Genomic DNA, 72089 nt, shown 5'->3' on the forward strand with positions numbered 1-72089 from the left:
TGCTTTGTTTTTCCTCTTACCTTACCTCTCCTTAAAATAAACCTCACAATTTGCCCTTCTCTGAGTCCATGTTACTCAATTTTTTGCGAATGTAAACAAGAACAAAAGACTTGGGAGTTGCTTGTATGGGAGTTCTAACCCCATAGAGCTCTCTCCCTAGTCACTACTGACATTGGCATCCACAGCGTGGTGCATTTCCTTATGCAGGCGCAATCTCCGTCAATGTTCCACAGAGTACATGACATACACCTGCCTTTTGGCCCTGCAAACAGGCATAAAAGGAAAACAGAAGATTTAGCCAGATTCCTTACAGAAATCTGTCTAATTGAATTGTGCCTAATTCCCAAGAGGAAGGGAGTTGCAAAGAAAAAAGAGAATTTGGAAACAGAACTCCTGGTGATAGCTGAGGAAGGCAGAAAGGTGGAGGATAGATAAGGTAAAGTTAAAGCAGGAAAAATAGTACTTTGGTCCACATACTTACACCCTCTGGGGTGTATTTCAGAGGGATAGAGTCATTCTGGGCTCTTTGGTGGGCTCATATGTCAGGAGCTAGGGTGCCAGATGCTCACAGTCACACAAAATTTCCAGAGTCAGTGAATGAATAAAATTTTAATGAATAAAATCCACAGATATGGTGAAGTTTAAAAGATTATATCGTAGAGCTTTAAGAGCAGGGAAGAAAGCGGAGCTCCTATGTAGGAGGAGGAGTACTCAGAGGAGGGATGCTGTCAAAGAAAGTAAGGCAGGATGATCCATGCTCGTGATTTGAGCCGGGTCCTGAGCAGGTAATCCACATGGGGACTTAGGTTAGGGTTTCTTATAGGAATGAAGCTTAATGGATGGAGAATGAGCTGGTCATTACAGTTCTTATGGCAGGTATCTAGGAACCAGATACAGTTTATGGGAGGAAGGGTGTATTTGAAGCTTACAGATCCAAGATACGTTCCATAATGGTGGAAGAATCTGGTCCCCTTTCACAGGTCCATGTAGAAATATCATTACCAGCACCCTAAGCAAGACTGCTCAGGGAACCCCAGGCAGAGCTCAAGCAGTCTGTATCCTGCTTAAAATTTCCCCCAAACATACCGTAGGGCCGGACGCTAGGATCGGCCCACAGTGACGCCTCCTCCAGCCAGGTAGTTGGAAATCCAAGAAGCTTTAATAAAACTGAACCTAGTGGGGGACATCCATTCACACTGCCATGTGCCTGGACTGACAGGAGGGAATCCAACCTTCTCCTAGCCTCTACCTCAGTCACATCATTGCAGGCCCTTCACTGGCAGGACAGTTCCCTTCCTTTTCTCCACAGATAACCCTTAAAACCCTTCTCCCTGCCTGTAATCAATATTCCAAAATATCTCTCCCTTCCTTTTTCATAATTAAATATAGAAAGCATAACTTGAAAAATACAACAGAAAATGGTAACATTCAGGAAAGTATTTTGCCCCTAAAGAGAAAAAACTGGAACACATTACTTATATCAACAGGAATGACGATGAAGAGGAGATGGAGCTAGTGAGGTAAGCTAGAAAAGATGTATAGATATGGTGATGACAGAGGTTGGTTTTGCTCTGTATGTAGGACTGTTGTCGCAAGCCTTCAGTGGTGAGATAGATCCAGATGGGGAGTATCTTGGTATGAGGGCAAATCTTACCTTCCTCATGGTGAGATGGGGATAAGAATATTGCCTTCCACAGAACAGCCTGCCCTGTCCTAAGGGACAAAAAGGAGTGATCTACCTTATATGAGTTTGTAACTGAATGCCTGTGGCGCCTCTCATTTCCTTCTTATTTCAAAGAGTTGAGAATAATAGCATAACACCAACTTATCTGTGACTTGTAAGTCACAGAAGTAGTATCTAAGTTTTTTTTTTATAATATTTTTATTTATTTGTTTGAGAAACAGAGAGAAAGAGGCAGACAGAAAAAGAGTAAGTTTGGGCACATCAGGGCTTCCTGCCACTGCAAATAAACTCCAGACTTTGTGTATCTGGCTTTACACAGGTACTGGAGAATCAAAGCCAGGCTACTAGGTTTTGCAAGTAAGCTCTTTTAACTGCTGAGCCATCTCTCCAGCATGTAACTATTTTTTTTTTTTTTGACAGCTGAATATGTGTTGGCCTAAATTACCAGTACTGATTTGGTCTCATATAAATTTATTTCCTTTTTTAATGCCCTTAGCTTTTTTTCCCATTCATATTTTTACCTGCTTCTATAACATAAGATTTGAAACTTTACAAAACAGGAGCAGGATATTTTTCTATTAGAAAATTATAGGATTAGACAAAAGAACGAAAATGGTGAGTATAACAAAGTGCAGAGAGGAAATGACAGCAGAGTGGTCAGCAGTAACTAAGATACCTCTATTACATACTCCAAGGCTCAGGGACCACTGGGGAAGACATTGTAGAGAGAATGTAGAAGCCAAAAAGAAGTGGAGGAGTACTTACAATACTGTTTTCCAGACACAAAGGGGCTGAAGTATCCATGACTGACGCTACCTACACAAAACCTGCATGGTAGGATAAAAATGAAGACATGAAGATAGAAGAGAGACTAGTTTGAAAGAAGGAGGAATTCAGTGGAGGGAAGATTCTGGAGGGGAACAAAGGAGGGTGATAGGACAGGATTATGATCATGCTATAGTGTCTATATAGTTGCAAATAAAAAGTAAAAAAAAAAGAGTAAGTTTTGGTGAGTGCTGCAGAGATGGTTCATTGGTTATAGGCACTTACTAGCAAAGTCTGATGGTCTGGGTTCAATTTCCCAGTATCCACATAAAGCTAGATGCACAAAGTGGAGCATGTGTCTGGAGTTCCTTGCACTGATAGGAGGCCATGATGCATCCAATCTCTGTGTGTATCTCTCTTCTCTCAAATACACAAATAAAAATAAAGTTTGAAAATTTAAAAATGGGGGCTGGAGAGATGGCTTAGCAATTAAGCGCTTGCCTGTGAAGCCTAAGGACCCCCAGTTCGAGGCTCAATTCCCCAGGACCCATGTTAGCCAGATGCACAAGGGGGCACACACACCTGGAGTTTGTTTGCAGTGGCTAGAAGCCCTGGCGTGACCACTCTCCTCTCTCTCTCTGCCTCTTTCTTTCTCTGTCACTCTCAAATCAATAAATAAAAATAAAACACAAAAAAAATTTAAAAAAAAATTGAAGAATGGTGGGTGTAGGGTTTTAGCAATGTATTTTTGTCTGTAAATGCGGGACAAAATAAATCTTTGGCTCCAATTTCCAAAGCTACAATCTGAAAAGTGACTAGTGGGTGACTCACTGAAGTTACCATTTCAGTTTTGGACTGCAAATCTTCATCTTGGCATGAAATCTTGGCCACTAAGACAAGTCTTTAAACTGTGGAGGAATTCAAGCCTTCATGGGAGACTGCATCCTTGAAATCCTAACTTTATAAATGAGGGGAACTGGATATAATACTACTCTCCTATTTTTGATGTCTTTTTTTTTTTTTTTTTTTTTTGCCTTCTTCCATCATACATAACAACATGTTGATGGACCTGGTGTTATGCAGGCAGTCACAACCACTGTGAGGTCATGAACGCAGTGGCCACTTCATGTCCAGAAGATAGAGTTCCAATCACTTCTCCCTATACTCTGGCTCTTACTGCCATTCCTTCTTACACTATGTTGCATGATCCCTGGAGGGTGTGATAGAGATGTCACATTTAGTGCTGAACACTCAACAGCCACTGATTCTCAGTATTTTGAAAAGTTTTGAGTCTCATAGTAGTCACTGCAATTTGCAAAAAGAAGCTTCTTTGACCAAAGTGAGAGCAGCACTAATCTATGCAACACTAATATATTTGAGGACTTTTTTTGTTTGTTTTGTTTTTTTGAGGTAAGATTTCACTCTAGCTGAGGTTTACCTGGAATTCACTATGTCGCCTCAGGGTGGCCTCGAACTCATGGCGATTCTCCTACCTCTGCCTCGCGAGTGCTGGGATTAAAGACGTGCACCACCACACCCTGCTAAGGACAATTTTGATTGGGCACAACATAGCCACCTTGTCAAATGACAGTAGTATCTTCCTTGCTAGGATATATGATATTTCCATCTAAAGGCTTATACTAGGCCTGAATTTCCTCTTTGCGTAGACCTCCAATCCAAAAAGAGTTGAGCACTCCCATAACAGTCATGCCACTATGGTCCCAGTGGGCATGCCTTGCTTGGATGCCCAGCTATGTGTTCATAGCTTCCGCTGATTAACACTGTTGATGACTGTGTTGGTTGATTCACATGTTCCCCATAAACTTAGCAGTTCTGAATGCTAGACAGTGCGTTGTTGGGGGTGGGCTTATAGGTGTTACTGCCTGTGTTTGGCACACTCTCCTATTGTTGTTGTCCCCCTAATGTTGGCGAGGGGTGATGTCCACCCTCTGCTCATGCCATCATTTTCTCCTGCCGTCATGGAGCTACCCCTTAAATCTGTTGAGTTAATGAACATGGCTTACTAGGTACCTCACAGAGAGGTTTATGGGTTTATGAAATATGAACCAGTTGACTAGAGATAGGGCTCTTAAGTGATTAATGAAGTTTTGAGCTCCTGTTTTCTCTTTCACTACATAGACACTATGAATAAATATATTCCCAACAGTTGAAGACTAACCCACAGGTCTGGTGCAGAATTGGGGTACATAACTAGCCAAACAATTAGACTTAGCTTTTCAAGACAATATTCTTAAGTATACGTAAAATATATATAAAATAGACACACACATAATGAAGATATATATACATATCTGATGAGTCTTCTGTTACATTTGGTCTCTATATAAGTGGATCCAACCAATCTTGAGTAAAAATATTCAAAAACTAATTGCATCTGTACTGAACATGTGCAGACTTTTATCCTTTTCATTATTCCCTGAACAATATAGCCTAACCACATTTACATCACATTATAAGTAATCTGGAAATGGAGTTAAACTATATGAGACAATGTATGTAGATTATTTGCAAATACTACACCATTTTATGCAAGGGACTTGAGTATCTTCAGGTTTTGGCATCTGGGACCAATACCCTGGATTTACTAAGGAAAAATCCTATTTAGATTTTGTGATGAAGGTGAATATAAGTCAGACTTTGTTTTTAAGACCTTGATCCTAAGATGGCTTTGGTGCCTGTGCCTATTATCTGAATACTCCGGAGGAGGCTAAGGTAGAAGGATTGTCATGAGTTTGAGCCCAGCTTGGGCCACAGAGTGAGTTCCAAGTTAGCTTGGGCTACAATGAGACCTTGCCTCAAACAACAAACTTACATATTAGCAGAACTGAGCCTAATACTGCCAGAAAATATGGGGGAAAGTAAAGAAATTCAGGGTTCTCCTCACATTCAGGAGGAGCCACAAGTTTATTGTACTTAATGTTGTATTGAAGATGTGTTCTGTGGCTGTCATTAAGAACTACACACGCAGAAGCAGTGATAGCATTCATTAAGGAGAGTTATAATCAGTCTTTCCAGGGACTTGATTATGATGCCCCTCACAAGCTGTGTGCATAGCAAGAAAAGAGATAATCAACCACCTGTTTTTATGGCAAGCTGCTGTCTATTAAGAAGCGTTCGATTTTAGCATGTCCATAAGTAACAGCTTGAATTGACCACAGCTCAAACCCTCAGGCAATTATAAAAGTAATTATAATCCTGGCATCCTGGCGGGTCACGGTGTTAATTCTCATTGCTTTGCATTGGGAACTCAGAAACCACTGCATCAGGACAGTAAATACAGAGGACTGTACAGCTAGTTTTACCAGGGACAGAAAGCATCTAGGAGGAGGCCTGAAAGTCTTCCTTCTTGCATCGTGAGAAGGGTGGCGTCACCAAGTAGGTTTGGGTTTCCTGCCTGCAGCCCCAAGCAGAGAGGGTGCTGGAGTGGGCAGAGGTGATTCACAGCAATGAGCAGTGGTGCAGGCAGGGGGTGGGAAGAGACGTTTATTAACTAGTAGGTGTCACTTTAAGTGGTCGTTATCACCATTCTCCGTTTTGTTTTCTATGGGTCTGTCCTCGCCTCTGCCTCCTCCATCAGGGACCTCTGCACACCCCCCAAGTCTCCCCAGGTCCCCACCTCCAGCCAGCAGCTCCTGCCTGGGTGACTCATTTCAAGCCTCCCCAGGGCGACGACTTGCCCGAAGGCAGGATAGAAAGCCCCTCTGGAATCCCTTGGAGGCGGGCCTGGGTCCCCCCCCCTCCCCGGGCGCCCCCTGGCGACGGAGGCCGGCGGCGGTTCGGCACTGGGGCTCCACCCTCCTCCGGGCTCGGGGCGCCGCGCGCCGGTGCGCTGCCCGCCACACAGTCAGTCTGCGGCCGCCCGCCCGGCGAGGACCATGGCCAGGCTGAGCTGGGGGTACGCGGAGCACAACGGTGAGCGGCCGGCCGCGGGCTCCGCGCCTCGCCCGGGAAGGGGAGCCTGGCGCTGGGTCCCGCGGGGCCGGGGCGGGCGCGCGGGCGAGGGGTGGGGTGGGGTGGGGGGCGGACTTCTCACCTTCCCTTGAAAGTTCCAGAAATGCGAGCCAGCCCCTTCCCTTGGCAGCCAGAAGCCTGGAGGTCAGAAGTCAGGTGACAGCTCAGCCCCAGGGCGCTTTTCATCCCTCCAAGGAGGAGCAAGTCACCGGACGTCTCCCAGACTTAGGACTTCTTGGTAACTTGCATACTGACACTGAAGATTAAGTTGGCTTCTTGGCAACCAAATACTGGAAATTTCTTCATGGCTGTAATTACAAAGTTACTCGTATTCCCGTAGCAATTGGCATGCAGTTCACTGCCGCTACTTTTCTACTCAGGCTCCAAGAACTTTCCAGAAATGAACTTAGGGTTTGAGCTTTTTTCTCCACCCCTCTCTTCCTTCCCCTTCCACACTCATCCTTGCAGACTGAAGATTAGCAAAGGATTATAGAAATTACAATTCGGTGTTGAAATGGATTTGTTGATAGTAGTGACAGTAAAATATGTGCTTTCCTTCATATCGTAAATTATCAGAAATAAAGTAGTGGTTTGTGTACTAATCGAACTGATTGCTTCAAATAGTATTCTCAGTAATCATGGAGTGTCACCAAGAAAACACTGATAGGTGCCTGGCAAGGTGGCGGCTGTAAATAATAGTATCAAAGCTTCAATTAACATGCACAGTATTGATAGTTTTTACAAAGTTCCTACGAAGTTTACGTTCCCACAGTAACTGAAAACTAACCCTTCTTTTCTTCCTTCCACGCTCGCTCCTTTTCTCCCCGTTACACCTCCTATCTCCCTTCCTCCCCCTCCCCGTCTCTCTCCTCCTTCGCCTTTTCTTCTTTGTTTTGAGACAGTCTCACTCTATACTCCAGGCTGGCTTGGAGCTCAGGGTATGCTCCTGCATTAACTTCCTGAATGTTAGAAAAGTGTCATTTATTTTTATAAGTATTTTATTTGAGAGCAGGGAGTGGGTTTGGAGAATAGGCACATCAGGGTTTCCTGCCTCTGCAAGTGAATTCGACACATGCATCACTTTGTGCATCTGGTTTTGCATGGGTACTGGGGAATCAAACCTGGGATGTCAGGCTTTACAAATAAATGCCTTCAGCCACTTTAACCCCTGAACAATCTCTCCAGCCTGAAAGTGTCATTTCTAATAGCAGCTTGCTTGGTATTTTTATTTTTATTTTTATTTTCAGGTGTGTGTGTGTGTGTGTGTGTGTGTGTGTGTGTACATTGGGTATGGGCAAGCCAGGTCTTTTTCTACTGCAAATGTATGCTCACCTGGCTTGATATGGGTGGTTGATAAATTGAGCTTGGGCTGGCAGCTTTGCAAGGAAGAATGTTTTACCACTGGGCCATCTCTCTAGTTCCTGTTAATATGATTTAAAAAAAAAATTTATTAGCACTTTCCATGATTATAAAAAACATCCCATGGTAATCCCCTTCCTTCCCGCCCACACTTTGCCCTTTGAGATTTTTTTTAATTTTAATTTAATTTTATTTTTTATTTGAGAGCGACAGACACAGAGAGAAAGACAGACAGAGGGAGAGAGAGAGAATGGGCGCGCCAGGGCTTCCAGCCTCTGCAAAGGAACTCCAGACGCGTGCGCCCCCTTGTGCATCTGGCTAACGTGGGACCTGGGGAATCGAGCCTGGAACCAGGGTCCTTAGGCTTCACAGGCAAGCGCTTAACAGCTAAGCCATCTCTCCAGCCCCCCTTTGAGATTTTTAACATATTACTTTAAACATGGCAGTAGATGAACTTTAGATTATCTTTCAAATTATTTATTTATTTGAAGAAGAGAGATGAGAGATCTGGGCACAACACTGCAAACGAACTCTAAACATGTGTGTCACTTTGTGCATGTGTACTGGGGACTTGAACCCAGGCCAGTAGGCTTTGTAAGCAAGTGCCTTTAGCCACCAGGCCATCTACCTAGCCCAAAATTCAGTATTTTAATAGTAAAAGGTATTATTTAGGTGAATTTTTTTCAAGGAAGGTTCTCACTCTAGACCAGGCTGACCTTGGAATTCACTATGTAGTTTCAGTATGGCCTTGAATTCACGGTGACCTCCTACCTCTGCCTCCCAACTGCTGGGATTAAAGGTGTGAGCCACCACACCTGGCTTAGGTGATTTATTTATTTATTTAATTTTATTAGATATGGACTTTTTTTTTGGCTTTTCAAAGTAGGGTCTCACTCTGGTCCAGGCTGACCTGGAATTAACTATGTAGTCTCAGGGTGGCCTCGAACTCAGGGCTATCCTCCTACCTCTACCTCCTGAGTGCTGGGATTAAAGGTGTGTACTGCCACGCCCAGCTTTAGATATGGACATATTTTGTATGTAAACATCATGTTATATGATTTAGTGCTTTGCTAGTTTCCAATTTATATTTTTGTAAAATAAACTTCACAAAACCTACTCTGTTCAGATGCTGATGGAGATATTCTTATTGTTGTTTAAAAGTATTAGGTACAGGAGTTCTCTTACTGTGGCTAGGAAGGAGTGTATGTCAATCAATAGGTACTGATTATTCGCTCCAGTAGAGCTCTTCAGAAGTTTTAAAAAATGAAGGAAAGGCATTAACAAGGATTCATTTTGCATTTTAACTAGAGGTTGTAGAGACATTCCATTCTTTTAGACGCAATAGTTTTCTGAGGACCACACCTTGAAGTAGATTCATGTTGGCAAAATTCTGTTGGGAATGTGCTGTATCCTGACTAGGCAAGTTTTGTTGTGTTTTCTTGTTAAGTCACTGGCAAAACCAGTGAGTGAGCTGATTAAGGGGAACTTTCTGGCAACAGCAGTGACGGAATGAAACAGGAGGACAAGAAGGTGGGAAGGAGTAGCACTCTCACAAGCAGTTTGCACCTTCTTCCACTAACCTTTGGTCACTTGTGGGGGGTTGCTTTAGGCAATATGATATTACTAGAAATTGTATATTACTATGGCTGCTCAAAAGATCCCAAAACCAGTGAGGAACAATCATGTTTAAGTGTGTGAGTGTTCTGGAAAATTTACAAAAATGAATCTTGAAGAGGCAGGGTTGCCTCCAAAAAAGAGTTCATCAACATTTCCACGTGGATGATGGAAGAGGGTGAAAAAAAGTCATCAGAGAGACCAGGGTCTTGTTGGAGGGAAGGGATGGGTGAGGTGGGGGGCAAAAGAAGGTATTGGAAGAAAATTATGATAAACTCTCATTTCTTCAAACGTGAAAACTGTCAATAATGGGCTGAAGTCATGGCTTAGCTGTTAAGGCACTTGCCTGCAAAGCCAAAGGACCCAGGTTTGATTCCTCAGGACCCACGTAAGCCAGATGCATAAGGTGGTGCATGCATCTAGAGTTCTTTGTAGGGGTTGGAGGACTTGGCACACCCATTCTCCCCCCCCCTCAAATAAATAAATAAAATTAGAAAAAAGAAAATCATCAGTAAAAAAGAAGAAAGAGGCAAGATGGTGATAGTTTATAGATAATACCATTTGATCCAAGCAGCTTTATTTTATTTTACTGTGGCTTGATTCTGCTAAAGACGTTTTAATTATAAAGAGCTGGGAATAAGAGAGGTGAGGAATTTGGAAGAGAAAACAGCGCTTGGTTGATTGTACAAAAGTCAGCAGCGTGTTGTGACACATGCACTGCATATCTGAAATCTGATTCTCAGCTTAGGTGAACATGGTGGCAGTGCAATAAAGATTAAGCTCATTAAACAAGACAAGACTGTGTATGGAAGGACTAGTCAGAAAGGCAAATAAAAGTACGAAGAATATGTATTGCCTTTTCTGTAATATTTCCTAAGGACTTTTTTGTTTTGTTTTTGTTTTGTTTTTTCGAGGTAAGGTTTCACTCTAGCCCAGGCTGACCTGGAATTCACTATGTGGTCTCAGGGTGGCCTCGAACTCACAGCGATCCTCCTACCTCTGCCTCCCAAGTGCTGGGATTAAAGGTGTGCGCCACCACGCCAGGCTTCCTAAGGACTTTTAATGATACATTGCTTTGAAGTCTTAAGTATCTGATTCACAAAAGGACTCCTTTTAAGTTGAGGGTGGTGTTCCGTACTCCTGGTATGACATTTTGCACAGAAAGTGTATGTGATACACAGTATTATATTTCCTGATGTGGTACAGCCACTTTATCAGGATTATTCTCTGAATGATTTGTGTGCGTCCAGTCGCATCTTGCAGATGACTGAGCTGAGGCACGAATGACACCAGAGGTCACCAGTAAGTGGAATGGAACAGAAGGAACTCGCAGGCAGTGTCTTGGGAGTATGTTGCTTAGGGCCTCTTGGCTCCCCACTCTGTAGCCGCGCTGACCACTGGGAACATTCTTGGATCTGAGAAGGAATCTCTTTGTTTTCTACCATGAATTGTGCTGTTGTTTTAACTCGGTATATGAATACCTTTGAGAAGTACTTTTATCTACAAGAAGTAGTTTAATTCTGAACATGACTGAGGGGGTGAGTATGGCTTTCTATGCCATTAAAAAAACATAATTAGACTCACTAAAAATAGATGCTGGGATCCTGGGAATGAGGATGCTATTTTTTATTTATTTATTTTTTTTACAAAATAAAAAAGGAAACCAAGTTTAATTTTAAAGAAAAAACAATCAGAAGCTACCTGCAAGAACAATAGCGCAAATCAACTCCTGAAAAAGAGCACCTTGGTGACAACATTTATTGGAAGATTGAAGAAAAACAAAAATGCCATTTAGCTCAAGAAGTTGTAAGCTGCCATGAACTAATTTCCGGTGGGGGAGCCCTCCGGTCTTTGCTTAAGATCAACTTGTTCGCAGGCTTCTCTCTCTGAATGTCTTGTCCATGTGATGGGGCAATTGTAGCCTACTCTCTACACAGGATAGATCTTTGTTTCAGCCGCCTCCCAAGGGAGGCGCAACTAGTATGACCCCGTCTCCCCGGACAAAGAGCATAGGAATATTCCATTTTGTTGATTTATATATCTCTTCCTATGTCTCTTCATCAATTTCTATAGTAGTCACAGTTTCTTCTACATCTCCCAGTATCATATTCAAGTGTTGGTCATAAGCATGTAATCTACCTCAAAGCTCTCGGTCGTTTCTCATCTTTACATAAATTCGTTCATCCAGGCTGAGCCTGATGAGATCCGGGGGCTCTTCTGCGGTATTATTGGTGGTCTGTTGCTGATTGATGTCGTCCGCCGTGTTCCCAGCCCTGCGGCCCTTTCTGGCGGCTTGCGAGAATGCAAGAAAGGATGCTATTTTATTAATCTTTATTTTCTTCTTCAGTCTCAGACAGGTGATTGCACTTAAATATTTGGTGAGTAAAAGAATTTACTTAATGCTTTTTCTTTTGGCCTGTTTATCTCAGGTCCTGTACACTGGAATGAATTGTTTCCCATTGCTGATGGGGACCAACAGTCTCCAATTGAGATCAGAACCAAAGAAGTCAAGTATGACTCTTCACTCCGACCTCTGAGTATCAAATATGACCCTACCTCAGCAAAAATCATCAGCAACAGTGGCCATTCCTTCAACGTGGACTTCGATGACACAGACGACAAATCAGGTTGGCTCTGATCTTTTTGGTTGGCATACAGATTTGGTTGGTTGGATTTATTCTTCTACCTTTCTTCCTGGAATTTGCCATATTGAAGTATACTTTTTGTCTTCATGTGAATTGAGATGTCCTATTAATATTGGGAGTTTGAGATTATGTTACCTTAAAATGAGAAAAAAATATTTAGAAAAAGGTGTGATAAATGACATTTTAAAGTTGACCATAGCTTATAATTACTTCGCTGTGACATTATCAAAGTTTAGTATAATTTCACAAATTATTTTAAGCTGTTTCTGGAAAAATTTCAATTATAGTTATTGTACTATTCATTTGTTAGCCTATAATGCTATTTGTTACACATTTTCAAAAACAGTTGGTTTGTTTTCTAAATACCATAAATTCTTATCTTATTTGTGAAATTGGTATGTTTTGTAATAAAGTAAGCATACAAAAATGTATGATAAAAATTAAGTCTCTGGGTCTAGGAGATAGCTCAGTTGGTAATGTGCTTGCCTTGCAAGTATGAGGACCTGAGTTTAATACCCTGATACTACATAGAAAAGCCAGGCATGATGGTGCATACTTCTAATCCCAGCACTGGGGAGGCTGAGACAAGTGGGTTCGAGCCTAGCCAGTCTAGACTACTTGGTGATTTTCAGGCCAGTGAGAGACTTTGCTTCAAAAAAGGTGGATGATTTCCTGAGGATCGTCACTTGCAATTGTTCTCTGACCTTATCTCTATCTCTCTCTATCTCTCTCTCTCTCTTTCTCTGCCTCACACACACACATACATATACACATTTTCTCCCCACAGTCTTTTTCCATGTAACCAGTGTCACTAATCAGTGCTATATTTTACTTAATATTTAAGTTTGTAGGTATGCATATACACATTTGCATCACATGGTTAAATATTTTCTTTTGCAAAATATATTTGGGAGGGCTGGGAAGTTAAAGATACTTGTTTGCAAAGCCTGCTGGCCTGAGTTGGATTCCCCAGTGCCTACAAAAAGCCATGTGCACAAAGTGGCACATCTGTCTAGAGTTTGTTTGCAGTGGTACAAGGCCACGGTGTGTGTGTGTGTGTGTGTGTGTGTGTGTGTGTGTATTACTGGCAGTTAAAGGTGTTTGCATGGGTTCAATTCCCCTACACTCACGTAAAGCCAGACACAAAAAGTGGAACAAGCATCTTGTGTGTGTTTGTAGTGACAGTAAGTGACCCTTATGCTCCCATACATGTGTACTCACACAGTTAATAAATAAAAAAGTAAATAATGAAAATATATTTGGACTAATGTATTAGTCTGAAAATTTTCCCTATTTGGAAATATTTCATGACCATCTTTCCCATTTGAAATGTGTTAATGACCTTTGTTCAAACAAGTGTGCTGCGCCAGCTCTTCTTATTTCATAGCGTATGCACTACTCGGAACAACAGACATTTAAGAAGGAAGAGAAGTAGATGTTTCTTTTTTTTTTTAAAGAAATATTTGAAACACTTATCCTACTTGTACTTTTCTGGAAATTTTAGTAAAAGCTTAGGGGCTGGAGAGCTGGCTTGACAGGTAAGGTACTTGCCTGCAAAGCCAAAGGACCCAGATTCAGTTCCCCAGGTCCCATCTAAGCCAGATGCGCATGGTGACACATATACTGGGGTTTCTGTGCAGCAGTCAGAAGTCCTGGTGTGCCTATTCTCTCTCTCTCTCTCTGTCTCTTTCTCTCTCAAATAAATAAAAAAGTAATAATAAAAGCTTGGTTTGTTCATGAGGTCATGCTTTTCACAAAGTGAGTAAATAATGAATCTTTCACATAAAACTTTAGCTCACTTGTTAGGTTATTAACTAAATGGAGGAGAAAAGAACATTTCCTTAAGATGAATATTTAGTACATCTTATGTACCTACTACCAAACACTGATGATAATCTGTTCAAGAAATATATAGTTAAACTCAAATATGTGAAAACTTTTTTCTCATAAAGGATTTATAAAACTTTTCCATTTCATGTATGAGTTTATTATGGAGATCATAATAACCTATATTTGTTAGTAAAAATTGTTAGTCTAGATATATTTATTCCTCATTTGTCCAATTCATCAGAACAATATATTTCTTTAGAGAATTATAAAAATTCATGCATAAAAATTAGCACATGATATTTCTGACTTTTTAAATAGTGGGATAGGAGAAACTGTATTTTTTATATGTTTTCAACTATATTTCCCTTAGCCCTAAGGTTTGTGAATCTCTTGATAGATGTAGTTGATGCACTGGGTACTCTGAAATAGTTCAGCCTTTCTAAATACCAACTTGACACTGCCTACGCTTGTAGTTTGATACTTTAAAAATATAATTAATTTTTTTGCCTGTATATGTGTGTGTGTGTGTGTGTGTGTGTGTGTGTGTGCGCGCACACCTGTATGGGTATGCATATACACATGTATGGGTATGCATGTATGGGTCTTTTGCCATGTGTACAAACTGCAGATGCATGTGCCTCAGCCACTGCAATCAAACTCCACATGTTTGTGCTGCCTTGTGCACATGTTTCATGATGCTTTAGTATATTAAGTTAATTAAAAAATTAAAAACCACCATAGTTAAAATAAGTTACCGATTTTTCTACTTTCATAAAGACTCTTATGGTAGCAACCCACTTCAATTTGCATAGAGTAGTTCCTAATTTGTAAAGAAGCTGTTACTGGCCTACATTAACTGTGAACCCCGCCAGTCAAAGTTCTACAGGCACAAAATCATCCTCATAGGACTTGAAGGGTTGCTTGGCTCAGCACATGTACACTCACACCTTGGCTCACCTACAGGTATCCACCCTTTAGAAATTGCACGGCCCTTTAGAAGGTAGGCAAGAAATTCTGGAGGAAGAATACTGACGGGCGTAGGAGAGCGCGATGAGGAAAGAGTAATCTGGGTAGCACTGAGGATGGCCAGGCTGCTCTTGCCTCAGGCTCTTGTCTTTCTGCACTCCAGTCTCACCTCACTGAGAGTCTCATCTGACTGGCCCTGCCACCCCTGCAGGGACTCCTCCAGCGCTGCGCTCTGGGGTTGTCTTACTCAGAACTCTCCACACTGCCTTGTAAATTCCAGGTGGGTTTTTCTAGATCTCTTATATGAGTCTATGATTTGGAAGTGATTAATTTTTAAAATTCTATTATTTGACTTTATTTATTTATTTTTTTCAAGGTAGGGTCTCACTCTAGCCCAAGCCGACCTGTAATTCACTGTGTAGTCTCAGGTGGCCTCGAACTCATGATGATACTCCCACCTCTGCCTTCCAAGTGCTGGGATTAAAGGCACGCGCCACCACGCCCAGCTTGTTTTTCAAATTCTAAATGAAAAACACTATATATGAAAGAAATCATCACTTGTTTTGAAGCATAAAATGGAGGTGATAGTTTATTATGTACTTACTTATCTAAGATGAAAAGTGAAACAAGTAATTTGACATATGAAAACACAAAATCATTCTTAAAAGCAATTATTATTGTCCAGTGTAATGAGGCATATGTGTAATTCTTGCCCATGGGAGGCTGACACAGGAAAGATCATGAGCCAGGCTGGCCAATGTGCCAACACTCCATCTCAAAAGGTGAAAAGAGGACTGGAAGTATGGTTTATCAGTTCAGGTGCTTGCCTGGGAAGCCTTAGGTACCAGGTTCTATTCTCCAGAACCCACATAAACCATATGCACATATTGACAAATATGTCTGGAGTTCATTTGCAGTGACTAGAGGCCCTGGCATGCTCATTTTCTTTCTCTCTCATAAGTAAATAAAAAGATATTTTGAAAAGATGAAAGGAAAATAAAAATAATTATATATACCTATATATACAAAATACATGCATAAGTTGTTGCCATTTTAATTTTGCATGATAGTTTAGTTATTTATATTATAGATCTTCTCAAAATCAGGGTTAAATAAACCTGTCTGTATTGGACTTTCTTTTCCTGACCACTTTCTTTGGTGGGCACTGCTTCAGAGAATGGTCTTCTCTACAGTTAGGCATTTACTTACCATAATCTCCGTTGGAAATTTCACTTGAAATGCTTGCGGGCAGGCTGAGGATACCACCTTTAAGATGATTTGTTACCTAAACAGGTAGAGCTGTGCTGATCTGGCTAACTGTGGACAGGAGCAGGCTTTCCAGACAAACCACTATTCTTGGATGTCTACCTCAAAACATTTGTTTTTTGTATCTCTTTCTTTCTTCAGTCAGCTTGCTTGCATCTTCTCCCAGAATCAATTCCACATTGATTACTTAAGCTCTCTAATCTCCTTTTATCTGCTAAGGAATGACTTATTTGGCTCAGATTTTATTATGCAATGGGAAGAAAGGAAAGCACAAAAGAGCCCTTGACTTCTTTTCCTTCAGATGCCATTCCATACAGACAGGGGAATGAATACAGACTACTCTCCTCAGGGAGGGAAATGTACTTAAATCATAGTGGAACTGCTTAAAGGCAAATCAAATATATTGTCCTTTATTCAACAAATATGTGCAGTTCCTGTGGTACTTACTGTGCTAGGTGATGGGCACAATAGGAACTCACTCTGCTTTCATGAACACTGCCCAATGGGAGAATACATAGTACAATTATTCTACTTTTCCCAGTCAATTGAGAATAAATCTGATCTAAATGGCTCTCTATTCTTTTATATTGTTTATAGTGCTTTGAAAGTAGCCACCCTTGTCTATTGTAAAGTGACCTATATTAAAATACTTCATTTACTTATTTTTGTGTGTGTGTGTGTGTGTGTGTGTGCTTGCAGATGTCATTACATGCATAGGCCAGAGGACAGCCTTAGGGTTCTGGTCTTCACCTTACATCTTGCTTGAGATAGAGGCTCTCTTGCTGTTCACTGCTGCATATGTTTGGCTAGCTGTCCTGTGAGGTTTGAGATTCTGGCTCCACCTCTTATCTTGCCTGCAAGTGCACAGGGATTACAGATGCATGTACTACTGTGTCTGGCTTTTACATAGGTTCGGGGTTCCTAATTTTGGCCATCAGGCTTGTGTAGCAAGTGCTTTCAGCTACTGAGCTATCTCCTCAGCTCCTGCATGTTGAATTAAAAAAATAATATTTTTGCCTTGCATTTTAAAGTTCCCCACAAATATTCAATCTAAGTACAGTAGAGATACCAATCTTTGCATTTCCCTTAGCAATGCCATGGGAGTGATGGCACGTCCACAGTACCAGGTGGTAAGAAGGGCCTCATATTCAAGTTTTCTTCTGTTTTCACCCTGTTACTTTCTCCAGTGTTTAGATGTAGAAGCTGCAGCTTGGAAGCTAGTTTGTTTAAGATCACACACTTAGTAAGAGAGAGGGAAAGCCCTGCTCATCCAGTTGCAGAACTCTGCCTAACCCTATCACTGCTCAGCTCCACCTGCTTACACTGGACCTGTTTGCATTTCTGTTCTTACTCAGAGCTTTTGGCTTGCCCTCACTTAAACCGAGTGCTTCTTGAACTTGAGAATTCTAACCTTTTCTACTTCCTTTAAAAAGAAGTGTGTGTGTGTGTGTGTGTGTGTGTGTGTGTGTGTGTGTGTACATTCCATAACTTCTTGCCACTGCAAGTAATGCTAGATGCCTGTGCCACCTTTTGTGTCTGGTTTAATGTGTGGCAGGCTTGAGAATTGAATCCTGACCATCAGACTTCGCAAGCAAGTACCTTTGACTGCTGAGCCATCCTCCCCTGCTTTTCTACTTTCTGTCAGTTTGCTATGGCTTCCCAGGTGATCCATACAGATCTTCATTGAGGACTCCAATATTTCCAGTGTTTTGTTTTTGGTACTTATAAGGACAGTTATGTCTCTGTCAGCAAACATTAACATGTTTGTAAGCCACTGTGGAGAGTGTGGACATGCAGAGTGATTGTAAGAAGTGTTCTGGGTTATGGTGTGGGGGGCTATAAATGTGACTTTTCTTGCTAACCATTTAAAATTTGTTGGCATTTAGTTCTGCGTGGGGGTCCTCTCACTGGAAGCTACAGGTTACGACAATTTCATCTGCACTGGGGATCAGCTGACGACCACGGCTCCGAGCACATGGTCGATGGGGTGAAGTATGCTGCTGAGGTAAGCCATGCATGCTGCTTAGTGGATAGCTCAAATGACTTCACTACATTCTGAGCCAGTTAGTATGAGAGTTTGTTCCAGGAGCTCTTCATATGTGTTCCTTGAGCATCTTAAACCAGGCCTGAGAGCTTGGGGCCAGCTAGGTGGTGCATGCCTATGACACCTCGTACCTCACTGTGGAGTCTGAGGCAGGAGGATCAGGACTTCTAGGCAAGCAGTCGGATACATGACAAGATTCTATCTCAAATAAAGTGGGGCAGTGCCTGGAGAGATGGCTTAGTAGTTAAGGCACTTACCTGCAAAGCCAGAGGATCCAGGTTCAGTTCCTCTGGATGCCCATAAGCCAAATGCACAAGGTGGCACATGTATCTGGAGTTCTCTTTCTCTCTCTCTCAAGTAAATAAAAATGCAAATAAAAAAAGGTGGTGGGCTTGGGAGTGTAAACTGTAGAGTGGGAGAGGGTGATGGGTTAAACCCCAAGTCTGTGTGATATCAAACTAGAAACATCTGTTGTCTCTGAAAGGCCAATGAGAAGGGAAGCATTTGTGTGAGCTTCAGCCACGTACATATGTGATCCACACACAAATGTATACAAATATGTAAAGCTCACATTCCACAGAGAATGGTAATGGAAAATTTCCACTTAGGAGCAAAATATAAGGCATAAACTTCATATTGCCTGAATGGAATTTCTGCTGTTCAGGATAGTGATAAAATATCACACATAATAAAGTATCCATTGTCTTGTGTTTCTTTGTTATGTTTATATTCATCAGTGATACCCTGCCTTTTTAATCCTCTGGTAGAAGTACAAAGTGTGTCATATCTCATTTCTTTTTTTTAAACTATATTTTATTTATTTATTTATTTGATAGAGAGGAGAGAGAGAGGAGGAGAATGGGCATGCCAGGGCCTCCAGCCACTGCAAACGATCTCCAGAGTCATGTGCCCCCTTGTTCATTTGGCTTATGTGGGTCCTGGAGAATTGAACTGGGATCCTTTTTCTCTGTAGGCAAATGCCTCAGACCTGATAGATATACAGCTTGTTTGTGCTTATGCTTCAGGTGGGGAGGGGTTGAGGGGAGTGCTGGACAGATGTCAGGCTGCCACAAACCTTAAAGCCTAACCCAGACTTGAGGTCAGAGAATCCTTTCCTGTGGAAGAGTCCTTTAAACTGGAAACATAAAGTATATACCAGAGTGGGCCAGCAAAAAGAGAGGGAGCAGTGGTGCTGCATAAGAGGCCTGCATGGGGAGTGGGGCTGTGGGAGTGTGGGAGGGACCACCACACATGTGCGGAGAGCAATGGCCTGTGCAGTTAGAGCATGGAGAGTGAGCGCTCCAGTGACAGAGGCAGGGCTGGAGAGATGGACGAGGCCTGACTTTGACGGGGTCAGGGTGAGGATTGTGAACCTTATTCCAGGTGTGGCAGGAAAAGCAGTCATGCCAGGTTGAAGCAGGAGTGGCCAAGGGAAGCCCTGAAGTGGCTTTGGGGAAATTTGAAGTAACAGTTGGTCCTGTAGGCAGAGGATGATTGGAAGCAGCAGCTCCATTGGGCTTTGTTGGTTGGTTGGGCTTGAAGTGGAGGGAGAGGAGGAGCCATGTTTCCACTTTGAGATGGGAATTGTGGTACAGAAGGAGGTCTGGCGTAGAACCCAGGGTTGGTGTGTGGCAGAGGGTGGGAGACAAACACTCAGACTGGTATGAGGTCATTTCCCAACAGCAATGATCATGTGATCTGAAGAGTGGCTGAGGATTTGGGAAAGGTTTCTTTGAGATGATGTGCTAGGTTGAGACTCAATGACAAGGAGAAAGCATGAGATGATCTTCTGGGAAGTAGCAACAGCAAGGACAAATGATGTGTGGCAGGAACAAGGTTGGCATGTTCAAGAAGAGAAAGGTTATCAGTTTGTAGGATTGGGATTAGTGACTGTGGTGGTTTGAGTCAGGTATCCTCCATTAATTTATGTGTTCTGAATGCTAGGGTCCCCAGCTGGTGGTAGTTTGGGAATTGGAGCCTCCTGGAGGTGATGTATTGTTGGGGGTGGACTTAGGGGTGTTATAGGCAGTTTCCCCTTGCCAGTGTTTGACACACTCTCTGCTGGTCTTGTCCACCTGATATTGTCCAGGAGGTGATGTCCGCCTTCTGCTCATGCCATCATTTTTCCCAGATATCATGCAGTTTCCCCTTGAGTCTGTTAAGCCAAGCTGCTCTTGGTTTGGTGTTTTATGTTAGCAACACAAGCTAACTGCAACAGTGGGTAGATAAAAGGTACAGGTCATGTTCTGAGGGGCAGGCAGAGGCCACATCATATCAGATGGTGTTTGTGTCATGAGAAGTTTGGAGTATAACCTGAAGAAGATGACGGTGGAAGGCCATGCTGTATGTAATGCACACCTGGCTGCCATGTAGAGAAGACGATACTGTAGGGAGACAAATTCGAGTGCTATGGAAGAGTTCAGGTGATTGTAATGGTAATTTGAACTGTGGGATAGTGGAGGTCAAGGCCCGGGGATAGAGCTGTGACATGTTTGGCAGGTGAAGTCAGTGGGGCTTGTCTGAGGTAAGGATGTGGGATCAAGCGGGATGTCTGACATAAATGTGGACTTCAAAGAAGAGACTAGTCAGTGGTTAGAATTACCAGACTTGGAGATGTGTCACTGACTAGAGTTGTTGGACTTGGAGCTACAGAGTTTAATGTTTGCCCTTTTTAAATCTTGTATTGATTGAATATTTCTTTGCTATGCCCAATGTCATCTTTTGTAGTGTGTTTATTTTGTGTCATTATGTTGACCAGGGGGTGATGTTCACCTTCTTCTCATGCCATCATTTCCCCCTCCCATCATGGAGCTTCCCTTCAAGTTTATAAGCCAAAATAAATCCCTTTTCCCACAAGCTGCTATTGGTCAGGTGTTTTCTGCCAGCAATGCAAACCTGACTGCCACAGGAGCTATTCACATTTGGGTGTAAAGTTCAAAAAAATTCCTTTGTGCTCAGCCCTAGAAATGTTGGTAAGCTTTCAATTAGTTTTTGTAGGCACTTTTGCTTAATGTAATGACTATAATCAAGTTGTGTTCCATTATGAAGAAGAAAAAAAATCTATTTAAAATTTTAACACATTTAAAACTTAATGTTGGACCAAATATGATTTGTGGCATTACATAGAAAGAAATTAAAGAAATCTAATCCTGAAAATTTTACCTCGTGACCTATATTTACAGTAAAACTCAGGATAATAGTCTACTTTTAAACTACACTGGCTATAGTTGATCCATAATTACTATACATTGGAACTGAACTGTTCCCCACAGGCTCCCCTTTTAAGGCTTTGTGCCTAGGGTCGAATTATTGGTAGAACCTTTGCGAGGTGTGGCCTTAGGTCCCTGGCAGTGTGCCCTCAACCCTTTGTCTTCCTCTTTTTTATTTTCTTTGCTTCCTGGTGATGAGGCAACCAGTTTTGCCCTGCCAGGCATTCAAGCAATGATGTGCTGCCTTGCTACAGGCCTAAAATATGGGCCAACTAATCATGTGCTGGAACCTTCAAATCTGGGAGCCACATTAAAAATTTCTCTTCCTGAGTTAGTTATCTTAGGTCAAATGGCAAATGAATGCTTTTTTGATATATGATTGTTCAACTTTTGGGTTGCCAGCAGAAAACACCTGACACAAGAGCAGCCTGTGGGAGGAAAGGGTTTATTTTACAGACTCAAAGGGAAGTTCCATGATGGCTAGGGAAAATGATGGCATGAGCAGAGGGTGGACATCACCTCCTGGCCAACATCAGGTAGACAACAGCAGCAGGAGAGTGTGCCAAGTACTGGCAATGGGAAGCTGGCTATAACACCCATTAGCCAGCCTTCAATAATATACTGCCTCCAGGAGGCTCCAATTCCCAACTAGCTGCCAACTGGGGACCTAGCATTCAGAACACATAAATTTATGGGGGACACCTAACTCAAACCACCACAATTGGCATATTAATATGTAGCATATAGTGAAATTTCCATACCCATGGCAGCTTTTAACATAGTATTTGGCAGTATATTTTACATATTACTAATATGAAGTTAAAAGACACTAAACTTGAATCATGTTATTAAGAAATGACTTCCTGGGCTGGAGAGATGGCTTAGCAGTTAAGCGCTTGCCTGTGAAGCCTAAGGACCCTGGTTCGAGGCTCGATTCTCCAGGACCCACGTTAGCCAGATGCACAAGGGGGCGCATGCATCTGGAGCTCGTTTGCAGTGGCTGGAGGCCCTGGCGTGCCCATTCTCTCTCTCTCTCTTCTCTCTGCCTCTTTCTTTCTCTGTCACTCTCAAATAAATAAATAAAAATTAAAAAAAAAAAAAAGAAATGGCTTCCTTATAGGGAAGAATCTTATTTTTTCTTTTGTGGTAGCCTTATCAGCTTGGCTCACTATTTCTATCGTCACCATTAGTAAGGAAGTATGAATTTGCTAAGTCATTTACCTGTTTTTTGTTTTCAAGGTAGGGTCTCGCTGTAGCCCATGCTACATGCTGGCCTTGAATTCACAGTAGTCCTCCTACCTCTGCTTCCCAAATGCTGGGAATAAAGGCATGTGCCAACAGTTGCTGTTTTTGTTTTGTTTTGTTTTGTTTTGTTTTTTTTAGAGAAAGCAAGAGAATCTGTGCACCAGGGCATTAGCCACTGCTATCAAACTCCACCTTGTGTGCCACCTAGTTTGCATGCGTGATCTTGCCCTTGTGTCACCTTTGTGCATCTGGCTTACATGGGATCTGGAGAGACATCAAACATGGGTCCTTAGGATTCACAGGCAAGTGCCTTAACTGCTAGGCCATCTTTGCAGCCCCAGTTGCTGGTGTTTTAAAGGATGGTTCTATATAGGAGCTATTTCTATTTACACACACAAATCAGTTGTGACTGTGACCCTACCCATTTTTTGATGGAATACTTTATTACACACTCAAATCAGTTGTGACTGTGGCCTTGCCCTTTGATAGAATACTTCACTGAGATAGCGATTTATGGAGTTGTTTTAATTGGCCTGGAGCCATCTGATACAACTTCCTTATCAGAACTCCCAGGCAGTGGAGTGTCACAGGAGTCCTTTATGTCCTGTGAACCACGCTAATCTTATTTCATCATCCAGTGTTTTCAGGTTTCTTTCCTCCTCCAGCTGTTGCACACAAACTTGGAACACAGCCCTACAGAATCCACCTTTGTGCGTTCTATCTGGAAATACCACCATCTTCCTTGATTATGTATTTATGGACCATGCACTACTTTATAAAGTTACCTGTGCATGACAATTCTTATCTATCCAGAAATTCCTTCATATCAGTTGTCTGCAATATATGGAGATATATTTGAAGAGGGTATATTTAATGTATTTGAATACACTAAATTTTCCCTGTAGTAGCTCCAATGGTGATTTGAGCACAGAGACTACATAAGTGCTCCCTTCCTGATGTGCCAAATGAATTCATTAGGATTCTTATCTGAAGGCGGTCCCTTCTATCAGGTCTTTGATATGTCAGCATGGTCTGGCTTTCAGTGTTTATGACCGGAGCTAAGGTGTGGCATATGCCCTTTGGCTTCTTTCTCAGTTTGTCCTTCTCTTGATCAGGACGAAGGCATCCGTTCCGCTTTACCACTCTGCAGTCTCTCACAGTCGTTTGTGCATTAGAGCTATGGCATTGCTCTCATGGTTGAACGGTTGGGTTTCCTGTGCGTTTTGCAATGGCTACTTGCATGAGTTTTAGGTGTGAAGTAGGCACAGTCTTTGGAGTCTTTTCAGGAGTCTCCTGTCTCTTGAAAGCCCCTCAGACCCCCTCACCCCTGTAGCACTGGCTGCAGCTCATTTCATACTCAAATAGCTCTGGTTCCTTGACTGGAACTTTCTCTTTCCTCACCAGAACTTTCTCTCAGTGAAGAATCTGAAAAAAATATATAAATATATTATAAATAATATAAATAAATAAATAAATAAATATATATATATATTGAGGTAGGGCCTCACTGTATCCCAGACTGACCTGGTAATCACTCTGTAGTCCCAAGCTGGTCTCGAAGTTACAGCAATCCTCCTACCTGTGCTAGGATTAAAGGCTTGAACCACCACACCTGGCTGCAAGTGTTTAAAAAACAAGTGAGATGATACCTGTATCAGCCAGCTAAATATCATCGTTCCACATGGTACCTGTACAGCAGAACACTGTACAGTGCCCACAAATGTATACATTGCTATCATTTGTCCATTAAAATGATTTAATAATAAAAATGCACAAACAGTTCTAAAAGAGTTTCTCAGAAGGAGAATTTGCATTTGAGGCCACTAAAAGTGTGAAGTGGTAGTGAATGACATCGAGCTGGACAGGCTTGGGAGCAAACCCATTTCCTACAGTTGCCGTGGGTACCAAGCTGACTTCCTCACCCACCTGCGAGGCCTAGGCACCCTCAGTGGACTTGTGGGCCACTGGCATATGATACATAATTGCTCCATTGCTGTCCCTTTTTGGAAGGCACACAGGCCCCAGGTTATTTGGCAGCAGTGTGAGAGTGTGGTATGGCTGGAGACGCTGGCCAGAATGCTCAAGGCTTTGCAAGTGGCTATGAGATGCCAATTCTTCAGCATTGCATTTGCATTAAAGCAAATAGGATTATTTTGTGTAGGTTCTTATGAAGAATACATTATGTTAAATAGTGTCTAACCCTAGAAGGTCTATATCCATTTTTCTTCTGCATGTATGTTTTCCAAGGTGTTCATACAGTTATCTGAATTATGCTGTGCACTTTCCTTTCAGCTCCATGTTGTTCACTGGAATTCAGACAAATATCCCAGCTTTGTAGAGGCTGCTCATGAGCCAGATGGACTGGCTGTCCTTGGAGTGTTTTTACAGGTGAGACTTCACTCCAGTAGCCATTTAGCCAGTTTTTGAAAATATTATTTATTAATTTGAGAGAAAGTTGGGGGGAGAGAGAGAGAATGGGTACACCAGGGCTTCTAGCCACTACAAACTTTGTGCATCTGGCTTATGTAGGTACTGGGGAATAGAACCTGGGTCCTTAGGCATCACAAAAAAGTGCTTTAACCACTAAGCTACCTCTCCAGTCCCAACTTAGTCAGTTTTTAGTAGTAAACTGGCCCTAGGTTTAGCATTTTCTGTTTTTGGATGTGAATATTTAAAATGTTACATATTAATTGAGAGCATGTCCTAGATTCTTCTAATTACCAGCTGAGAAGGTGTAAGTAAGCAGCAGTGATGGTCAGAATGGCAGCAGAAATAACTGAGGCCCTGAGAGTAAACATGGACTGTAGGCTTTTCTGACTCCTAGCTTAATTTAGAGATGAACAGAGAAACACCCAAGCTCATGGTTCTCACTCTTTTTCTTTGTTTTAAAGATTATTGACTTATTTATTTGCGAGCAGAGAAAGAGACAGAAACAGAGAGAGAGAGAGAGAGACAGAGACAGAGAGACAGAGAAAATAGATGTTCCAGGACTCCCTGCCACTGCAAACAAAATCCAGATGCATGCTCCACTTTGTGCATCTGCCTTTACTTGAGTACTGTGTAATTGAACCCTGGGCCATTAAGCTTTGCAAGTCAGTGCCTAAGCCATCTCTCCAGTCCCAGGATCATGGTTCTTTACGTACTTGTTTGCCTACCATAATAAGTCATCTTAAACATATGGACCAGGGATAAGGAGGTTTCTCAGTGGGTAGTGCTTGCCTTATAAATGGGAGTACCTGAGTTTAGATTCCCAGAAGCCATGTAAAGCTGGAGACTGGAGCAGGCATCTGTAATCCCAGCATACCTGTGGCGAGATAGAAGACAGAGATGGGCGAATCTCCCAGAGGGTCATGCACCAGCTAGCCCAGCAAACACAGTGGTGAAGGAGAGATCCTCCCTCAACACACTGCTCAAACATGACCTCCACAAGTGCTGTGTGGCATAAGTGTGTCTACACTCATACACAAAAACACATACACACTTAGGTACATCCACACCGAAAAGAGACATAAGGAACTAGTTTTCTTAAAAGAAATTTGTCAACGGCACCACGTTAGCCTTTGCTTTTCCATTCTGTCACCTGCTGTACAGCCATGGCTAAACTGTCTTGCTGCCTAGGTCCTCAGTTCTCATCCATTTTGACACATTTCTGTTCTGAGGTTGTCTTGAGCAGTACCGCCTCAGTCCTCCCCAACACTCCCAGAGCAGAGGCAAGTCCAGAAGGGAGGATCTTTGTGTGCGTGTGTTTGTGTGTGTATGAGAGAGAGACAAAAGTACTATTTCCCTTTTTCAAATATCCACATGTGCATAGCCACATATTGTCATCACACTTGGAGACAGCGTGGGCTTCTCACCTCCACAGTCACCACATTCTTATAGGGCGTGCACTTTTTCCGTGCAGCATTCTCTGTGTGTGATGTTGTAACTCTTGGAACTGGTAGGGACTGGGCATGCAGGGGCAGGGAGTGCCAATGAAAGCAATTTATCTTTTGGCCACCAAGTCTGGGTGATTACAGTAAGAACCAGGTGTGGCACGTGAAGATGAAAATCCCAAGGGACTAAAGCCTTCAGGATCAATCAGAATGCCCCTTTGTATTGCAAAGACATACATCTGTGTGGTTATGATGCATTTGCTCATGAGGGGACAACCCCTGGACTGGAACATCACACGGGAGATAGTTTCATTTAAGGTTTGGTATTAGTCCAGTCACTTTGGATCTAGGGTCTGATTGTCACATCCGGCTTACTAGTCAGACATTTTGATAGAGCAAATTTTCTCTCAAGTTCATCTATATCTTCCACATTCAGAAAACTGAAAATGTGTGAAGTTGTTACTGCTAGTTTTGGAACCAACCTGAAAGAGCAGTCCAGGAGCCCTGTAATATTATCATACTGAGATCCTTCTGGAACTATCAGCCTCTGGGATAAAAAAGAACCTTTGTGCTAGAGCAGGTACTGTAGGCTTTGTGCTGACACTAGCTTTTAGAAGATAATTTTAAAATTGTGGCTGAAATAGGATGGTTCAGACTTGATTTGCTATGATAACTTTTTCTTCTGACATTCCATTCTTTTCAGACTGGGGAACACAATCCCCAACTGCAAAAGATTACTGACATTTTGGATTCCATTAAAGAAAAGGTAAAATGAACTGCTGTTTGCTGATTAACATCTTCCTCCTCTCCAGAATTATTTTTTCTTTTAAAGACTTATTACTTAGGTATAGGATATCCTGTCTGCTTGGAGGCAAGTTTCTTTTGAAATGTATAATCTAGCATTATCGAAAATAATCATTAATCTATTTATGCATAATTAATTTCAAATATTATAGTTTATAGAATAAGCACTAAATTATAACATACTTCTAAGACCACTTATATACAAACAATCATGCAGTTTTTGTTCTTGAGTTGGGAGTCTCCATATATAGCCCAGACTAGTCTGGAACTCCCTATGTAGCCCAGGCTAACCTTGAATTTATGAGCCCTCTGCCAACCCATCCTGACTGCTAGGGTTATAGGTGTGTTCTGCATGCATGGTCCTCTTATGGGTCTTAAATAAGGCCACATAATCAGCTACTTTTCTGATATTTTTGGGTTAAGGTAGATAATTATTTTAAGATATTATAGTAATAAAGAAGGACACTGCATAGTATTTCATTGGATATGTGTGTGTGTGTGTGTGTGTGTGTGTGTGTGTATGTGTAAAGCTATCCCTTCTTAATCTCTGGGAAATCTCTGTTTTTTTCAGGGTAAACAAACTCGATTCACAAATTTTGACCCGTTATCTCTGCTTCCGCCATCATGGGAGTACTGGACATACCCTGGTTCTCTGACAGTTCCACCGCTGCTCGAGAGCGTCACGTGGATTGTTTTGAAGCAGCCTATCAATATCAGCTCTCAGCAGGTATAGCGCTTCTTCCAGGCTGCCTGTGACCTTTCTAGGAGGAAACTTTGAATCGTATTTAAACCTTTCCCTTATTTTTGCATGTTCTGAAGCCTTAGGTTTTCCTTCACTAGATAGAGGGATAGGTGAGATTTGCTTCTCCCTCTTCCCTCCCCTGCCTCGTGTGTCACTCCTTCCATAGACCTCTCTCTGTCACCTGCAGGCCTTGAATTTGGAGTCTTCCTGCTTCAGCCTTCCAAGTTCTGGGATTACAGGCCTCTGTTACCATGCTGGGGACATTGTGTGATTTGGTCTTTTTCTTATTTGATCTTCTATGAGAATGTTTTATTTCCCACTTCTCAGAAATGTAGTAATGTGCATTAAGCCTCCCTTGTCAAGAAAACAACATTTTGCCAGCTTAGTTATTTCCTTTCCTTTTGTTTGAAATATTAAGATGATGAATACAGAGAGGAAAAGATACAGGATGGAGGTGGAGTGGCAGAGGTGCAGGGTGGAGGCGGCGAGGCAGAGGTGCAGGGTGGAGGCGGCGAGGCAGAGGTGCAGGGTGGAGGCGGCGAGGCAGAGGTGCAGGGTGGAGGCCGTGAGGCAGAGGTGCAGGGTGGAGGCTGCGAGGCAGAGGTGCAGGGTGGAGGCTGTGAGGCAGAGGTGCAGGGTGGAGGCGGCGAGGCAGAGGTGCAGGGTGGAGGCGGCGAGGCAGAGGTGCAGGGTGGAGGCGGCGAGGCAGAGGTGCAGGGTGGAGGCGGCGAGGCAGAGGTGCAGGGTGGAGGCCGCGAGGCAGAGGTACAGGGTGGAGGCAGAGAGGGCAGAGAGGAAGTGATGCAGAATGGAGTGGAGTGGAAGAGATACCAGATGCAGGCAGAGTGGCAGAGGTACAGGATGGAGGCATATAGGAAGAGATACAGGATGCAGGCAGAGAGGAAAGCCAGGAGAGAAGCTCCTCCAGAAAGGGGATGCTCTCCTTTGTGTCCTTCGTCCCTGGACTTTTGCTTCCAGAGATGTTTGATGTGGCAGTCAGGTTCACATTGCTGGCAGAAATAACCCAATCAAGAGCAGCTTGTGGGGAAAAGGGGTTTATTTTGGCTTAAAGGCTTGAGGTGAAACTCCACTATGGCAGGCGAAAACAGTGGTATGAGCAGATGGTGGACATCACCCCCGATCAACATAAGGTGGACCATAGCCACAGGGAAGTGTGCCAAACACTAGCAAGGGGAAACTGGCTGTAACACCCATAAGCCCGCCCCCAACAATACACTACCTCCAAGAGGCGTTAATTCCCAAATCTCCATTAGCTGGGAACCTAGCATTCAGAACACCTAGGTTTATGGGGAACATCTGAATCAAACCACCACATTTGAAGAGATCATTGAGATCAGTGCCAGCCCCTGTCCCCTGAGAAATGAGCACACCTGCTAACATTAGAAGAGGGAAGTTTGTGTGGCTCTACCTTCAAGATCACATGACACTTGTCAGGTATTTTTGTTCAGTTTGAAAACAGAAGCAGGGCTGATGGTGTTGTAGTCAGCTCCATGCTAGTAGGATGAACATAAGCCAGACACAGTTTATGGGAGGAAGGGATTTATTTGAAGCGTATGGATCCAGGGGAAGTTCTATAATGGCGAAAGAGGCTGGCCTTCCTTCACAGATCCACGTAGGGAGAGAAAAACCACCACCAGAACCACCAAAAGCAAGCACACTCCAGCAGAGCGAGCCCCAGAGCTCACTTTGCATACTGTAGGCTAGAAATCAGATCTGCCCCCACAGACACCTCCTCCAGCCAGGTGGTGCAAGACAAAGCTTTTTAATAAAAACCCCTGAGTCTGTTGGGGGAACATTCAAACTACCCTCAGATGACTAAGCAGTTAGAGGAACTTGCTTACAAAGTCTGAGCTCTGGCTTAGATTCCCCAGTACCCAGACACACAAAGTGGCATATATTTAGTGGCAGGAGGCTCTGGCCTGCCCACACTCACTCTTTCTGGGTTTGCCTCTCTTTCACAAGTAAATAAATAAAATACTAGTTTAAAAAGTTGACCTGTTTTGGCTTTTGTTGACAAAACTTTTATAGTGTTGCCTGAGGGGCTTTTGATATTGCTAAGAGGCTGTAGCCTCCCATGCCTTTGTTGGAAAGGCATTTGTAGATTTCACATTTGAGCTCCATCTTTACATCTTTGTTTTTCTCTTCCATGATTATTGAGCTGTCAGTGTAGGCCAGGAAATCTTAGGTGCTCAGAACTGCTTAGGGTTTTGAACTGTGCCACTGTGTTCTGGAATGTTGTGCTTCTTAGTGGCTTTTGTTTTTAATTCTGTTGAGCTTCTTAAATTAGCCACTGCAGTCTTAGAAGCAACACAGTCTACTAATTTTTGTACCTTTTAAAGTACTCTTTGCTACTCCAGGCATGCCCACCTGCCTAGCTGCACATTCTCCACCTCACCTCAATTGGTGTGCTCTGAACTTAAAAAAAATAGTTAGTTGAAAGAGAGATAGGTACTAAAGTGACAGAGAAGAGTGCCTATGAATACCTCCTGACACTACAAATGAATTCCAGACACATGCCACTCCATACATATGGTTTTACATGGGTTCTGGGGAATTGAACCCAGAATACTGGGCTTTGCAAACAAGCATCTTTAACCACTGAACCATCTCTCTAGCCCATGCTTTGAGCTTTGTTAGGGGTATTTACTCTAACTGACCTTATGTTTAAGATTACAAAAAAATAATAATTTAGTACCCAATCATTAAAACACTTTATTAAAATCTAGATAAAACCCATGGCTTGGGTTGGAGAGATGCCCTAGCAGTTAAAGTGCTTGTCAGAGAAGCCTAAGAACCCAGGTTTGATTTCCCAGTGACCACGTAAGTCAGATGCACAAGGTCATGCATGCATCTGGAGTTTGTTTGCAGTGGCTGGAGGCCCTCTTGGATGTCTTATAAATAAATAATATAAATAAAAAAATATATATATATTTAAAACCTTGGCTTTATTGCTGTGAAAAATTCTGTGAGTTTTTCTGTTACCTGATCATGAGAAAAATGGCCTGTTATTGATTCTGTGGCTGTTGTGGTTTGAATGTGAACTATTCTCTGTAGACTCATGTGTTGGAATACTGGGTCCCCCGTTGGTGGCATTGTTTGTGAAGGTTGTGGAATCTGTAGGAGGGGAACACTTGGGGAAGGAACTGGGGGTGGGCCTTGAGGTTTTAGAGCCAGGCCTCACTTCCTTTTGGTCCTCTGCTTTCTTCTTTCTTTCTTTCCTCCCTCCTTTCTTTCTTTTTTTTCTTTCTTGCTTTCTCTCTCTCTTCTTTCTTTCAACTGATAAATTATAAGACTATTTTTTTTAGTAGTAAATCACTTTAGTTTTATTCAAAATGTAAACCTATACTGAGCATAAAACCAAGCCACTCCATTCAGTATTCAAGAACAAGAACATTATCACAAACTTGAGTTATTTTTTTAATTGTGTTGGTATGAATGGTGTGAGTGGCATGTGTACGTGTGTTATGATAAATATACACGTGTGTGGATGTGTGTACCCTGGATGCATGTGGGGAGTCCACAGGATAGTATCAGGTGTCTTCCTCTAACATGTTCATGTTTCCAAGTGGGTACCAGGGAGCTGAACTCAGGGTAAGTCAGGCACTCAGCCCTTATGCTTTCTCAGCAAGCAGTCTTATCCACGGAGCTGTCTCCTGATCCCAGTCTTTTTATCAAAAATATTTTTATTTATTTGAGAGCAACAGACAGAGAGAGGAAAAGGTAGAGAGAGAGAGAGAGAGAGAGAGAGAGGAAGGGAGGGAGAGAATGGGCACACCAGGACCTCTAGCCACTGCAAACGAACTCCAGATGCGTGCACCCCCTTGTGCATCTGGCTAATGTGGGTCCTGGGGAATCGAGCCTCGAACTGGGGTCCTTAGGCTTCACAGGCAAGCGTTTAACCGCTAAGCCATCTTTCCCGCCCCCAGTATAACTTTTAATAACTGAAAACAATAACATAAATACTGTCAACATGTCAATGATTAAATTATTATAGTACACACAAAATACTACTCAGTAAAGTAAGCTAGTAACACACGCAAAACAAGGGGGATTATGGTCACAATAATTATGCTTGGTGAAACAGCCATCCCAAGGAGCCAACATTGTTGGAATTCATTTGCATTTCTAGAAATGATACCACGTCCACCATGGCAAAGATATGGATGAATAGACAAGATGAGCAGGTGGAAAGGAGAGCCTGTCACAGGGCATGGGGACACATTTTCTGATAACCAGCTTTTGGGAATCTGATTCTATCAACACTTAGCAGTTCATTGTGCTTCAATTATATTTTAATAGAGCCACTAAAAGTTTAAAGTGCAGTAAATGTGTACCAAGGAAAGTACAGGTCCTAGGAAATGACAAGTATAGGTGGGGGAGGTGTTGAGGCAATAGTGAGGAGAGAAGGTGAGCCTGTAAGCTTCCGCCGGCATCTTGTCGTGGCCACTGACCACAAGCATGAATTGGGCTTGCTGTGGTCAGATTAAGGAGGGCAATGGGTGATCCAGGTACCCTGGTCTAATGTGAACTGGCACCCTAATTGTGCACATGCCTGCTGTGTCTTCAAGATGAGAGGGGCAAGAGAAGTGGTACTGGCTGTCCCCTCAGTACTGCTTCACTCATGATGCTGCAGGTCCCATGAAAGAGGGTGTGGTGTGCTGGGGTGTAGCAGGCTGAAGGGAAGCTGCAGCCCCAAAGCCAGTCATTCCTGTGGGGAGTGTGAAGTCAGAAGGGTCTGTGGCTGTGTGGGGAGTATACCAATGCTTCGCACAGGTGGGCTGGGTGGTGACAGGTGAGCCAGAAGCAACAGGTAGGTGGTACTGAGCCTGCGGATCTCGGTTGCATTGTGTTGGGAGTTTGGGCGCTGAGGTGGCTTTGGTCCTTCGGAGAGACTGAGCTTCCGTGTGCTGCCCATCTCGCAGTCCCAAGGTGGCACAAGGGTGGATCCTGCCAAAACCCCCAAGAAGATGTCCTGGAAGGAGAGATGGTATCAGCTACAGCCTCTAGAATTGTGGCAGGATGGATGGTGCTATTCTCTGGGACTGTCCACTACCGTAGATGAATACATAGGATCCTGGTCCATAGGGACCCAAAGATGAGGATCACTGGAGGCAGAGGTACTCTGATGGTGCCCAACTGTGGCATTTGCAGTTTGCCTCTGTTGCCTATAGCCCTTGAAGTAGGGTAATGATGAGGTCCCCACACTGCTGCCTGAGGGTTCACTGAGTATCACTCTGTGACACTGTGCAGTGGGGTCCATGTCTGTTACCTCAGGATCTAAGGGTGGCAGCTTGGTCAGGTGTTACGATGCATGGATCGCTGTAGCCGAAAAGACTACAGGAAGGTTTGTGGGGCAAGGGGCTAGAGGAGTGAGGAAGGAAAGCAGAAGAGTGGAATCTGTGTTCACTGGTGTAGTGGATTCCCTTCTGCAGGTGGGAAGCTTGAAGGGCAAAGGGTGAGGGTGACAGGTATGCGCCCGCCAGAAACGAGAGGAGCTATAGCTATGGTCAGTTGGGTAGGGGTTATTTCAACATCTGTTAGAACCCCCAAACTAGAGTAAAATGCTGAACAAACCTAAAATCCAACTGAACAATATACAAACACAAACAATGATGGGATACATATGCAATGGTGGAGATTAATAAAGAGAAGCACTCAAAGATTAAAAAAAAAAAAAAAAGGTGACTAAAAGTCTGTCCTAACCTACAAGTCACCAGGAAAGCCCAAGTACACTAAGTCTGCATCAGATCTTAGAAAAAAAAAAGAGTCAGAATTTCTGCCTTGATTGGATGGGTTTGAATTCCTCCCCTCCTTGTGGTGTTTCCATTGACAGCCTGTCCTGACGTGGGAGGAGCAGTTAGCTCTTCCAGTCAAACTTTTATAACCGCCCTTGGGGTGTGTGTTGCTGCAGTGGCAGCCAGCCCAGTTACCTCTTAGCGGGACGTTGAGTGGCTTAGAGCCCGTGGTGCCCCCTCTGCTTTCAGCCTGTGTCCACCACGTGACCGGTGCCCCCTCTGCTGCTGTCACACCTCACTTAGCCTGACTGAGTGTGTTCCCTCAAATCTGGAAGTCAGAGTAAACTCTCCCTGAAGTAGTTTCTGGTCAGGTATTTGGTAACAGCAATGAGTAAAGTAATACAAGGGCCTTCTGTTGGAGTCTTTCTTCCCTTTACATGCTAAACTGTACTTTTATACCCTTTTACCACATTTAAACAACCTGGGAAATGTTAATTATGACTTCAGTGTGGTTAATAACAATAATAAGGGGATTATGTTTACCTTCATAGTTCAAAGCTTTATTCTTTAAAACCATTTGGAAAATATTTTTTCTTGTTTTTTTCTTCAATCTGTGAGTGATTTTGAAGATAACCCTATTAAAACATATAATTTAGTTCCTTAAGAAGAATAAAGTTAATCTTGCTAAAAGCTACTCTACAAGTTTCAGAATTATGACCATCTTACCTGGGCTTCACTGCTGTGCTGAATTTGAGGCTCATTGAATTAATATTGTTAGTGTGACTTCATGTAGCAGGATAGATGAAAGAACAGCCTCATTTTCGAGCTCCTGTGGCTTTATAATTCCCCTTGAAGTATTAATTTCAGTTTACTACAGCAGGAACTCTTTCAGACATTTTAATTTTAGCTAGATTGGAAAAGTTATTTAGTGGTAATTCAAATTACCTTGATGATTTTAAACCTTAAAAAAGGAAGAATAACATATTTGAAAAATGTAATTTCAATCTAACCATGAGAAAATGCATCAGACAAAGCACCACTGAGGAACGTACCATAAAATGCATAACCAGCAAGACTCTCCCTGCAAAATTTCAAGGTCACCAAAAGCAAATTATATCTGAGAGAGTAACCATTAAAAGCACTGAAGACCATATGACTAGCATAATATTATTTCATGAAACAGAAAAGGACCTTAGTTGCTGGGCATAGTGGTGCAGGCCCTTAATCCCAGCACTCAGGAGGCAGAGGTAGGAGGACCGCTATGACTTTGAGGCCACCATGAGACTACATAGTGAATTCCAGGTCAGCCTGGGCTAGAGTAAGACCCTACCTCAAAAAACTTAAGAAAAGAAAGGAGCTTAGACACAAAAGACATCTAGGTAAGAAAGAGCTTTGAATAATGATGTCATATTAATCTGATTATCAACTATAGAAAGTGTATCATATTGCCTAAGGTGAATACAAGGGGAAACTGAGTCTGTGACACATCGGCAACAGTCCTTTTGCAATAATTCTGTAGATTTAAAATGTTTTCTAAGATATAAAGTCTATCAAGCTGTAAAACATGTGGGTTAGGAGAATTGTTGTTTAGAACTTTTATATCAAGACAAAATGTCTTACATCAGTGTTTTAGAGTTACTTTCCAGAAAGCTACTTCTGAATCTCAGTTTCAGCAGCTCTTTCTTTTGAAGGTCACAGAGAAGTATCGTTGTCTTTACTTTTTACCTCCATCATACAGTGCTATGAAATCTGAAGAGGAAACCCTCTTACCTTGGTGTCAGATTGTTTTTTCCCCCTGCCCTAGGGATTTCTATTGCTGTTTCTTGCTAAGTCAATTTTACTATTCTTATTAACAACATATTTTGTATGGATACATCATGTGTTGGTACCTTCTTTTCCCTTGTCCCTGCCCCCATTTCACTGAGGACCCTCCTCAGTGGGGTTGTAGGTATTCCCTGGACATTATGTGTTGTGGGAGCAGTAGTCAGTTATTCTTTGAGGGGAGGGAATGCCTCTGGTCATGCTGTCTCAACCTGTGGCTCTTACAGTCTTTCTGTTCCCTCTTCCATAAAATTCCCTGAGCTGTGGCAGGTGAGTTTTAAGTCTACTTCAGTGATGAGCTCTTAGGAGCCTCTGGATCTCTGCTTTAGTAGGTGTTGAGTATCAGGGTCTGTCTCCTTCACCCTGGTGCTGACTATCAGGTTCAGCATGGAAGCAGCACTCTTGCTGTTTTTCCATTTCCTCTGTGGTTTCAGCTGTGGCTGGGCTGAAGTGTGAGAGGTAGTTTATCTCCTCTGGTCTTGCTGCCTTCTGAAAAAGAACAGATTCTCCAATGGAGAGTGAAGTCAGCATAGTTCAAATGGGATAAACATTATTAATTTAGGGTTCCTTTACACCGAGTGGACCTCTTAGCAGATCAGAAGACTATTGGTCATCTACCAAGGCTGTGTACAACTATTGCACTGGCGTGTACATCCTGTAGGAGTATTTGCTTCTGAGATGCTTAGACCTCTGGTTGCTCAGACTGTTGTTGGCCACTTTACCCCAGTAGCTTTCTAGTGCTACATGGGCTAACTGTCTGGGGATTGGCTGTCTTCCAGATTCCAACCAGGTCTCTTCATGCTCAGTGTCCACAGCATATGGTGTCTTTAGCAATAGAGTCTTACCTTTTGCCTTAAACAGCTAATCAAGTGCTTTGATAGAAGCCTGTCTTATTTTGGGGACCTTGTAGGTCTCTCCAACAGCTCATTGTAGGTAGCAGCTGATTTCTGGTTCTGGTAGTTACAGGCCAGAGACAAAACAACAACCAAAACAAAACAAAACATTCTGTTAAGCTTAGGCCTCTCCAGGGCCCTTCTTTTCAGGTGCTCCCCCTTACTTCTGTTCATGGTTATATCTTTTAGTCTATTTCCAAGGAAAAAGGTTTCTATGGTACCAGTTCATTTTAGATTTAGTTTTTTGTTTGTTTTCCCCCAGGCTCCCCTTTTTTCTTCTCCCAAACTCTTCCATTCCCATTGTCTGGGCCTTGAGTTGCCTATCAGGTGTGTCAGCAACTCCAGCTGGTTAGTAACCACAGATAAGTGAGACTATGTGGCATTTGTCCTTCTGTGATTGGGTGAGTTCACTTAGAACGATCTGTTCCAAGTAGGTCCAGTTTTCTACAAATTTCATTATATCTTTTTTTTTTCCTTACTGCTGAGTAGAATTCCATTGTGTAAATGTACCACAACTTTGTTACCCATTCATTCAGTGATGGGTTTCTGGTTTGATTCTAGTTCATAGCTAAAATGAATTGAACAGCTGCAAACACGGTTGAGCAAAATCTCTGCAGTGCAGCATGGAGCATTTGCAATAAATGTCCAGTAAGTGAATAACTGGGTCTGTTGGTAACTCTGTATGCATGCTTGTCAGGAATCTCCATATTGATTTCCATAGTGGTTGTACAAGTTTTCATTCCTGCCAACAGTGGATGAAGGTTCCTCTTTCCCCACATCCTTGCCAACATTTGTAATTGTTTGATTTCTTGATGATTGCCATCCTTACTGGAGTAAGGTGGAATCTTAACAACTGTTTTAATTTGCATTTCTGAAATGGTCAGGGATGTTGAACATTTTCTTAAGTGTGTGTTAGCCATTTGAATTTCTTCCTTTGAGAACTCCTGATTCAGTTCTCTGCCCTATTTTTGGAGTGGGTTGGTTGATTTTTTATTGTTTAGTTTTTTTTGAGTTCTTGTAGAGTCTAGATATTAGGCCTCTGTCAGTGGTATAGTTGGTCAAACTTTGCTCCAATTCAGTGGGTAATCTATTGGCTCTCCTTATAATATATTTGTCTATGAGAAAGCTTTTTATCTTCATGAGATCCCATTAGTTGAGTGATTGTCTAATTTCCTGGGCTACTGGGGTTTTGTTCAGGAAGTCTTTACCCATTGTTATATCATAGAAAGTTCTTCCTATTTTTTTTTTTCTTCCAGTAGAAGAGCTTCAAGTCTTATATTGAGGTCTTTAATCCATTTGGACTTGATTTTTGTGTGTGGTGAGATGAGTGGGTCTAGTTCCATTTTTCTTTTTCTTTTTTAACTAGTATTTAAAACCTCTGCAATTATTAGTTTATTAGTATCATCCAGGACTCAGATGTTCAGTATTCCTCCTGAAATTACATAAGCAAATTCACATGGAAAGAATACAAGTCAAAATTATATAACAAAACAGCACTCTATCACAAAAGCATGTAAAATTACAAGACCACTATTTTAACACTGGCACTTTAAGATAAGATAATCTTAAAACCACAAAATTCGTCAGATTGTTCCTTAAACTGCTAAGGAGATAAACATGACTCAAATGAGTGAGTTTGGGTTTTGGAAAGAAAAATAAAATCAATTGGGTAACTGGTACTAAGATGCGAAGTTTGTCTTTCTTCCTCATATCTGATTTATTAAAGGGGAAATCACAATATAGGAAATTATATCCTACTTTAATTTTAAATGTGGCATAATTTTACAAGCTGGCCCAACTAATTAAAAATACTTCTAATAGCCTCATTTCCTGAGCAATCCATATTTAGACAAATGGGAAAGTGTATAGCCAGCACTTTCATAGCCTTCCCTGGGAATAATGTCAACAAAAAGTTTAATATGGCAGTCTTGTATTTAAAGCTCATGCTTTTGGGGATACATTCTCAGGTCTTCTTTCATGTGCGAACTTCAAAATATAACTTCCATTGCGTGGTAATGGGAATTAAAGAATACAGAGTCCTCATTCAAAGATTAGAACATACTTTTCTATTAGTCCTTCAAGGACAGACTTTCAAATTGTTTGATTCTAATAATCCCATGTTATGAAAACAATTGGTTACTCTTCGTGTTGTAAACTTTAGTGGGCTATGTGAACTCTCATCCATTGATCAAGATTTTGGTGTTTCAGTTATGGGTGAAAATGTTTTCAAACTTTTTATCGTGATATTCAGGGTGTGTAGACAAAAGTATTTTACTCAGCCTGACTATATAGTTTCATTTTTCTACATATTGTTATCCAATTTGTCTAGCACCATTTGTTGAAGATAGTGTTTTCTCCAGTCTAAGTTATTGGCACCCTTGTGAAAAGTAGCTGTAGTTACTTGACATAATGTTTGAGTCTTCAATTCTGTTCCAGGGGTCTATGTTTCTGTTCTTATGCCAATACCATAGTTTTTTATTTTATTTTATTTATTTATTTTTTATTTTTACTATGGCTGTGTAATACAGCTTTAGATTGAATATGGTGATACCTGCAGATGTGTTTCTTTGAATTTTGAGATCATTTTTCAATGAATGATGCTGGAATTTTTATTGGTATTGCATTAAATCTGTATATTGCTTTTGGCAGAATTGTCATTATATATATATATATATATATATATTATATATATATAAATTTTTTTTTTTTTTTTCTTGAGGTAGGGTCTCACTCTAGCTCAGGCTGACCTGGAATTCACTATGTAGTCTCAGGGTGGCCTCGAACTCATGGTGATCCTCCTACCTCTGCCCCTCAAGTGCTGGGATTAAAGGCATGTGCCACCACGCCCGGCACATTTTCACAATATTAACTTTACACATCCAGGAGCATGGGATGTCTTTCCATCTTCTCAAGTCCTCCTTGATTTCTTTCTTGTGTTTTTATAAAATTTTTTTAAATTTATTTGACAGAGAGAGATAAGGAAGAGAGAGAGACAGGCAGAGAGAGAGAGAATGGGCTCACCAAGGCTTCCAAGTGGTACAAATGAACTCATGCTCCACCTTGTGCATCTGGCTTATGTGTGTCCTGGCAAATTGAACCTAGGTCCTTGCTTTACAGGCAAGTGCCTCACTAAGCCATCTCCCCAGCTCTTTCTTGTATTTTTTTTTTCCTAATATAGGTCTTTGATATCCTTGGTTAAGTGTTATTCCAAGGTATTTAATTTTTCTGTTGCTGTTGAAAATGATTTTTCTCTGTATATATGTCCTTTGCTTGTAGAAAGGCTACTGATTTTTGTGTATTGATTTTGTGTCCTGCCACTTCACTGAAGGAATTAACCACCTTTAGAAGTTTTGAGATAGAGACTTTTGAGTCACATATATATAGGATTATGTCATCTGCAAATAGGGCTAACTTGACTTCTTCCTTTCCAATTTGTATACTTTTTCTTTCTTTTTCCTGTCTTATTGCTTGGGCTAGATTTCTGGTACTTTGTTGAAGTGTAGTGATGAGAGTGGGCACCCCTGTCTTTTCCCCAATTTCAATGGAAATTCCTCCAGTCTTTCCCCATTAGGTATTATTTGGGCTTTACATGCTTTATATATTGCCTTAATTGTGTTGAGATATGGAACACTCCATGCCTATTCTTTCCAGAATTTTGATCATGAAGTGGTATTGTGTTTTGTCAAAGGTCTTCTCTGCATCAATTGAGATGATTATGTGGTTCTTGTGATTAAGTTTATTTATGTGGTGTATTACATTGTCTGATTTCTGTATGATGAACCATCCCTGCATACCTGGGATGAAGCCTACTTAATCAAGGTGGGTAATGCTTTTGATATGTTGTTGAACTCAGTTTGCCAGGATTGTGTTCTTGATCTCTGCATCTAAATTTATGAGGGATATAAGCCTAAAGTTTTCCTTTCTTGTTGTATCTTTGTCTGGTCTTGGTATTAGGTATTAAAGGAGATGGGGAGGATCCCCTATTCTCTGATTATGTGAAACAGTTTGAGAAAAAATTGGTTTCAGTTCCTCAATGAAGTTCTGATAGAATTCAGCTCAGAAGCCATCTAGTCCTGTACTTTTTTTGTGGGGAGAGATTTTGTTTTGTTTTTAATCTCAATGGATTTGATAAGCTTCTTTGGGGGATTAATCTTCTCTGAGATTATGTTTGGTAGGTGTTATATGGCTAGGAATTCATCCATTTCTTCCAGATTATCTGATTTTATGGATTTGGGAAGTATGTCCTGATGATTCTTTTAATTTCATTGATGTATGTAGTGGCCTCTCCTTTTTGATTTCTGATTTTGTTGATTTGGAACTTTTCTTTTTATGCTTGATCAAATTGGCCAGGGGTTTATCAGTCCTTTTTATTGTTTCAAAGATCCAGCTATTCATCATTACATTGATTTAAAAAAATTGTTTTCTTAATTTCTAATTCATGAATTTCTGCTCTGACCTTGGTTATTTCTTTTCATCTGGAGCTCTTAGGGTTGGATTCATCTTGTTTTTCCAACACCTTGCAGTGGATGGCTAGGTTATTAATTTGGAATCTCTCTGTCTTTGTTATGAAGACATTTAGCCCTATGACTTTTCCTCTTAGGACTGCCTTCATTATGTCCCATAAGTTTTGAAAAGTTGTGTTTTCATTATCATTCAGTTCTAGGAATTTTACGTTTTTTAAAAAAATTCATCCTCCACACATTCATTATTTAAAAGTGTGTTGTTCAGTCTCCGGGAGCTGGTGGAGTTCTTGATGTGTCTGTTAATTTCTACCTTTAAAGCATTGTAATTTAAGATGATGCAGGAAGTTCCTTCAATTTTCCTGAATTTATGGAGTCATGCTTTATGGCCTAATACATGGTCTATTTTAGAGAAGGCTCAGTGGGCTGCCGAGAAGAATGTTTATATATTCTATTGAATTGGGCAGAAAGTTCTGTAGATGTCCGTTAGGTCTACTTGATCTATGGTGTTGTTGAGCTCTATTATTTCCCTGTTGATTTTCTGCTTGGATTATCTGTCTATTAATGATAGTGGAATATTGAAGTCCCAAAATATGATGGTATTGGTATTTATTTCTGTTTTGTTTTCAAGTAGGTTTTGTTTTATAAACTATGGTGCACCTGTGTTTGGCACATATAGATTTATGATTGTGATGTCCTCATGTTGGATTGTACCCTTGATGAGCTAGAAGTGGCCTTCTTGTTCTTTTTGATTATTTTTGATTTATAGTCTATTTTATCAGATAGTAATGTAGTAACACCTGCTTGTTTCTTATTTCCATTTGCTTGAAATATTATCTTCCATCCTTTTACCCTGAGGAGGTGTTTTTCATTAGTGGTGAGGTGGGTTTCTTGAAGACAGCAGATACAAAGGTCCATTTTTCTGATCCACTATGTTGACTTGTGTCTGTTAATATTTAAGGTTATAACTGTGAGGTTAGATTTAACCCGAGCCATGATGGGGTGCTTTGTGGGGATTGGTGCCTTCTTGTGTTTTACTTTTTTGAGTCTGTTCTAGTTTTGGTTATTGTGCTCTTCTTCCTGTTGGCTCTTGAGATTGGCTGTTTGACTGTTTTGTATGGAATGCTCACAGTTATAATTTGGTTTTATGTTTATGTAATCATAAGAGTTGACTTTTTTTCATGGAAAGTTCTCTTTTCACCACGTACGACGAGGTATACTTTCTCTGGGCACAGTAGCTTGGATTGGAAGCCATAGTTTTTTTAGACTTTCCATTCCAGGTCCTTCTGGCTTTCAGGGTTTCCATTGAGAAATCTGATGTAACTCTGATGGGATTGCCTTTGTATGCAGTAAATTGTTTCTCTCTTGCTGCTTTTAGCACTCTCTCTTTGTTTTCATTGTTAAGGGTTTTAACTATGATGTGTCTTGGAGAATGTCTTCGGTCCTATCTGTTTGGTGTTCTGTGAGATTCTTGTATCTGGAGGGGCCTCTCTTTTGAGAGTTTTAGAAAATTTTCTTCAATAATTTTGTTGACTATGTTTTCTATGTCTCTGGGCTGGATGTTCTCTCCTGGTATACCAATGACCTGGATGTTTGGTCATTTTAGGATATCCAACAGAATTCCCTCATATTCTGTTCACATGATTTTTTTTTTTTTTTAAACTTAGCAAAATTTTTGGCCTCTGTTGCAGTCCGGTTCGCATTGCTGGTAGAAATCACCCAACCAAGAGTAGCTCCTGGGAAAAAGAGGTTTATTTTGGCTTATAGGCTTGAGGGGAAGCTTCACGATGGCAGGGGAAAACGATGGCATGAGCAGAGGGTGGACATCACCCCCTGGCCAACATAAGATGGAGCACAGCAACAGGAGGGTGTGCCAAACACTGGCATGGGGAAACTGGCTATAAAGCCCATAAGCCCGCCCCCATCAATACACTCCCTCAAGGAGGCATTAATTCCCAAATATCCATCAGCTGGGAACCTAGCATTCAGAACACCTAGGTTTATGGGGGACACCTGAATCAAACCACCACATTCCGCCCCTGGCCCCCATAAACTGATATCCATACATGATGTAAAATACAATGCTTCCAGTCTGACTTTAAAAGTCCCCATAGTTTTTATCAATCCCAATGATGTTCATACATCCCCATAGTCCAAGATCTTTTAACTGAGCCCTAATACCAAAAAATAACCTCAAAAAAAAACCCCATAATGGCACAGAATAAATACTCACACTGCAAAAGATGGCATTGGGCATAGCAAAGAAACATTCAACCAATACAAGATTGAAAACAACCAGGACAAACATCAAATTCTGTAGCTTCAAGTACAGCAACTCTAGCCAGTGACAAATCTTCAAGTCCGATAATTCTAACCAGCAACAAGTCTCTGGCATTCCAGTTTTGCCCCTCCAGCTAGGCTACTCATAGTCCTGGGAAACGTCATCGGGGCCAGCAGCTCCTTGGCAGCCATCTCATGGTCCCGGCATCTCCACTGGGTCTCCATTGCAATCCACGATTCATCTGCATGGCCTCATGGGGTCTCCATGCAGGCAACCAGCAAACCTGCTTCACACTGCCCATGGCCATTTCCAAAACACAAGACCGTGTTGCAAACTCAATGACCGTCTTTCCAGCATTTCTTATATTCCATGATACCAGGTAGGGTGCCAATTTGTTAATCCAGGGGGGAATAAAGCAGACTTTGAAGAACAGAACACTCCTTGAGCACTCAGGCCCCTTCAAAAGAGTCTACATTTTTCCTGTTGCCCCATTTCAGGTCAGCTAGCCCAGTCTCAAAGGTTGTAATCACTTAGTTGCAGCTGAATAGGCAACAGTTCAACCAAAGATTTTTCTTTCTGTGCCATATTCCTCTGCTCACACCAGTTCATTTCTACGCAAAGCAACCCTGCACAACTTCTCAGGACACGGGCACAAGAGCAAGCTTCTTACACAAACTGCTAGCCCAGTCCAAGCAAAGCTCTTTCTTGCCCTCATAAGCCAAATCTCACAGTCCATAGTTCTTACTGCATTCAGGTCTTGCAGCTCAGACCAGATTAGTCCATCAAGCTGTACTTACAGCACTGCAAAGCATCTCTTAGGCCAAGGTTTCAACTCCTTCCATATTCCTCTTGAAAATCAGCTCCAAAAGGCCGAAGCCACATAGTCAGGTGCCTAGCAGCAATCCCACTCCTCGGTACCACTTTACTGTTGCAGTCCGGTTTGCATTGCTTTAGAAATCACCCAACCAAGAGCAGCTTCTGGGAAAAAGAGATTTATTTTGGCTTACAGGCTCGAGGGGAAGCTCCACGATGGCAGGGGAAAACGATGGCATGAGCAGAGCGTGGACATCACCCCCTGGCCAACATAAGATGGAACACAGCAACAGAAGGGTGTGCCAAACACTGGCATGGGGAAACTGGCTATAAAGCCCATAAGCCCGCCCCCAACAATACACTCCCTCCAGGAGGCATTAATTCCCAAATATTCATCAGCTGGGAACCTAGCATTCAGAACACCTAAGTTTATGGGGGACACCTGAATCAAACCACCACAAGCAGTTCTTTTGATCAGGGTCTCATTGGTTGTTGTGTTTTCATTCTGGGATTAAATTTCTTTTGATCTGTGATTTCATTATAGGAGCTCACTGTGGGACTGGGCATCCTTGGTGGAGATCTCTCAGTTTTCTGATTTTCTTTTTCCTTTTTTTTGTTTTTTAGTTTTCTGATTTTCATTGCCTTTTTTTGTGTTGTGGTCTATCTGTCTTGGAGAAATGCATTATTCTGTTGGGGAGGAAGCAAGTTTTTGTACTTGTAGTATCTACAGGGGGTGTTCTGTTTTAAATGTGAACCAGATTGGTACACTGGTGCAGGATGGGGTTATAACCACAGATGTGCAGATTGTGGAGATTGCAGGTGCATCAAAGGTAACCTGGGGAACTGGGAGCTCTGGCCTATGCATTCCACTTGTCCATACTCTTTGGTACAGGGAGATCACAGGTTGGGGAAACAGGAGCTGGGAAGCTGGAGAACCATGGGCAAGAGGCCAGTTCCTACAGTGGTCCATGCACCCTCTGGCTCAAGGAAATGGGGATTTTGGTATCCAGTGGCCAGTCAATCAAGAAGCCCAAGCAAAAGTCCTGCTTCTGCAGCCCACACACAGGGACCAGGCTGCCCCAAGCCAGGATCAAGGGTACAGGGACCAGGGAATTGGAAGGTGGGGAATGAACCAGGAGCTCTGCCCTACTCACTGTATGCACACACTCTCAGCAGCAGAGGATTCCAGAGTAGGGGACCCAGAGGCCATTCATCTAGGAATGTGGAGAGAAAGGTTTTCTTCAACAGCAAGCTTACAGATCCAGGCAGCCTAAAGCCAGCAGAAGGGAAACTGGGACTAGGGAACTGGGAAGTGAGGAGGGAGCTGGGAGACCTGGCCAACTCTCTCTGTGTGGGCACCATTCAGAACAGAGGACTGGGGAGTAGGGGACCCAGGGGCCACTCAACCAGGAAGGTAGAGCAAGAGGCCTGCTTCTTCAGCAATCTCATAGGGTCCAGGCAGCCCTTAAGTCAATTTTTGACCTAAAGGGAAAATTAAATATTTTTCATTTCTTTTTCTTGGTTCAGATCCATTAGTTTTAAGTTTTTAAAAAATATTTTATTTATTTATTTGAAAAAGAGGGAGAGAGGGAAGAAGGAAGGGAGGAGGGAGGGAGGGAGGGAGACAGGGAGGGAGAGAGAGAGAGAGGGAATATGAATGGGTGCATCAGGGCTTCCAGCCACTGTAAACAAATTCCAGACACATGTACTCACTTGTGCATCTGGATTACATGGGTCCTGAAGAATTGAACTGGGATCCTTTGGCTTTATAGGCAAACGCCTTAATCACCAAGCCATCTCTCCAGCTCCACATAAATTTTCTTTTTGGTTGGGATTGCTGCTTTTTATTTTATTTATTTATTTTGTTAGTTATCTACACAGAGTATATACAGCTATGTTGGTACCATCATTAGCCTCCTCTCTGTCCTCTCTCCTCCTCAGGGAAATGTGGGTTGTGCATTGTGGGATTAGCCATCACTTACGGGTAAGAGGCAATGTCTCTGTGCATAATGACCCAACGGATGGGTCTAATATTCTTTCCGCCCCTCTTCCACAAATTTCCCTGAGCCATGATGGGTTCATTTTAGGTGTACTTCAGTGATGAGGCCTTGCAAGCCTCTGTGTCTCTGAATATCTGGTTTGGTAGGAGTTGAGTGTGTCTATCTCCTTTACCCTTGTGCTGGTACCAGGTTCACCAAGAAAGCAGCACTCTTGCTCATTTCCCCAGTTACTCTTGGTTTCAGCTTGGGCCCTGGTGAGGTGTGATGGGTTGGCTGAGTCTCTCCTCAGGATCTGTGTCCATCTGAAAAAGGGAAGCAAATTCTGCAAGTGAGAGTGAAGTTAGCACCAGATAAATGGGATAACCACATTTTTTTTTTAGAGAGAATTTAATAGGTGTAGGCCCTCTTGTAACCCACGATTGGTGGAAGCTTGATAATGGAGAGCAGACTCATTTTTTTGATGTGGTTCTGACTTTGTTTCCCAGCTCCAGCTATGGGTTCCATTCTACTGAGTGGATCCATTAGCTAAATCACGAGCAGTTGGTTACCCATCATGGCTGTGTACCACTATTGCACCTGTGTGAGCATCATGTCAGGTTGTTTGCTGCTGAGTAGCTTTGACCATGAGTTGCTTAGACAGATGTTGGTCATTTTCCCCCAGCCATTCCTGTAGCACCTCTGGCACTAGATGAGCTAACTGGGGCTGACTCTCTTCCAGATTCCAACCAGGTCACTCCATCAGATCCTTTTTTTTTTTCTTCTGTGTGTCATTTAGTGAGTCCTAAATCCTCAATTGTGCTGCATGCCAGTGAGCAGAAAAAATGCTTTTGATAATCGTTTTTTTTTAAGGGTCGATTTTTCCTGTGAGGTTTCTTTTGGGGGTGACTTAAAGCATCGGAATTAATTTAGTCAACTGCTGAAATTCAATGTACCTGCCCTCAGGGCTCAGGGAGCATTGCAGAAGATGGGGCAGCAAGAATGTAAAAGCCATAGGGTGAGAAGGTGTAATCTGAGGCATTGTCCGCTGTTCCCCTGCCCCACAGAGGCTGGTGCATTCATGGCCTCACAGTGATTACTCCACTGAGGAGGAACCCAGAATGGGGACAGGGAGAAGGGACATAAGAGTATAAGTCAATGGGGCTGGAGTTAAAGATGCTTCCTTGCAAAGCCTGTTGGACTGGTTTTGATTCCTTAGTACCCATGTGAAGCCAGAAGCACAAAATGGTGCATGTGTCTAGTGTATGTAGTGTATGTATGTACTGTCAGGAGGCCCTGGTGTGCCCATTCTCATTCCCTCTTTAATAAACAAATAAAACTATTTTACAAGAGTCTAACCTAGGAAGAATATGACCAATTTGCAATATGCTCATCTACTAAAATTCTCAATAAAAATGATAAAAAAATACTGTTTCTAAGTAAAAATAATGAGCAAAATACTTGGTTTTGATTCTACTCTTCCTTAAGCCACTTTCACTTATAACATTATTTGCATATTCTAAAATATATTTATTTTTATTTATTTATTTATTTGACAGAGAAGGGGGGGGGAGAGAGAGAGAGAGAGAGAGAGAGAGAGAGAGAGAGAGAAAGAATGGGCATGATGCCAGGGCCTCCAGCCACTGCAAATGAACTCCAGATGCGTGCGCCCCCTTGTGCATCTGGCTAATGTGGGTTCTGGGGAATCAAACCTGGATCCTTTGACTTTGCAGGCAAACGCCTTAACCATTAAGCAATCCCTCCATCCCTACTTGCATATTCTAGTGCTCACAAATTTTAAACACGTAGTTGCTGCTTTTGGTATATACAACCATACAACTACGGCAACCAGGATACAGAATAGATTTGTTGACCAGAAAGTTTTCTGGGCATATAGTAGACTTCTCTTCCTTTTGTAATCTTCTATAAGCAACCACCTGCATGCTATATTTAGAATTTTATTTCAATGAATCATACAACAAATAGTTTTATTTTGTTTTAAATACTATACAAGGGATTAACATAGGATTTAACACTTACTAAGCAACCACTTTACTACTGAGCTATAACCCCAGACATCTTTATCTACTTTTTAATTTTTTTGTTCATTTATTTATTTATTTATTTGAGAGTGACAGACACAGAGAGAAAGGCAGATAAAGAGAGAGAGAGAGAGAATGGGCATGCCAGAGCCTCCAGCCACTGCAAACGAACTCCAGATGCGTGCGTCTCCTTGTGTATCTGGCTAATGTGGGTCCTGGGGAATCGAGCCTCGAACCGGGGTCCTTTAGGCTTCACAGACAAGTGCTTAACTGCTAAGCCATCTCTTGAGCCCCATCTTTATTTTTTATTGTGAGTTAGATTCTTTCTAAGTTGCTCAGGCTGTACATCCTCTTCAAGGCTCAGGCAACATTGAAAAAATTTCTTACACTCACTTGGTAATGCAGACAGGCTTTGAACTTGTGATATTCCTTAGCCTCCTGAGTAGTTGAGATTATGTGCTTTTGGCCACCCGGACTGGTTAAAAAAATAGGCTTTTATATTTGATGTCTTAGTAGAATATTTTTAAGTTTTACTCATTTCATTTTTTAACTTTTTAATTGGAAATTTAAAAAATTATTTATTTATTTATTTATTTGAGAGCGACAGACACAGAGAGAAAGACAGATAGAGGGAGAGAGAGAGAATGTGTGCGCCAGGGCTTCCAGCCACTGCAAACGAACTCCAGACGTGTGCGCCCCTGGTGCATCTGGCTAACGTGGGGCCTGGGGAACCGAGCCTTGAACCGGGGTCCTTAGGCTTCACAGGCAAGCACTTAACCGCTAAGCCCTCTCTCCAGCCCTAATTAGAAATTTTTATACATGTACATAATATATTTTATCATCATCCCCCCCATTTTACTTGATTTGTTCTACCCCCAAACTCCTTCCACTGAGCTCCTTTCTAACGAATCTCTCTTCTTTTTTTTTCTGTTTTTCATTTATCTATCTTTTTCTCCATGCTCCTTCATCTATAATGATGTGTTGATGGGCCCAATATTGGACAGGTAATGAGAGAAGACAGCATTCCAAAGTGCTCTTTCTGACCCCTCTTCTTCAGTGCCCCTTGAGCCTTGGCAGATGCGATAGACATGCTTCGTTTGGTGCTTAGCACTTAACTCTTCATAGGACTTTGATGTGCCTTGAGTCTCCATAGTAGGTACCTCTATCTAAAAAAAAGAAGCTTCTTAGACCAAAAGTGAGAGAAGCAGTAGACTATGAGCATAAACACAAATATTTAGAAGGCAATTGTATGAGTACAACATTTCCATTTAGCCAAGAAACAGTTGTAGCTTCCCAGGTAGGGCCGATCACTTTACAGCCCACAGGCTTTTGACTGGGTTTTCAGTGCCAGGTATAAACTCCTTTCCTTTCTGTGGAGCAGGCTCCAAATCCACTCAGAGCAGCAGTTGGTTACTCTCATGACTGTCATTCCACTGGCCTGCTGTGTGTTGCATGTGTCCAGTCTCCTCTTGGGGGAGCTTATCCAAGTGTGGGTCCTCTGGCTGTATTAAAAATTATAGTGCACAGTGTAAGGTGCACAGATGTGAATTTTAAAGAACCACCTTCACAACCAGTGGTACCCGTGAATCAACATAACAGAACTAGAAAGATCTAGGAAGGTCAGTGACATGGTAGTGATCTAAGGCTGAGACACCATGGTGAAAAGTTTATTTTGGGTGCCTATTACATGTATTTTAGAAATACATTTTGAACCATTTACTTGGAAATTACACAACCAGAATTTGTTCATAGTTACCTAGCTTGGGCAGAAATATGGATGGAGAATTGAATATGTGCTGGTGGTTGAAGTCAGGTGATGTACTCATGGTGGTTAATTAATGTTCCCATAATCAAAAAGTAAAAAGAGATTAGAAGAAAATGATAAAAATAGAGATGCAGTTTACTTCTGTGGCTAGTTCATGGCTTATATGTAAGCTAGCTCATTGGTTAAGTCACTCAACTGTCTCTCCAGAGCCTCATCTGTGAGATGGAGTAACAGTACATTATTGCTAGGATTATGTTGGGGATTAAATCATATAATATAGTGTCAAGCATTTAGTGCAGTGTCTGAATCTCTATGTTCTCAAAGAGAACATGTTTTTATTTGTTACTCAACTTTGGCAGGCAATGGAGAGCTATTAAAGATGGTTATGTACAAGCGTGACATAAAATTACTTAGGACTTTGGCAAAAAGGATTTCATCTTTCTGTGGTTGCTACACAAAGGCATGACAACCTCAGTAGTAGAGTCAAGAAAACCAGCTGAACAGGTCACACCTACCTCAGCTTCTAGGCTAATCTACAGACACTCCTGCCAGGAATAGGTGGGTGCTGAGTGAGCCATAGTGAGGTTTGCTACCTGAATGAGCCTATGGCTACAGGAGGAGTAAGACGTCACAACCAGCTAGGGAGGACGTGGAGCCAAAAAGAATTTACCATTATGAGTAGAGGTTGGCAGGTCTACCTAGCTGGGACAAGTGATGGGGAGAGTCCTAAAGGGATGGTGTGTGATCAAGGCATGTTTAGCAACTTACCAAATGAGCAAGCTGGTCATACAATGTCTTAAAGGGGAATTCACCTTTAAACTGGTGAGCCTAAAGGAAGGCAAAGGTAGGGAACCATGTTTACCTACCAGAGGAGGTGAATGGTGTGCATGCATGTGTGAGTGTGCACGTGTGTGCAGGTACACATCTGTGTATATGTGCATGCACATATACAGAAACCAAAGCCAGGTCTTCAGAGCAATTGTGGCATCAAGGGAAGGCACACTGTGTTTGGGAGGCTTATAGACTAGAGTGCTGATGTAGGATTCTCCATTTTTTGGCACCACCACCTCAACTTGTCCCCTTTACACAGACTGCGGTTATCGTGAGCTGCAGAGGGCCAAGTGTCTACTGAGGGTGAGACTTTGTTAGTCTCCGCCACTGAATTTCACCAGAGATTCTTTCTCTTAAGTCTCATCTGGTTTAGGCTATGGGTATCTACTCAAATGCAAAGGACTAGTAGTAAGCTGCGGCCTAGTGTCTCATCATTCAGAGCTGCTCTGTGTTCTACGTGGTCCTGTCTCTGTTATCTTGCTGATAAACTACTGTGGTAACGATGGACTCTTTCACCACTGCCTCCTGTCACGGCTAGTACTGGATAAGAGGTATTCCAGGTCTCGGGTAAATGGCAATGAAGAAGCCCAACTGATGAAGCTCTGCAGTGAGGTGACTGAAAAGAGTTTAGAAGATCAGGCCTCTCTTTCGAATAGCATAGCAAAAAGCAAAACAAAGGGCAAAATTTGTGTTAATTGCCAGTGTAATTTTGGGGAGCATCTGAGTGGTTAGAGTTATTCAGGTAATTTATGCAATCTTTATTTCACAACTGTAGGGCTGTGCTAAATTCTAATAAGAAATGTTGAACCACCAAAGAATTATTTCATAAAACACATTTACAATTGAGCTTTCTAGCAATTGAAAGTACTTGTATCAATTTATATTTATTGATAGGCAAAAATACCTATGGCATATTATTAAGTGGAAAAATCAAGTTTCAGAATAGCATATTTACCCGAACACCCTTTTTGTAATAAAACCTGTCAGGTGGAGAGTGCCTATGAAAAACTGTTTTTTGATTTCTCTACTTTTACTACATTGATCTTCAAATGAAAAATGCATATTTACTTAATTTTGAAACCATAGGTGTTAATATACTGAGGACACTCTTAACAGAATAATTCTTTATGATGTGTGATCGATTAACTTACAAAATTTATGTTGCAATCTTTTTAGTTGCTTAATTTTTCTGCATAGCTCATTAGCATGGGTGTGACTGTCTCTGCTCAGTTCTGCCTACTTTTTTCTTCAACAGCTGGCCAGATTCCGCAGCCTCCTGTGCACAGCCGAGGGGGAACCTGCGGCTTTTCTATTGAGCAACTATCGTCCACCACAACCCCTGAAGGGCCGCAGAGTGAGAGCCTCATTCTACTGAGCTCTGTCACCAGTGTGTCACCCCAAACTGGATTGGAGCAATCAAAATTAAACTAAGAAATCCATGCTACCATTGTTTTTCTAGACTTCTTGTTTATGGGTATCATTTTCTTGAGCGGATATTCAAGTAGTAAACATTGTGTGGTGTGTATTGAAAGTATGACATGTATCTGCCTCAGCCTTCGTCAAAACATGGCCAGAAACATAGACCTCAGAAGATACTGAAAATTCCACATTATCATAGACAGACATTATCAAGTTTCTCAATAGTATTGATAAGAAATCTAAATTCATGGGCTGGAGAGGTGGTTTAGTGGTTAAGGCACTTGCCTGCAAAGCCCAAGGACACAGGTTCAATTCCCCAGACCCCACATAAGCCAAGTGCACAAGATAGCCCATGTGTCTGGCGTTTGTTTGCAGTGGTTGGAAGCCCTGTTGTGCTCATTCTCTCTGTCTCTGTCGTTCTCTTTCTGTCAAATGAATAAATACATAAAACATTTTCAAAAAGTTAAATTCATTTCTAGAACAATAGGATTCTTGAAAAAGTGGTTCTTATTATTTTGATATTTCATCAGGTTAATAAAAGTGCATATTTCCTTTTAAAGTGAATTTTTGTACACTTCTTATGGAGTGACACTTTTAATACAGTGCACGGGGAGGGCAGAAAAGTTGTTATACTTCTGCCATCTTCTGAGAGAAGTGAATCTGAGTTCATTTACTGTGATGACTCATTCTAAACCTCTCTCTAGCTTCTAATGTAAATTTTTATAATTTAAAATATTTTGTATAAGCTCCCTAGCAGAATAACTTCATTTCAGTAAGTTGTGTGATGATGTGCACTGTGTTAAGATTAGAGCTTTCCTCTTGCTGCATCTAGCTTGAGGCCTTGAGAAAAATGACATGCTTTAAATATTTAATAAATTGAACATTTAAACAATTTTATAAGCTAATTTTGGTAATTATTACTAACCTTGAGATCAAACGCACTCTAAATTAATCTAACAAGCAATATATGTCATCTCTTCAATGTTTTTCTTAAAGGGATATTTCCTAACCCATATATTTTTAAAATTTTTTTGTTTATTTTTATTTATTTATTTGAGAGCAACACAGAGAAAGAAAGAAAGAGGCACATACAGAGAGAGAGAGAGAGAGAGAGAGAGAGAGAAAGAGAGAAAGAGAGAAAATGGGCGCGCCAGGGCCTCCAGCCACTGCAAACGAACTCCAGATGCGTGCGCCCCCTTGTGCATCTGGCTAATGTGGGACCTGGGGAACCGAGCCTCGAACCGGGATCCTTAGGCTTCACAGGCAAGCGCTTAACCGCTAAGCCATCCCCAGGTCCCATGTTAGCCAGATGCACAAGGGGCGCATACATCTGGAATTCGTTTGCAGTGGCTGGAAGCCCTGGTGTGCCCATCCTCTCTCTCTCCCTCTATCTGCCTTTCTCCCTGTGTCTGTCACTCTCAAATAAATAAATAAATAATGAACAAAATTTTTTTTTTTTAAAAAAAAGAAAGTGAGGAACAGAATCCCAAGAATGCGTTTAAAAAAAAAAAAACTTGCTGTTCCCTGCTTCCTTGCTTGTCAAGGCAATGTGACATCCCACCTCTAAACCCCCACCCCGCCCCATCCCCTGCTCTGGCCTGTTTTGCCTTCTCAGCCATAATGAATCTTCCCTGCCCAACGGTAAGTGAACTAAACCCTTTCCTTTCATAGTCTGCTTCCTGTCAGGTATTTGTGCACAGCAACAAGAAAGTAACTAACAAAGATCGGAAGATAGTTCTTCAGTTTGGAAAATGCTGGGAAGCATCCGGGTCAAGGAAAGAAGCTGTTTCCTCAAGAGAACCTAAGTTGCTGTATCTTGAGGGCGTGAAGGGGGGGGGGGGGGACTCCAGTGATGGTGTGTAAGGGTTGTTATGCTCCGTGATCACTCAAGGCTTCACTGCAGCTCAGTGTGACATCCACTCTTGCACTGCACACTCGGGCTCAGAATGTCCACAGAGACTTTCTTGACAATCATCTGCTTATTGATACACCTCTTGGAGGTAAAAGGTCAGTGTATTAAAATTGCTATATTGTTCTCCTTGAGCAATGAAAGTTTGATTGCCCATAACATCTGTCGGCTTTATTTTTATTGAGTTTTGTGTGTTATAATTTAAATTTGATTGAACCATAAAAGAAAATGAGAAAAACCATCTACAACAGTGCTCTCTTTATATAAAAATGGAATTTGGATTACCTTTTTACATCAAAAAAAAATCTCAAACTCATAGAAACATTGCAAATATAAAAGAAAGAGAAAAGAAGACCTTTCCACATGAATTACTTTTAAGTAAGCTGCCATCTCAAGTTCTCATAGTTTGGCTGAATACTTACCTATATCCTAACAATTTGTCACATGGGTAAGGTGCACAAAATTTCCAGTTAGTGAAAAGAAAATACGCCTTATCAAGATGAATGAATGGAATATTTTTCTGGAGTGGTTGGAAACTGACCTCTGTCTCTCTGAAGAGGGATTAGAGTTGTCATGAACCACCCCCAGACCCCTCAGGTTTCCTTGCTTTGCCACTCCCACACTAACAAGGTTTCCCAGTGGAAGAGAGTGGGTCCATTAAACCTCCATTTCCATGAGTGTGTTTTCATTATATGTTCTTCTAGGTGCAGAAGATTGTTAGTTTATCTGAGCTCTACTCACAGAAAGTAAGTGTGTGTGTATGTGGGGGGGTATGAGATTGGGGCTAAGTTCTTCATGTACAGTGTGACTTAGACAAAGCAGCAAATGTTTGTCTTTTGATGGGGACCTCTGGAAACACCTGCTTTGATGCCGAATTCTAAGTATGTGTGGCTGACCTGTACTAAAGGGAGGTGAAGGTATAAGGCCCTCTCACAGACCCAGTACAGTTGCTAACATATAGAGACATTTCCCAAGTGGAATAAGAGGATTGGGTTGTTAGCTAGTAGTCCCTCAACTCTGACCTGTGATCTTCATTTTCTGTTCTTCTGTGAGGAACAAACCTTCCCCCTGGTTGGCATCTTCTTTTTAGAACATGAACACATTCACTTCCAAACCCAAAGACATCTTTGGCCTTTACAAACCATTTTCCTAGTACCACTCATCCATATATATATATATATATATATATATATATATATATATATATATATATATATATATGTATGTATGTATGTATGTATGTATGTATGTATGTTGTGTATATATGATAAAACCCAACTTTTATAGCTATTTGTCTTATATATAGGATTTTAAGTTGTTGCAGTCAGGTTCTCACTGCTGTCAGAAAATACATGACCAAGAGCAGCTTGGGGGGAGAAAAGGTTTATTTTGGTTTACAGACTCAAGGGGAAGCTCCATGATAGCATGAGCAGAGGGTGAACATCACTTCCTGGCCAATGTAACGTGGACAATAGGAACAGGAGAGAGTGCCAAACACTAGCAAGAGGAAGCTGGCTATAACACCCATAAGTTGACCCTCAACAATACAGTATCCCCAGGAGGCTTTAGTTCCCAAATTGCCAATCAGCTGGGGACCTTATATTCAGAACACATAAGTTTATGGGGGACACCTGAATGAAACCACCACATAAGCTCATTTTTTAAAAAAAAAATTTTGTTTTTATTTATTTATTTATTTGAGAGAGAGAGAGAGAGAGAGAGAGAGAGAGAGAGAGGGAGACAGAGAGTGAGAGAGGGAGGGAGGGAGGTTGAGAATGGGCGCTCCAGGTCCTCCAGCCACTGCAAACGAACTCCAGATGCATGCGCCCCCTTGTGCATCTGGCTAACATGGGTCCTGGGGAATCGAGCCTCGAACCAAGGTCCTCAGGCTTCACAGGCAAGCGCTTAACCACTAAGCCATCTTTCCATCCTACATAAGCTCATTTTTGAAAAGAGATTTTGGGCACAACTTTTCATACTGCCCCTCAGGTTGAAAGTGATATTATTTAAATGCATTTCTTGAACAAAAAAAAGTGTTATGATTCAAGAAAATGAGTCAGAGTTGATGAAAGTCTCAATATAGGCAGACTCACCATTTCATTCTGTTCTGTTTCTGCTGAAGGCAACCTGGCTTTTGATCCAGATTGATGCATTCATTTCTCAGCTAGTTGGAATACAGATGAGGCACCAACTGTGAAAAATCACAAGCCAGAGTAATCATGTCCTCCCACTGAGTAGAGATTTCACAGGTATAAAGGCTTTGTAGATAATTTTCAGGGTTGTTATGTAATCAAAATCTTTGGGATACATGCAACTCCTTCAGCTTTGGTCCCAAAGGGTCTCCCAAATAGGTACCTCGCGGTGCCCCTTCTGGCACAAGGATGCTACTGTGTAGATTTTCCCATCTGTCACTCAGCTGTCCTGTCCTGAGATAACACAGTGACCTCTTCCCCACCCGCCTCGCTCCTGTTCACTGTGGTATGGATGTTTTTCCCACATGTTTCTTTTGGATTTCACAAGCTCTAAGTGCTCCCTCTCCCCATGGAAGCTTCTTCTATGCTTTGTCAGGACCCAGAAAAAGCTTGTGGCTGAGTTACCTCACTCCTCACAAGAGTTTGGAACCTGAGGCTCTTTTCTTTTACTAAAGAGTCCCCAATAAACAGTAAGGCAGAGGGGAAACCAAGAGCTATACTTGTTTTATCTTTGTTGAAGATGTACTCATGGCTATTCAAACAGAAACTTCTTGTCACCCATGTATAAATGTTAAAATTCAGTGAGATTAAAAAATTATTATTGTTTAAAATTTATTAATGAGAGAGAGAGAGAGAGACAGAGACAGAGACAGAGACAGAGAGAGGTGCAGATAGAGAAAGGGCACACCAGGTCCTCTAGCAAATAAACTCCAGATGCATGCTCTACCTTGTTCATTTGGCTTTACGTGGGTACTGGGAAATTGAACCTGGGTCCTTTGGCTTTGCCAGCAAGTGCCTTAGCAACTGTAAGTCATCTCTCCAGCCTGAGACTGAAAAAAGAAATCATTCTTTTGTGGTTTTTCGACGTAGAGTTTCACTCTAGCTAAGGCTGACCTGGAATTCACTATGAACTCATGGAGATCCTCTTCTCTCTGTCTCCCTAGTGCTGGGATTAAAGGCATGTGCCCCAATGCCCAGCCTGAGATTGAAAAATTTTGAGGACTAATTTCATTTATTTTTTTTTAAATTATGCCTCAGAGATATTTATTTTATTATGCTAATTGTGAATATCTAATGCTCATTGGTAGATTAATCCTTGAGTATTCCCTATAACCAGTCAATGTGTTTTGCAAACATGGGAATTTATCATGCAGTGTTCTAAATGACTTGGCACACTTAAAAACTGCTAGTGTATGTTTCCTATTACTATATAGTAGTGTATGTAACTACTTGGTTGCCCTTGAAAGAATGCACTGAATAAGAGAGATAGTGTGTGAGCAGCATATCTATGGACATGCGTGCATTCCTGTCTCTTCACTTGTCTTTTGAGACACCTTTTCTGGAGTGTTCTCACCAGCTCCTCCTTTCTAAGTCCTCTCTTCCCCTTACTCTTCTTGCTCCGTAGGTGGTGTCTTTGTTGACACTGTGACTGCATGTCACTTACACACTCAGGTCCTGATACTACCACATCTGCCAGAAAAGCACTCCTAGGGTGAGAGACACACTTTGAGAAAGGGAGTCCAGTGCAGGACACAGAGCAGGAGAAAGGTCCTTGTAGCAAATGCAGAATATGTACCGAAATAAAAGGAGTAACTTACCCAGCATTAAAGAAACTTTAAGAGGAAAAAAAATAATATGAGCATGATTGCGTGATTTCTTTAAAAGGGGAAAAAAGTGTGGCTGGGGGTGTAGTTGAGTTGGTAGGGTGATTGCCTAGCATGCAGAGAGCATTGACCACCAGCGCGGAATGAAGGGGGTGTGGTGGGGCACACTGTACTCCCAGCACTTAGGAGACAGAAGCAGGAGGATCAGAAGTTCAAGGTCATCCTCAGCTACATAGTGAGTTTGAGGCCAGCCTGGTATAATTGATTTTTCCCTCCCTCCCTGCTTCCTTCCTTCCTTCCTCCCTCCCTCCCTCCTTCCCTCCCTCCCTCCCTCCCTTCCTTCTTTCTTTCTTCCTCCCTCCCTTCCCTCCCTCCCTTTCTTCCTTCCCCTTTCTATTTTCCTTCCTTCCTTCCTTCCTTCCTTCCTTCCTTCCTTCCTTCCTTCCTTCCTTCCTTCCTTCCTTCCTTCCTTCCTTTCTCTCTCTCTCTCTCTCTCTCTCTCTCTCTCCCTCTCTCTTTCTTTCTTTCGAGTTTCACTCTAGTCCAGGCTGACCTGGAATTCATTATGAAGCCTCAGGGTGGCCTCGAACTCACAGTAATCCTCCTACCTCTGCCTCCCCAGTGCTGGAAGGCATTCTCCATCATGCTTTTTTTATCCTCCCTCCCTCCCTCCCTCCTTCCATCCTCCCTCCCTCCTTCCTTCCTTCCTTCCTTCTTTCCTCCACGCGCACCCTTTTTTATGAGTTTGCCTGGGATAATTGAGACCTTATAACAACAGGCTGGCAGGAGAGCGTCCTGACCGACTGACTGAAGATAGTGCGTGGAAGGCCGTGTTTCCCTCCCAGGTGTCGCCAGCAGGTGGCGCTGTCTGATCACAAAGCTGATTTGCGTTGACTACTCCACCGGTGGTTGGAGGACTTGACTCCCACTGGTCAGGGCCGTTTCAGCCTCTTCCAGAGTCCTCCTTGTCATCCTTGCTAATATCCTCAGGGAATTTCTCATTTGTTCTCATTAGCAAGTCAATGTTTGGCTCACAGCGATGTCTTGCAATTTTTCTCTGTTCTCACCCTTTTCCGGCTCCAGTGAATCTCCAGGCTACAGTTCACTAAGGAGCAGTGAGCGGGCCACCTGCTTGGTACCACTGACTTCTCTGGGGTACCATGCAGATCGCTGCCAGGGACAGAAGGCTGCGGGAGAGTTTCTACAGCGCCCTGCCGCTCCGCTGAGCTAAGTGAGATAAGGAGTGGCCTCGGGGGCAAGCAGCCTGGACTCAATGTCCTAAGACCTGCGCTTCTGTAACTGGAATCCTTTCCCAAGAGTTCTACAGTGGGAATAAGTCTCATCTGTGAGCCCTGGATTAGACGAGAAGTGGCCAAGCAATTCTAACTTGTGGATTTCAAAGGCTCCATCACTACGGACTTTCTTCTCAAAGCCCATGCTTACTAAGGCAGTCTGTGATTTTTCACTAGTGGGCTTGCCTTATTCACCCCAGGTGGGCCACATCCTGTCATCAGGGTTAGATACTCCTACAACTCAGCCTACCGCCTTGTTCAGCCTGTTGGTCCCTCCTTAAAGGCCATTTCTAGAATTAGAGAATGTAAAATGAGAACATGATTGGAACTTTGTAGCTGTGGGATTCTAGAAACCTCAGTTTTTTTTTTTTTTTTTTTTTTTTATTAATGACCTTCTCATGAAAGTGGTTTCCAGAGGCTGCTGGGCTTCTAGCCCAGCTAGCTTGCCCTCAACTCCTGACTACCTGAGGCCACTAACTATGAGTTCAACTGATTGGGTTTTTTGTTTTGTTATGTTTTTGAGACAGGGTCTCTCTCTAGCCCAGGCTGACCTGGAGTTCACGTTCACTCTACAGACCCAAGGCTGGCCCCTAATTTAGGATGATCTTTCAACATCAGCCTCCCAAGTGCTGAAGTTCTCTAGACATGAGCCACCTACCTGAAGGAATATTTTCAAATAAGAGCTTACTGACAGTGGTTGGGTAGGACCCACACTGATTTTATTCAGAAGGGTGGCACATGTACCAGTTGCTTACTTATGGTTGGGATAAAATACCCAGCCAGAAGCAGCTTAGGGGAGGAGTTTATTTTGGCCTGTAGTTCTAGAAGGTAGAGTCCATCATGGTGGGGAAAGTATGGCTTAAGCAGGAAGACAAGGTCACATCTGCAGAGAGGAAGGAGGGTGCAGGAGAGAGAGAGCCAGCGAGCACAGTGAGCACTGGCACAACCTCAAGGCCTGCTCCCCAGTGATACATGTCTCCAGCAAGGCTCCACCTCCTAAAAGGGGATTAAGTGATCAAACACATGGGGCTATTGGGCCATTGTCCATGCTAATCAACACTGTAGGTGGAATACAGTGGACTTGGGAACACGGACTTAGTTCTTTTTTAATATTCTATTTTTATTTATTTATTTGACAGAGAAAGAGGGAGAGGGAGGAAGGGAGGAAGAGAGAGAGAGAGAGAGAGAGAGAGAGAGAGAGAGAGAGAGGGAGGGAGGGAGGGGGAGGGAAAGAATACAAATGGGTGTGCCAGTGCCTCCAGCCACTGCAAACAAACTCCAGATGTGTGTGCCCCCTTGTGCATCTGGCTAACGTGGATCCTTGGAAATCAAACCTGGGTCCTTTGGCCTTGCAGGCAAATGCCTTAACTGGTAAGCCATCCCTCCAGCTCTGGATTCACTTCTTAACAGCTTCACATCTCACTGTTCTAATCCAGAACAGGACGATGATCATGGTACTGGCATGGTTAATATATTTCATATGATCATACATAAGGTGAAGTTCTTAAAGGGATTACCATAGTACCCAAGACACATAGTAAACCTACCCTTTATCATTTTTTCATTAATTATGTACACAGTGTATATACAGCCATGTTGGTACCATCGTTAGTCTTCTCCCTGTCCTCCCCCCTCCGAAGAGACCCAACTGGCTGGGGAATGTGGGTCATTCATTGTGCGGTTAGCCTTCAGTTATGGGGAAGAGGCAATGACTGTGTGCATAATGTCCCAACATGTGGCTCTAAAATTTTTTTCACCCCCTTTTCCATGAACTTCCCTGAGCCATGTTTGGTTCATTTTATGTCTGCTTCAGTGATGAGGTCTTGGAAGCCTCTGTGTCTCTGGATTTCTGATTTGGTAGGAGTTGAGTGTTCTCGTTGTCTATCTCCTTCACCCTTGTGCTGGTACCAGGTTCACCAAGGAAGCAGCACTCTTGCTCACTTCCCCAGTTACTCTGTGGTTTCAGCTGGGACCCTGGTGAGGTGCAATGGGCTGATTCTCTCCTCAGGATCTGCATCCATCTGAAAAAGAGAAGCAAATTCTCCAATAGAGAGTGAAGTCAGCACCAGATAAATGGGATAACCATTATTATTTTAGAGAGAATTTAATAGGTATAGGCCCTCTTATAGCCCATGCTTGGTGGGTGCTTGATATTGGAGAGAGGGTTCATTTTTCAGATATGGTTCTGACTTGTTTCCCAGTTCCAACTATGGGTTCCATTCCACTGAGCAGATCCACTAGCCAATCCAAGAACAGTTGGTTACCCACCATGGCTGTGTGCCACTATTGCACTTGTGTGAGCATCATGTCAAGCTGTTTTCTGCTGAGCAGCTTCGACCATGAGTTGCTTGGACAGATCCCCTCCCCCGACCCCAGCCACTCCCGGCGCCTTCTGGCACTAGATATGCTAACTCTCTGGGGACTGACTCTCTTCCAGATTCCAGCCAGGTCACTCCACCTTCCATGCCAACAGCATATGGTGTCTTCAGCAGTAGGGTCTTACCATTAACCTTTGGTGGGTCATCAAGTACTCTGGCAGAAATCTGTCTTCTTTTAGGAAACATTGTATGTCTCTCTGATCAACATCTCATTGTGGATATTAACTGCGTTTTTGTACTGGGAGTTACAGGCCAGTGCCTGTAATGGGTAATATAAAGGAGAAAGAGAAGAGAGAAGATTAAGGTTAGTCTTCATCATACCCTCTCCAGGGCCCTGTGACTTAGGTGTTCCATAAAATTCTATATCCTGAAAGACAGACTAAAAGGTTGAACCTTCATCAGGTCCTTAGAGGGAATACCCTTTGTTATTTGAATGTGTACAGTCTGTTAACACGGGAGAGGATGCAAGTGCTAGATTTCTTTGGGGTGTAGACACTAGATGTCACTGCTGCTCTTTAGTACTCTTCAACAGAGGGTACCTGTTCTACAGAAAGGAGGGTGAGTGAAGGATTAATCTCTCAAGAACAAAAATATAAGGGATTCAGTGGAGGGTGGATTTGGATAGGGAAAATGGGGGTAGTGGGAGGGGATTATGATCATGGTATATCGTCTATACTTATGGAAGTTGTTAACAAAAACTTTGAAAAAAGAAAAACAAAAAGACTACAGATCTTCAAGCATGCTTTAAAATACCACATTGAGACAAATCAGCTTTATAAAAAAGGTAAGGTGATAATCCAGACATTTAGGCATCAATTGAGCCAGTAGTATGATTTTCTACTTCCTCTTTAAGAAAGACCCAAAGGTAGAACAGGGATTAGTTGGAAATAAAATGGGGTTCAGTAGAAGGGAGAGAAGAGATAGGACAAGATACTGGGAGGGGATTATAATAAAAATAGTATATGCATGTATGAAAATTGCCAATAAAAAGGTTTTAAGATTTAAAAAAATATTAAATTATGAAAATTTTAGGAAAAATAGATGGGAAGTAACCCATGCCCAGAAAAACAAAAATTGTATCTTCTCTTTTACATGCAGATCCTAGCTTTTAACGTTTGTATTTATGTAAATTAGGTACCAGTTATGAAACTAGATAGAACTCCACAAAGGGGAATAGGGATTATGAGGAAGGGGTGGGAAGGCAAACGGACACAGGAGACATGAAAACCAGGAGGGCATGGTGGGAGAAGAGATGGAGGTTAGGGGAGAAAAGAGGAGGAGAGGTAAACACAAGCACTGTTTGAAAAAATTCATAGTGCATCCTAATTCTTTGAATAGTAATAAAAAATAAATTAAAAATTAAGGAGAAAACTCAGAGTGCTGAGAAGTAACAGCTAAAATGTTCAGCATGAAATATGTCACCCTTCTCTCACCCACCGAGACTAACACTGGCGAATTGGTGGGGAAAAGGGAAGAGCTGAGGGTGAAGAGGAGTCTCGCTTTGGGATGTCGTACTCTGGGCAGGAGGAAGCCGCTGTACTCGTGATTTCAAAGCAGCTGTCATTACTTGCACAATACTGGAATTGCAAGCATGTTGTCATGGGTGGTAAAGAAAGATAAAAGAAAAAGCAACAACATCAAAATAGAGGAGGGATCCGTAGGTGGGAAGAAGTGAAGAAGTGGTTCAGTGGAAGGAGTATGGGCGATAGGGGACCAGAGAGAGTGAGGGGAAGGACTGTGATTCAAATATGTTATGTGGATGTTGAAAAGTTGTCAGAAAGTAAAAAGCAATAAAAGAACAATAATGTTTGCATGTCTAACTCCACTTGCCATATCACAACTGTTGAATAAATGTTTGTTGAACCCACCCCCCAAAAAAAATAAAAAGTAAAAAAAGAGATCGTGGGGACCTGGGACACTGTCTACTGTTCTGGGCAGCTGTGTCTCTGTCGAGGAGGGTCCTACTTCAGAGCTGGCATTTTCTGTGCCTGTGCCCAGCAGTGTGGGAGGCCAGTCGTGCTGAGCACAAGCAAGGAGACCTGTGGGTAGCAAAATCTCAACTTTTCAACTTTGTTTCCACACTGTCCCTCCAAATTTTTCCACCTGAATATAATGGATGGCCATATTACTAATGACAGTACAAAGCCGTGAGGCTCTGCTCAGAGCACAATGCATGCATCCACTCATTTGGAACTCACGTAACCTGTGACACAGGCATTGCCCGGACCCCCATTTTACAGATGGTAATGCCGAGGGAGACCATGTTAGCTGCCCAAAGTATTAGGCTTACTAGTGGGTTTCTCGAAAACATGTTTCCATTGAGTAGAAGTATGAGTTTCTGAAGTAACAATGTGTGGTCCAAGAAACTTTGTTCATCCTACCATCTTTCTGATCTTCTGAATCAAATGTTTTATCCATTTATGTGTACACGTAGCATGCATGTGTTTTAATATTCTCATTTAGAATCACTATACAGAGTTGTCAAACATTTTACGTGGCTACACTCTTAGTGACCAGAGACATGACGACATGGGAGCTTTCAAACTGTGCATGTTTCGGAGGTGCCCAGGCCCCTTGGAGCTGGGCAGAGGACACACGGATGCAGCCTCAGTTCCACCTCCCCCAGTTCCTGCTTCCTCTACAGCATTTGCCATTGAAACATGGAACGTTTTAAATGCATTTCTGTATTTAGTGTATGCATGCTGTTTAATTAAAGGCTGAGCCCTGGTAAAGATGGTCTAATTGTCACTATGTAAATCTTGCTGACCAGTTAGGCCAGGCCCATGTTCTATTGCTGCCCATAGTGTTGCTTACAGGCAGCTTTGTATAAATTCAGTATTTCCCCGGTCTAGTGTTTCCTGACTTTAAATCCCCAAGGGGTGACTTAGGACCAAGAAGCAGGGAGACTTGTAAGTGTGTTGAGCAGAAGTGTTAAGTAGTCCTGACTGAGACAGTTTATGGTACCCATGACCATATGACTATATCTACTATTTATCCACAACTTAAGAATAAGGGCTTTGAAAACACACTCAAAATTATCAAACAAATGAAATCGTTCAAAAACTAGCCATACAAATTCATACTTAGTTCATTTGAATGGACCTGATTTAAATTCTAGTTACTTTATATTTTGTATGGATATGTGTGTGGGATTGTGTGTATACACATTGGTACATATGTTTGCATGTGCACAAGGGTATGTGGAGGCCAGAGATTGACAATGGGTGTCTCCCTCAATCATGTTCCACCTTATTTATTGAGACAGAGTGTCACCATCAGCCTCATGCTGCTGGGATGAATTTCCACATCAGACACATTGTGGCAAGAAGGGAATTTATATGAAGCTTACAGATCCAGGGAAGGTTCCATGATGGCAGGAGAAGCTGCCTGCTTTCACGGACCAATGCAGAGAGAGAAACACTAGCAGCAGCACCACAAAGCATGCACACTCCAGGAACCCAACCAGAGCTCAAGCACCTTTGGTTAGAATTATGGATCCACCCACAGTGACACCAAGTTACAAGCTTCAATAAAACTTCTGGATCTATTGAGGGACATCCATGCAGACTACCACATTCTGTCCCCGACCCTCAAGAGAGCCATAATCATTTCATGTTGTATAAGTCCAAACTTAAAGGTCCCATAGTCTTTATCAACTTTAAGATTTCTCCCAGAGCTAAAGAAATGGCTTACTGGTTAAAGCACTTGTCAGCAAAGCCAAAGGATTCAGGTTCAGTTACCCAGTATTCACATAAAGCTAGATGCACAAGGTGGTACATGTGTCTAGAGTTTGTTTGCAGTGGTTAGGAGGCCCTGCTGTGCCCATTTTCTCTCTTTCTCTTCCTCTGTTTCTCAAGTAAATAAAATGTTTTTTAAAAGACATTGCTCCAAAGTCCCAAGTCTTATCTGAGTTAACTCTTAAGTATGAGTCTTGTAAAATCAAAACCAGTTATATACTTTCAATATATAATGGCACAGAGTAAACATTTCCAACTGCTACAAGTCATAACAAGGAGAGACTAGACCAATGAAAACTCAATAGCCATCAAGAAAACATCAAACATCTGCAGTTCAAGTCTGATAGCATAACCCGTGACTGACAGTCTCTGGATTTTCCAATTCTGCCCCTCCAGCTGGCTGAGTAGCCAGGGGAAACTTCTATCTCAAGCCAACAGCACTCCATGGTAGCCCTTGCACATTCCTGGTATATCCAAAACATCTTTGGGTCTCCATACAAACCATGGTCCATCTTCCAATGGCTTCACTAGCCTCTTTTATCAGGATCATTACACCCTGCTTCATGCTGCATCTCAGCAGCAGCTCCTACAACCGTGTGCACTTTACGAACCACCTCATGTATTTTTCATTCTGAAACCAATACTAGTTCTGTGGGTCACAGCCATATTCTTAAAATGGGGGTAAAATAAATAACCTTGAAAAATAGTTTCCTTCCTTTCTGTCAACTCATTTCAAAAGTGTTTGCATTTCTACCATTCAATCTTTCCTTAGGCATCCTTTTCATTGTTTCAATGTAAAGCGGTTGGGCTATCCTTAATTATGATAATATTTCCTTAACAGCAGCAGTTTCAGGAACCAGTCTCAGTGCCAGTAATTTTAAATTTGCTTGAGTTCTTCCAACTTTAAATCTTAAATTTCTCAGTCCATATCTTTAGCCAAGCACATCAGACCATCACAAATTTAACCTTGACCAAATACTTTTGGCATGCAAAGCAAAAAAAAGCCAGCCCTTATTCCAGTATACCCGTTCTAACAAAGTTCTCTGCAGTCTTTCTTTCCTGTTTGAAAGTTCATAAGCAAAACCTCCAAATACTCTTAGCATTTTCAAACTCTCACCAGAATAGTCCATAAAGCTTGGATTACTGCTCTTGAACGGATCTGTAATTGGAAGTACCAAGTCTATGTCATATCCACACAGGGTTTCTCACTTGAACCCAGGGCTTGATGGCCTAGGCTGGCCCAAGTGACCAGCTTGCCCTAGGAATCTCTTGTCTGTACCCCCTGACCTCTGGGGTTAGGCTGGTCTCTATATTAACCCAACATATATGGCCTTAATGTGCATGCTGAAGGTCCAAATTCTAGTCCCCAGACTTGCATGGCAGGCGTGAACCCCCTGAGCCACCTCCCCAGTCTCAGATCAATTTAAAAGGAAGACTAAACCAGGCGTGATGACAGATGTGATTACATCTGTAATCATAACATTCTGTAGGTAGGGGCAGGAGAGTAGAAGTTCAAAGTCATTCTCTGAAGCATAGTAATGTTAAGACCAGCCTGGGCTACATGGAAAAGTCAAAAATAAATCAATAAGCAAAATTAAAATAAAATAGAAAGGAGATTGAGCACCTTCCTCCAGGGTGGAGGTGGATAAGGCTAGACCCAGCGAACAGCACCACATTTCAGCTCACTCAAGTGCCTGCAACAAGTGGTTTTGAAGCTAGTGAGGAAAAGGTTATCTCTGGGGTAGAAACTCAAGAACCACTTTAAAGACTGAGGAGATGGCTCAGTGGATAAAGAACTTGCCACACAAGCTTGAGGACCTGAGTTTGGATCCCCAGACTGCCACATGAAAGCAAAAAGCCCTGCAGGGCTTCCTTAATCCAGCCTAGCTACAAGAAGAGGAGAGGAGGAGGCAGGACAATTCCCTAGAAGCTCATGGACCAGTTGCCTGGTGAGCACAGTGCTGAACAGCAATGAGAATGAGAGACCCTGCATCCAAGGTTGTTTTCCATCCACCACATGAACACAGTGACACGCACATACCTGCAGATTCACACAGAAGATTGCACACACACACACACACACACACACACACACACACACACACACACACGGGGGGGGGGGAGATAAATATAATAATAAATGAGTAGAGTGTCCAAGTTTTTGACATTATGACATGACACTGTCATCTACACATGTTGAGCCACATTTGTAACTATTCTGGGATGCATGTTCTTATAAAGTCTGAAAAATTTTCTCTCAAACTTTGTAAGTTACACAAGGCAGGGAAATTGAAGAGACAGATATGCTGGGTGTCAGTCTATGCTTCCACCTCCCAGCCTGAGCCATTTCCCACACACTAACTCTGAAGGGCAAGTGCTGCCTTCCACCCACCAGCACCAGTAACTGCTAGAGGTCAAAGACATAAACCTTCCACCTGGCATTGCTGCCTGTACGCCCAGCCCAGCAGAGACGACAAGGAGCAATTCTGTCAGTTCCTCACCTCCAGGTGACATCACCCATGACAGGGTGGTGGCAAATGGTTGAGGAATGTCACACACTGCCCAGAAAGTGCTAATCTGTCTTCTCACAGAGCAGAGACATTCAGTCTGTGGTGACACATAGATGCCAGCCTTAAGGTTGGAGAAAACAAGAGCAGACTAAACATGGTTCAAGAAGACTCCAATATTACTCTTTCTTTTTTTTTTTTTTCCCCCCACAAACTGAGTTGGCTTCTTCTCTTGGGGATGGGGACGCAAAGTTAACTGCTCCACTGAGCCACATGTTTATACTCAGGACCTGTGGAAACAGTGAACCTGCCAATTGTGCATGCAGTGGTTGTTTCTGTTTTTGGAAGCAGAATGTCTTCATCCCACTGTGCTGGTTCAGGCTTTGTCATCATGGCCCCAAGCTCTCTTGACTCCAGTAGACAACCTCACCACTGCGTAAGTCATCTCCAGAGCATGGAGCTGGTGGTGGGCCTCCTAGGCCATATACCTTAGCCAAGGGTATACCACCAGCAGCACAGAGTCTGAACACCATCCTCTGGCAGAGGACAGTCACACTCCACTCTATGCTGATGGATTTTGCTCACACATCCACGACTCCTGGTGGGCTTCAGTCTTTGAACAGAAGGGCCTAGTTCATGCTGCCATGCTGGAAGAGCCTCAGAAATAACAGAATATCAGAAACATGCTTGTTGAATATTTTCAAATGACCACATCAGCATATAAAGAAGTTATTGCTCCCTGATAAGTGATGAAAAGTAAACAGTAGCTATTTCACAACATGTGTGATTTATTTACTCAATTGCCCCTTCCTTAGTGTGTCAGGCATGATGGTGGACACTGGTGTAGAAGAAGACCTGAAAAGGCTCATCATCCTGAGAGGCAACATGACTTAGACTGTGAATTTTTGTTGGTGTTTTTCGAGGTAGGGTATCACTTCAGCCCATGCTTGCCTGGAATTCATTAGGGAGACTCAAGATGGCCTCGAATGCACAGCAATCCTCTTACCTTTGCCTCCTGAGTGCTGGGATTAGAGTGTGACTATTATTAAAGTATTTATTTTATCAAATAGAAAAATTATTTTTTTTATTTTTTTTTATTTTTTATTTTTTGGTTTATTTTTTTATTTATTTATTTGAGAGCAACAGACAGAGAAGGAGGCAGAGAGAGAGAGAGAGAGAGAGAGAGAGAGACAGACAATGGGCACGCCAGGGCTACCAGCCACTGCAAACGAACTCCAGACGCGTGCGCCCCCTTGTGCATCTGGCTAACATGGGACCTGGGGAACCGAGCCTCGAACCGGGGTCCTTAGGCTTCACAGGCAAGCGCTTAACCGCTAAGCCATCTCTCCAGCCCGAAAAATTATTTTTTAATTCATCTTCTTTCATGAAATTAGGGCAGATAGTGATATTTTAAAAGTATAAACATTAAAAGTGTATACAGTAGATCTAATTTTTTTGGACTGCTCATAGATGTGTTTAAAGGTATATAATTGCTTTATCTGCAGGGGTGCAACTTTGGATATCTCTGCAGAGTGTGTTGGGCCTTCAGACGTTCCTTTCCCTGCCACAGGGAGCAGCCCCACAGTGAACTGCACTGTCAGGGAGAAGAGCAGTAATTCCAGAAGCACATGAACACGTACACATGTACACATGCATGCCTACACACACATACACACATATGCATGTGTGCACATGTGTATTCAAACATATATACCCATGTACATACGTGCAGAGGAAGGGCTTTCCTCACTGCTAGAGCCCTGCCACAGCTCTCTAGTGATCCTCATTGCAGCAGAGCAGTGCTGTCTCCAAGGCCATCAGTGGCCACCTCTGGTAAAGTGACAGGACCAGTGGGTTCAACAGGAGACCCAGGAGAGTGGTGGCTAGGAGGCTTTGATTTAAACATTTACGATCTCTTGGGCTTAGAGTCAGTGTTTGCTAGAGACCTCCTCTTGTTTCTGCATGAGGTACAAGGAGTTCTATTTACTAATGAACTGTGACCTATGAAGCGACAACCTGAAATAGTCAACTGGCATTTTGTAAAGGTCAAAGGGTAACACAAAAGAAGTCATGCAAGACAATAATCATTCCATTCTCTAGGGAGGAAAGCCATATACACAAGATCATAAGACAAGAAGAGATGTCAAGAAGCGGATGGTTCCATGTGTGCATCCAAACAGCAAAAATTCAGCCACCACTAAGAAAATGTGGAATGAGCCCAGTAAACTCACTGCTATTCTGTAACCCAAGTGGTTTTCCTCCAGTCAACAGAAGCTGATACTCTAAAGTGGCCCAGAACCCCTAAGACATTCTATAATTTTCTTACCTGTGTTAATTTTTCTTCATGTTTTCAGTGTGGTAATTTTTAGGATTGTGAAGGAAAATACTACAGTGCAACTGTTTTATCATGTATCTTGCAAGATTGGTGTCTCTGAAGATGCCATAGAAGCAACTGTCACTCCTTCAGTAGAAGGTGTCCTGCTTCTTCCTTTTGGGATAAGGGGAGTAGTCACTGGCTGTAGCAGTGGAGATGCAGAACTAGCAGGTGGAGCAGCACCAGGAAGGGTCATGAAGGACTTTAGCACGAGCTAGAGTATATAAGAAGAGAAGTGTCCCCTTCATTCACCATCCTTCTGTGGTAGTGAAATCAATCCAACTTGTAAACATCTGTGATTTTCCAAAGAGATGTAATAAATGTATTTGACAATTTAGTCTACTAGTGCGTGATCATGGAATTTGTCGTAGTCAGGGTCTTTTAGAGAAATAACCAACAGAATGAATATACATTATCCGGGGGCTTATTAGGTTGGCCTACACAATATAATCTGGGTAGCCCAACAATGCTTTTCTGCAGACTGGAGAGTCTACAGGAAAAAAGCCTGGGGGCTTCCCAATCCAATAAACTGAATGCCTCAGTAGCCCCAATCTGGTGCCAAAGGCCTGAAGGATTTATGGAGAGTAGCTTGTCTGCTACTCTTCAGTCCACACTGGCAGGCTGAAGAAGCTGGGTTTTGAGGTCTACAAAGGATGGTGGCAATGGCATGAGTGCACTCACCAGCAAAGGGCAATGGCAGCCAGGAAAAAAGGGTGTTTGCTTTTCTGCATTCTCTTTATATATTTGCTGCCCACACTGGGGGAAGGTCATCCCTAATCAGGTAATCCTTCTTGGAAATGTCATCATAGGTTTGATTCCTGGTCTACAAAGCTCTCTGAGTATCCTCAAAGCTCTTTAAACTGTCTGAAATTGTTGGGTGAATAAATAGCCCTGAAAGATGTCTACATCCTAATTCCCACATTCTAGTGCTGGGGTCCAGCCCTGGCTTGAAGGAGGGCCCCCGAAGAGAGGTGTGAAAGGGAGCGGTGCAATAACGACTCAAAATCAAGTTCTGGTGCAAGCTGACAGGCTAATGCTGAAGGCAGCTGAGTTTCTCCATCTCTCTCTCTCTGCTGCCACAGCTCTTAACCTCAGTCTTTTATTTTTTGATCATGTCATGCAAGAACAAACTTCAAGAAAGGCACAGTTCCACAGAATTCATAGAAACTTTTTGCTATTTCTTTACATCAAACAATTCCATGATTATTTACCTCAAGTAAAGTCATCAGGCCCCTATAATGATTAACTATTTTCACACTTTCCCCATGTATGTACGGTCAAGCACTTGTGATTTCCTGAGCTCCTATTTTCAATTACTATATTAAAGGTGAGAGACAAAACAACCACAAAATGGGGGTTCCCCCATTTATCCCCCAACCATTTATTTTGAATTTTCCTTTTCATGTCTCTCCAATAGACTTTGGTCCCCACCCCCCCAATTGAACTCTTCTGACCTCGGTGGTTTTTCCCGTAAGGATTCTTGGTAAAGAGTCATAGTTTGCTGCAATTGCCACCATTCAGAAAAATTAGTCATAGAGCAATTTTTGCATTGTTCCAGGAGGTTCATTGTTTCCTCCTAAGTGTACTGTACTCCGTGCCTGACTGTCTTTAAGGCCTTTAAGGAAAACAATGATCTCTGACCCATTTTCTTGTTTTTCCAGTTCTTTGCCAGAGCTTCTTTCAGATACATTGACCAATACTTCACTAACATCAATTTTTGCTGGGGAAGTAAACTTAGAAATTGGTGCACCAAGTGAAAGACAGCAAAAGACAGACATTATACAGAAAACCATAGATATCTAGCATAGAGAGCCAAAGATGTTTCCATAGAGGAGCCACATTGGACTTCAAGGAAGAGACAGCTGGGCTGGAACTGTGTCATGCAGCTCTTCAGGGCTCAATTCCTCATGATCCTGAAATGGCATGCTTGCTGTCTCCGGCAACCTAGTATGGAAGTGAGGACTTTACAGATGCGAGTAAGGATAGATACTTTGAGATGGCAGAGTCCTTCAGGGTAGCCAG

General features: G+C 42.3%; 1 protein-coding gene and 1 pseudogene across 2 annotated transcripts; one reads left to right on the forward strand and one right to left on the reverse strand.

Annotated features, from left to right (window-relative positions):
• Positions 1-6305: 6305 nt before the first annotated feature.
• On the forward strand, positions 6306-52099 carry Ca13 (carbonic anhydrase 13). 2 transcript variants are annotated; one of them, XM_004656913.2, is made up of 7 exons: positions 6306-6382; positions 11824-12021; positions 17988-18106; positions 24892-24987; positions 27175-27237; positions 27847-28002; positions 51911-52099. In XM_004656913.2, exons 1-7 carry the CDS (start codon positions 6346-6348, stop codon positions 52028-52030), a joined length of 789 nt encoding a protein of 262 aa, XP_004656970.1. In that variant the 5' UTR covers positions 6306-6345; the 3' UTR covers positions 52031-52099. The 2 variants fall into 2 exon arrangements, with proteins under 2 accessions (XP_004656970.1, XP_044999701.1); XM_045143766.1 differs by lacking the exon at positions 27175-27237.
• Positions 11346-11696, reverse strand: LOC105943920 (annotated as a pseudogene).
• Positions 52100-72089: the final 19990 nt, after the last annotated feature.

Source organism: Jaculus jaculus, chromosome 2 (assembly GCF_020740685.1).
Source record: "Jaculus jaculus isolate mJacJac1 chromosome 2, mJacJac1.mat.Y.cur, whole genome shotgun sequence".
Classification (NCBI taxonomy): domain Eukaryota; kingdom Metazoa; phylum Chordata; class Mammalia; order Rodentia; family Dipodidae; genus Jaculus; species Jaculus jaculus.

What these genes read in the sequence shown, in the direction of transcription:
- Ca13 (XM_004656913.2), top strand. Translation starts at nt 6,346, where the DNA reads ATGGCCAGGCTGAGCTGGGGGTACGCGGAGCACAACG. An exon ending in TGGATTCCATTAAAGAAAAG is followed by an intron (nt 27,238 to 27,846) that starts GTAAAATGAACT and finishes TGTTTTTTTCAG; the next exon opens with GGTAAACAAACTCGATTCAC. An exon ending in TCAATATCAGCTCTCAGCAG is followed by an intron (nt 28,003 to 51,910) that starts GTATAGCGCTTC and finishes TTTCTTCAACAG; the next exon opens with CTGGCCAGATTCCGCAGCCT.